The sequence below is a fragment of the Culex quinquefasciatus genome, chromosome 2, assembly GCF_015732765.1.
Source record: "Culex quinquefasciatus strain JHB chromosome 2, VPISU_Cqui_1.0_pri_paternal, whole genome shotgun sequence".
Lineage (NCBI taxonomy): Eukaryota > Metazoa > Arthropoda > Insecta > Diptera > Culicidae > Culex > Culex quinquefasciatus.
Window position 1 is genome coordinate 145928385 of NC_051862.1, and position 71175 is coordinate 145999559.

A 71175-nucleotide genomic window follows, 5' to 3' on the forward strand; every position below is an offset into this window, starting at 1 on the left:
TAGTGATTAAAATCTTATGTTCCGGAACATTAGGGGTTCAAACTAGCATCCGAATTGTTTTCGTTGGGTCATGTGATGATTTTGAGTTTGTTCCCAGCTTTAGGAGGAGACACAGAATATCAAAAGTTTTGGTCACAATCTTGGGCTGGGTTGCTATCTGGCCTCAACAAAATTACCGAGTGACCGTCAATCTGGTCCGTTAGTACCGCCACGAGTTGATCCGGTTGCTGATTTGGTGGGCTCATGAAAATATAAAATTTTGATTGACCTTTTGAAACATTAACGAACGTACTCGCCGTAATCAGCCTTTTTAGGCTGTACTTCATGGAATTATACATCAAATTCACGCCCATAAAGCGATTCCTGGTAGAACTTTTGTTGCGGCGCTAGTCTCTTCGCAACTCCACTTGCGAAATTTCAGTTTGGTGCCGCGGCGAAATTTTGTTTTGGTTTTGAATGTGACATTTGAGATACACTCAGAAAAGAAACAACCCAAAATTGCTTCGCGAGATGAAACACACTCGCGCTGTTATTACGATTTATTTCCGAAATCACAATATTGTGATTCACAATATTTACAGCGTCGCATGTCGCATCCATCAAAATGGTAAAAGTTCAACATGAAAATGACTCGCGTCGAGCTATAAATTTGAATGGAATATCATTTTTTTAAGTCAAAAAGTACTTTTATTTTACATTATTTTCAAAACAAAATGTATATGGCTGGTTTGAGAAGACAACCATTACTGTCCTGACTCGATTATCCGAAGGTTTGTATGGGACTGCGTATAATCGAATCATAAACAAAATTTTATTCGTGTTTTTTGGTTTTCTTATTTTTAAACATGAAATTCCATTTTAGTCCAATTTAAATGGTTGATTGCCTTACAAATTACCAAATGAATATGAATATTCTCAATATTTCATTTGCGCCATTTGTCTGGAATTTATTTCTTTAAAAAACATCTAAGTTAATCCACTTATGTGGTTCAGCTTTATCGACAAGCCCCGCCCTGAAGACGTTTGCACCAATCGGGTTCAAACCTCGATTTACACCCCTTGGGCACTATGCACATTTTGTGATGAAACGGATGAAACATGTAAACAATTTAAAGTTTGACAGAAACCTAGTACAGTCATCCCACATATTCGGAACACCCACAAATTCGGAACACTTTTGTGATAATTTGTCAATAGCATGCCAAATGCATTTTTTCTGTCGCCCCTGCTATTTTTAGGACCTTTATTTGGACATTCTTTTGCTATTTCACTAGTAAAAGTAGTTAATTTTGGACAAAAACTGCATTTCGGGACTATTTTATTCAGAACAGCAAAACACTGCCTCCAAATTGCCCGTTCCTTAATTGTGGGATGTTATTGTGCCTCCCACAATTGTGGAACACCTGGATTATACCTACTGATATTTTCACAAAAAAAGCTATCAGACCATTCATAAAACATCACTAAGCTTGAGTTTCATTGATTTCAGTGAGTGAAGTCATTATTTTGTAAAAAATATGTACTCCAAGAGAGAATCAAAGTTTGTTTACATCCGTAAGAAAAAAGTGTTCCGAATTTGTGGTTTTCATGGGTCAATGTTTTTCTTCAAAAACTTGATAGAAAAGTTAAAATTTGCAATTGTTCGATACAGCTTTCGAAAGATCGCAAGGATAGCTTTCAAATGAAGGTAAAAGCTAATCATTATGTTCAATTATCGATTTGCTATGATTTGTTGAACATTGGCCGATCTGTAAACTGTTCCGAATATGAGGGATGAGTGTACCAAGTTTTGTTCAGAAACTCATGCCGAACTTCGCTGTACAAAGCTCATGAAAAGATGATTTCCATAAAATGTTTTTGAACAAATACTATTGCAAAAATCAAAAAAGGTGCAAAAAAAGTTTGTATACCTTTCGAAAAAATAACATAAATAAAGTTATTTGTTGACAAATCACCATAAATCCAGTCTCCCAACTCCAAATAGGCATCTTTGACGTTTTTAAAAAATATTTTGGATTGAAGATAAAGTTTACTAAATACTTAGTATAAAAGTTTGTATAACTCTGGAAATTCTATATAAAACTTATCTAAACTTAATTTTGCAATCTTTTAATTTAACTAAATGTCAATATATTACCATAAAATTGCTAAATAAACATTCTGGAGTGGGTATAATACCGTTTTGGGGGTCTTTGTATCGATAGAATAGATTTTTCGTTGGAATTTCGTACCAACCCGGAATTACGTCGTCGGAAAATTCGCCGGCATCCGAACCTCTTAAGAATTTAAGAATTTATCTTTTTGCTAAGATCAGTGTATAATAAAATTAGATTTTTTATTTTCATTTTTTATAAGCTTATATAACTACCAAAGGAATCAAATTGATCAGAAAATCCCTTCTTAAGATACAGATTTTCGAATATTCACATACACAATTGTATGGAGGACCTCCGTTGAAGGTCCTATGCGCAGTGAGTTTTCTATGAAGGATTAAGAAATCTTTTACGTTTTTGTCTTTCTTAACATCACTGAAAGGGACATAGGCAGTCCTGAAATGAACTAGTGAATTTTAAAGTACTCTTTGAATATTACAAGAGCTGAAACTAACAATGACACAAATTATGTCTTCAACTAATTCCACCATTTTGTAAACAGCAATAAAACGCTTCTGCGAGGCGCGTTAACTGCCGGAAGGTTTGTATCAATCACCATCATCAGACCCCCACACGGTGGCAATATCGTCTGGAAAGAGTGTTGTGTTGTGGGGACAGTTGTAAAATGGCTCGCTCGTGACGACCCACGATCAGGAAACCGGCTCTCCTAATAGGTTTTTGTGCTGATGAGGCTGCCGCAAAACCGTTGCAACGCGACAAACGCGATACGCATCGATTTCGCGTAAGCCCGCACGCTTGAGCGCAATCTGCCGACCTTAAACTAGACGCTTTATGATTATGTTTTACTTATACTCTAGTAATTTTATTTGCGTATTATTACCTGTACCAGCAGCACTCTTGCACTCCGGATCATACTTAACCCCCTTCTGGTCGGCAGGTTTGTCGTTTCGATCGAGATCTCGCAGTGTAGAAACCGCCAGGACAGACAGCTGATCGTGCATAGCGACGCGGCTGACGACGGGGAAAGTGCATCTCGGATGATGGTGATGTCCCACCTGTCCTGGGCGGTTCGTTCCTACGCAACCGTTCACAACCACGTGATAGTGCATCAGGTTCAAATGAGACCATCACGCAATGTCTAGATAAAAGTTGCAGCCCAAGCAAGCTAATTATTGGTTTTAGCGAAAGGCCTGGTTCTACATTAGTAAAGACTCGCGTCTACTGTAGGTTCAGTTATTTTTGACATTTTTGAAAATTTGTTATGTTTTTAACATTTCGTTTCCTGACACCGAAGCTATTCAACATCTCTGGAGTTTTTTTTTAAAGGTCCAATAAACAAAAAAAAGACGTTTTTTCATAACTTATTTTTATTAGGTCCTTTTAGGTGCTAGGACCAGGTTGGGACCGAGGATCGGTTTAAAATCTAATATATAATAAAAGTCAAATAAAACTCCTTACAATCCATACTTGGAGATCATGTAACTGACAAGGGTTACTTGGTCCAAGCGGGTCTTGCCGGTCTTAAACCTGCCGATTCGGAGAAAATGCCCCACAGCTCAACCGAACTGTAAAGCACCTCCCCGGCTTCTTTCTCCGTGGCTCCACCGTCTCTGGAGCCACCTTGGCTGCTTCCTGCGGGTCGAGGGCGATCCTTCGATTCTCCATCTTGAACTGCGCCCGGCAGCGGAGGGAACTCCGCCGGCGTAAACGCCGGAACTGCTGGACTCTGCTTCTCCGCCTTCTTTGCCGGCGGTTTTGGTTTCGACGCCTGCTTGCGCCTCCGGATGAAGTCCGCACGCTTGGGGCAGCTGCGGTCCATGGCTTCGTGGGCTCCAGAGCAGTTGGCACACCGCTTTGGCTCGGCTTCTTGGACTTTGCCCTCGTCCGTCTTGTGGGGATCCCCACAGTTGTTGCACCTCCCCTTGAGGTGGCAGTTTCTGGTCCCATGGCCCAGCTGCAAGCAGTTCCTGCACTGGGTCACGTTCGGCCGCTTGTTCCGGTAGGCCTCCCACCGGATGGTAGTGCTTGCCACAACTTTCATTGCAGAGAACTTTTTCAGATTGGTGTACCCCTTGGAGAAGACCACAATGTATGGAGTTTCGTCCACGTTGGACTTTTCCTTCCGCTTGATGACATTCACCTCCAGCGCGTCCAGCTTGAGATCCCTCTTCAGCAGGTACTTGACCTCGTCCGGTTTCAGTTTATCAGGTAAACCACGAAGAACTACTCGATGATTTTGTTCGCTCCGCCGTTCATGGGTGTAGAATTCCACTTTCTTCTTCTTGAGGAGCACTTGCAACTTGTCAAAATCTTTGACAGAGAAGCAGGTCACCTTGGTTCCAAATCGGGTTAGTTTGTAAATCGGGTTGAAACCAAATTTACAACTTTCCACTATCGCCACGAGCTTGTAAAAATCCGTGGTGCTCTTCACCACCAAAGGTGGTTGCTTTTGTTTACCTGCCGACTGGCCGGGTGGTGAAACCGCCGGGGAGTCTTCTCCTCCTGCTGGGCTGGCATTGTTGTTGTTTTCGTTTTCCGCTAGCGGGCTGAACTTGTTGTTATTGAGCACATTCTGCTCCACTTTTCCTTCTCCGACGACAGCTCCGGTGATCTCAGGGGTCTTCTTCCGCTTCCGATTTCCGGGGATGAGTTGGAAATCATCCGTCTCGGAGGTCTCTTCCACCTCCATCCGTCAAACAACTCGAGGCATTTTTATTGGGACCATCATTAAACCACGTGGACACATTTTTGGAAATCTCAACCAAAATAAATCTTTTTCAAATCAAATATTGTGCAATGATATTGATATTCTTCTCAAAATCTGGATCTCAGCTTTAAAGCTAGTACGCTGATCGGAAGGAAAGGGGTCAAGAAATGGCTTTACGAACAGCAGAACAAAGGAGAGGGAGTGATTTCTTGGGGCTTTTCTTCACCCTCCCTGGCTTGCTTTAGCTGCCGCTGCTGCCCATTTGATTTTTTTCTTGACCGGTTTCTTCCGAAGTGCGTATACCGCTTTAATAATAAATCTGATGTCCGGATTTAAAATGTGACTCAATGGATAGAGAATGATAAGAAAATCTTAGTAAATTAGACTTTTTGATTTGATAAATTATTTAGCTTATGGTATTTATATACCAAAACAGTGTGAGGAATGCATAACTGAGGGCACATTTTTTATGTATGGATGTTGAAAATCACAGAATCTCTCCACGATGCGGTTCGTAGTACTCACATTACTCATCACTCGGCATATTGCATCTTAAATGAGTCCTAGTTAGAACCCTTGATCGCACACCGTATGTCGCGTGGTAACCAGTGGCCTGTGGACGCAGATTTGTTTTTCTCTGTGCCGAGCCGGCCAGTTCTGGGAGTCGACTGGCTGCGTGCAGATTTTTACGGTCACGCTGTTAGACACACGGGGGAGAAACCGTTACGCTCATACAATTTTTATTGTTTTTTAATTATTTAAGCCTGTGTACATTCACGGCACCCAGAGAGGTAACCACACAGGCCAGGACAGTCGGACGCGGTCCAAAGGTCTACGCGGAGGTTCGGATGGAATGAGGCGCAAATTTTATAGTGCAAAATATTATTAGTTGACTCGATAAAGATAAAATTTTACGTCGGGCAACTCGAGTTGTGGGGCGAGCTGAAAAGACACGGTTTGGTGTGTGCTGAGTAACAGGACTAAAATTTTGTGATGATTTGATTTTTTGATAACAAAACAGGTTGACGGTAGTTTAAAATATTTGATGAAGTGAAGCCAATTCTAGACAATTTCAGATTGGATTAATAGAAGCAGATAGGATAATTAAATTCATAACACATTGCAACACAAGTTTGTGCTTCAAGACGATTCATGTGGATATCATGGAGATTATGGTCCCTTAAATCATCTCTTTTAGATTAAAACTGAACAAGTGGGGAGCAGCATTATATAGAACTTTTGAGGAGAATTAGTTTTGATAAGGCCCTATGCCTGAATAAATCGATTGGAGATCAAGTGGAGGGGACCTCAAATCCCATTTCACGTGACTCGACTTGAAGCACATATCCTTTTCCAATTTTGTTACACGGTGTAAATTGAGCTCAATGCTGTTTGTATTTAATGCATAATAAAGTATTTATAGATTATTCAGCAAAAAACTAGCCTATAAAAATAACCATAAAACTATTCTGGAGACATTTCTTCGCTATAAATACACCGAAAGAGCAAATATTTAAAGATTATTATCAATTCGCGCGACGTGGTTCTATAAACAACTAGGTTGGTTCCATATTAAAAAAAAACTAGTTTTTCACGCGCTTGGAATTAAATTGTTAAAATTCAAAACATTGAAGTCCTGGAAATTTCAGTTTGCTCATTGAATGTGCCATTTTTTCGCCTTTTCTGCACCAGTCAATGGAGCACTTCCATTCGAGCAGTTTTTGCTTTTTTCTACAATATATTTCTTATGGAGCGAACTGTCAAAAACTGCTCGACTGCGAGTGCTCCATTTAGTTTCGTCGATTGATTTATTTAGGGACCATCCATAAACCACGTAGGCACTTTTTTGACATCTCAGACAATTGTGTACAATTGTCCCTAAAAAAACTTTTGTGTAAGAAGCGTGGACAATTGGGTCTTTAAATGAGGCTTAAATTTGTGATATTATTGTTAAAAACGACAAAGCTTATTTTTTTTTGAGTACAATGACCCTTTGTACGACCGCAAAGGATTGAAAATTGATTTTTAAATTTAATTTTCACAACCGCAAAGGATTTCAAACGGAATTTCAAATCAATTTATAAAAAAATCAACCCAGTCCCATCTTCACAGAAAATGTCCTACTTGACAGCTCGTTCTAAGACTATTTGCAACGCGGCTCTACTTTGTTATAGCTGTTTAATTTTTCAAATAGAACTGAAACAGCCGAGTACTATTTTGAAACCGAAATAAAACAGCTCGACGAGTTTGTTTCAAACGTGAGACGATTTGGAACTGGAATAGAACTCAGTTTCAAAAAAAATCAGATATATAGAGATATCCACGTTTTCTTACACACACACTATGATGCTGTGTTGATAATCATACGCACACAATTAAAAGCATTTTTTGAAACAACATTTAGATCATCGTGTTCTAGTTTCATTTCCGCCAGTTCTAAAAATTTGAAACTGCTCGCAATGTGAAACAATGGAACACTTCCATTCGAGCAGTTTTTGCTTTTTTCTACAATGTATTTCTTATGGAGCGAACTGTCAAAAACTGCTCGACTGCGGGTGCTCCATTATAAAACTTCGCGCTGCAGACAGTCTAAGGGGACCTTAGTTGTTCCATCGAAAAAAGGTAACCTTGTCAATGGAGCACTTCCATTCGAACAGTTTTTGCTTTTTTCTACAATGTATTTCTTATAGAGCGAACTGTCAAAAACTGCTCGACTGCGGGTGCTCCACTTTGTTACATTAAAATGAAAAAAAAAGTGATTCAAAATGGTTATTAATTGTGGTTTTTACCGTTATACATATAAATTTACATATGGATTTAGAACCCTATTGACAAACTTCCCCCTGTGTCTACGTGGTTTATGGATAGCCCCTTAGGCGTAAAGCAATTTATTCACAGTAGGAAAACGGTCATTACGTTCATAGCAAAAGGCTCGATATTTGTTTATACAGTCCAGACTCGATTATTCGAAGCCTCGATTATCCGAAGTTTGATTATGCGAAGTTTCGATTACCCGAAGTTCGATTATCCGAAGGTTTGTATGAGACTTTGGATAATCGAATTATGACCAAAACATTTTTTTTTAAATATTTTTTTATTTTCTTACTTTCTTACTTTTAACATCAAATTCGAGCTCTTCGATCTAATAAAGCACTTCCATTCGAGCAGTTTTTGCTTTTTTTCTACAATGTTTTTTTTTTTATGGAGCGAACTGTCAAAAACTGCTCGACTGCGGTTACTCCATTTTGGTCAAATTTGAATGGTTGATTGAATATTATTCAATTCAATTCAATTCGGTTTTATTTGTGAATAATCAAATTACAATTTGTACATATTATGAACCTAACAGAGTTTTTGTGTTCATTTCAGCTGTGTGTTACGTCTTAATTCAGTTTAGAGCAATTATTACTGTTAATTAAATGCACAAACAAGAGTAAGAAAAAGTTTTCAAAACTTACGCAATTGCTAATGATAGGGGATAGGAATAGAAAAAGCTTACAACTAGATCACAGCAAAATTTAATCAATTATAGATGTGTTGATCATCAGCTCCCCAAGGGCCAGGAATTGCTCCGCTTTGTTACGGCAGGTCCGGAACCGCGTCATCATCTCCCCGCGAGCAAAGAACTCCGGCAGGGTAAAGAGATCTTCTCGGTGACTTCTTGCTGGGCCGCATTGCCGCTACCGGCAGCGACCACGCTGGCGAACGATCGACCCCATCCAGGAGGGAACGCTGGGTTGTCCGCTGGAACCGTACGATGACCAGCACCCGGCACGGTTACGCTCGTACTTCGCTGAGGAGGGTGGGACGCTGCTGCTTTCTTTTCCTCTTTTCCTGCTCCTCGAGGTAGGTTTTCCGTGCGCTGCATCCACGGTAGTTGCTGGTATGGTTACCTCCACAGTTGGCGCACTTGATGCGCGCCTTGGTTTGCTCTGCCTTTTCCCCCAGGTCCGCCTTGCACGGCAGTGCACACGCCTCCGAGAGGTGTGTTTCACCGCACTTCACGCAGCGGGGCGGGAGGTTGCAGTTCCGCGAGCCGTGGCCAAATTTCTGGCAACGGTGGCATTGCGCTGCGTCCGTCGGGTTCTTTGAGTAAAACCGCCAATTTACCCAAAAACCGTCCAACGCCTTAGTTTTCCGCAGGTCTTGAATTTTTACGGTGCCGCGGTCGAAGTACAACAGGTACAGTGTATGTGTACCTGTGACCGTTGTCTTCCGCGAGAGGACTTTATGTCACGCGGCGTAATTCCAGCACCGAGAGGTCCTTCTTTAGGTCGGAGATCGGGCGATCTTGGTACCCCTGCAAGACGACCTTCACGGCAGTCTTCTGCACGGTCGAATGTAGAACTTGAAGTTTTATTCTTCAATTTCTCCAAAACCAGGTCGAAGTTCTTGCTGTCAAATGTGTAGACTTGCACTGACGACTTGCCGATTTTCAGACAATATCCGAGGCCTTCCAACTCGTCAATATCGTCCGTCAACGTGTCCAAAACATAGATTGGAGGTGGTCTACGTTCCTTTGGAGAATTGTTCGTTTTTGACGTCGACACTTTCTTCCGTGCACGTCCATCGTATTCGTCGTCGTCGGTAGTGCTGCTACCGTCGGTGTTGTTGTTGTTTTCTTCGTCGTCGCTCAGCATCTGGAACTCGTTCCTGATGGGAATGTTGGCGGATGCTGACGTGTTGGTCGTGGCACCGGAAGTACCGGAACGGGTTCGCACTGGTGATCTCGGAACATATCCGGGATGTAGATACTTTTTGTCGATTCCATCTGCGCTCACGCTCCCCTGCGCGATGGCGGCCGACACGGCGTTTGTTTGTTTACCTTTTTGCACACGGCCGGTAGACGAACTTCGCGGGTTTTTCGAGGCCGCACTCGAACTGCCACGGCCACGGCCGGCCTTTGGCATGCTGCAGGAGCAAACTCGCGGGTAATCACGGTAGACTACGGCAGAAAATTTCGAAAAAACTATAGAGCACTGAGCACTTGACTGCTGCTTGCTCTCGTGCGTACACGGAGGATTGAATATTATGATATGTTACAAAAATGCATTTCTCAATATTTCATCAACGTCATTTCGGCCGCCATCTTGAATTTAAAAATTCAAAATCACTTTAGGGTAGTCATACAATCAATACGATTATCGGAAGTGAAATTTTTCCGAGGCCTTCGGATAATAGAGTCTGGACTGTACTGTTAAAAATAGTGTTAAATTTGTAAAAAAAGACTAGCAGTAGGATTCGTATTCTTATTCCTAGTTCTTCTAGTTTGGTGCATGTTGAGTGATTAACTAAAAAACTGTTGACACACATCTATCAAATATTGGTAAAATAAATTCTAGGTATGTGATCAATAAACCCATTACGGTCTCACATGTCCACATTCATTCTAAATTTAAGCAAATTGACCTGGATACTTTTGCTGACATCCGGAATTGAATAAATAGTGGGAAGCTCAAACGGAACGGACCAGTGGGCAATATGATTTTCATTCAGTCAACAATTCTTGTTAGCCTCTTTGCGCTCTGCTCTGCTCTGAGTATTGATTTTGTGAGAGCTTTTCTGCATTTGAAGCAATCTAAAAATGCTTTATTCTTCTTGTGTACCTTACAAGACGGTACGCATTCAGAGTGACTTGAATATTGCAGTAAATCATAAAATTTACAAGTTTTTTCGACTATTTCCAGTTTCTAATCTGTTCATATCAACTAATGACGATAATATCTCAGCTCGATTCATCAACCTGGCTGGCCTAAATTCAAAAGATCCAACCAGTTTTCTACCCCATAATAGCTACGCAATAACGACGTGCATTTTCGATTACAGTTGCACCAATTCGCTGCAAGTTCTCCAAGCATTTTCCTCCCTTCGATACTTTAACACAACCTATAGCTGGTTGTTTTTGGCCGACAACAACTCCAGAACGGATGTAAACCACATTCTGGGGAAGCTAATGTCGGTTCAAATGAATTCGGACATCACCGTGGCCGAACCCGTTCCCGAATCAAACGGGACAAGTTTTGAGCTGGTGGACATTTACGCCAAGGGTAGACATCTGTGCCGTGACGTTTACCGGACTGTGTACGGAAGATGGAGTTACGAGGGTGGTTTGGAGATGGTTGCCAACTATCGGCGGTATTACGTGCGTGGAAATTTCAATGGGCTGCAAGTACGAGGAACGACAGTGGTATGTATTTTTTTGTTTTAAAGAGTTAAAGAGACTTTTTTTAAACTAGACGAATTCGTTAGATCGACCAGGACAACGTGACTTCGCAGGACGTTGATAGGATTCTGTCGGTGCCCGGAACCGAGCAAGGCATTGTGAGTTTTGTAAAGTATCACTACGCTCTGCTGGTCATGCTAAGAGATTACCATAATTTCGGGTATGTAATATTCATCTTTGGATGATTGTTAGTACTGTTTGATGGATACAAACTGATTGTAGAGTTAAATATCGCGTGACACGAGGCTGGGCTGGTCGTCTCAAGTCCGGATACAGACTGGGTCTGCTTGGAATTCTAGCTCGAAATGAAGCAGACATTGCTGCAACGGCTATATTTCAGCGAATCAACCGACATGCAGAGTTTGACATCATTCATCAGAGTTGGGAATTTTCGTGAGAATATTTGTATTGTTGGATTGTACAGAGATTTATTGGACTCACCTTTCAGAGCCGGATTCATCTACCGCATTACACCACAGCTTAGTGGAGCAACCGGAGGGGGGAATTTCTTCACTCCGTTTGAAGATAGTGTTTGGATTGCCTCGTTGATTACCTTAACTGCAATTCTAGTCATTTTGAAATTTTCCGTATTCATAATCTTCAAATCGACTTCAAACGAGCCAAACACCTCTCTGATATCATACTTGGTGGACATTGTTGGAACGGTTTCCCAGCAGGGAATTGCGGGCCGTGTGTCCGCTAGGATGCCCATCAGAATTATTCTTTTTTCTCTCCTCACTCTGAACTTGGTCCTCTTCAACTACTATACCTCGTCCGTGGTCGGTGGTCTGCTGAGCTCCCCAGGTAAAGGTCCGCAAACAATCCGCGAGATCATAGACAGCCCCCTGAAGTTGGCGTTCCGTGACATCGGTTACCACAAAATACTGTTTCGCGTAAGTTAGAGAACATGATGATGTAAGGCAGGGAACCATAAATCAAATATAAAATTGCGTTTTTTTTTTGCAGGAAACGCAGGTCCCAATAATCCGCGAGCTGTACGAGAAAAAGGTAACACTTTCACTCTTGTTCTGCGCCTATTGCATTATCATGTTTGCACGTCGTCGGGTTTCATTTTGATTCTGATTTATATGCATAAGCATTTTGCTGTGCACTTGCATTAGGGTGACCAAGGAATCAGGAATTTAGATTTTTTTTAAGTGCCAAAGAAGCTACTTTGCATCATTAAATAGTCTTTACTGTTTTTCTTGAATGCTTTTTTTGGTTTTTTGTTTGAGGATTTTTTTTATTAAAGGAGATTTTACATGTTTGAGAAACTGAATCTCCCAAATAATCTCAAGTAACATGGTCCTGGAATGGATAACAACCACATTTTTTTCGATAAATTTATTATTAAGGAGATACACATTTGTTTGGAAATAACATTTGGAAACATTTTAAATCTCTTTTCTGGGCATTAACATGTACACAAAAACTAACAAAAATATGAAAATATTGCATGTTAATACCAGGTGAAGACTGGTCAAGTGTCAATCAGAGTTTTTTAAGCATTGAGTGTCAGAAATCTTTAATTTAGGTGTTAAACTTTTTTCTCAATATTATCAAAAATTTCCTATGTATTTAAACAAATTTTAAATGACCTCAATTATTCATGGCCACTAGGGAGCCCAGAAAAAAGACTCTTTGCTCTGCAAGCGGAAAACTGTTTTTTTTATTTATTTCAAGCAACTGTGCCAATTATGAGCAGAATTGAATAAAATTAATCCATTGATATTAGAACAAAAGTTGATGGAAAAAATGTTTTCCGTACAAAAATGACTTTTTTAAATTGCTAAGGGACCATCCATAAACCACGTGGACACTTTTTAGGGAATCTTAACCCCCCCCCCCTTCGTGGACAATTGTCCATACAAAAAAAAATCTTTTTTGTATGGAGCGTGGACACTGCCATCCCCTAAAGTGTCCACGTGGTTTATGGATGGTCCTTCATAACTTTTTAGGAGTTAGGAGTCAAGTTTTACAGCTCTGGTATGCTCTACAAATATGTAGAACATTAATTTTACAATAACAATCTCACGTTTATCAATATTTGGATGGAATTAACGCACCCTGCAGACAAAACCGTAAGAAAATTGAGATTTTATTATACATTTCTTCACCTCAGAGTATCAATAGATAAAATGTTGACTGGTTTTGATCATATTTGGCCCAGAGTCCTAAAATAGCTCAAAGGATAATATTCAGCTTGCTGAGCGAGATTTTGAAAAAACAGTCCCATATTCTGGAAACCCTAATGGTCACTCTAACCCCGTCCTCCCATCGGAAACTTGTCATCAACATACTATTTTCGCACTGCACTACCGACCGATGTTTTTGAAATGACTATCAACCGCTGGAACCGTGTGGCACAGGTGCAACCGTCGCGTGAGGGCAAACACACCATCCCGGTGTACACGGACGTGATCACGGCCGTCCCATACCTGCAGAGGGGTGGCTACGCGTTCCACTGCGAGATGACCGAAGCGTTCCAGGACATTGCGGATCAGTTTGACGCCAACGAGATCTGCGAGCTGCGGACGGTAATTAGGGCCTGTTCAGCACTTTTTAATAGAGTCTTTTTTCCTCTGTCCTTGCGGTACACAGAACATATTAACCTACTTTTGCAGACAACTGGCCTGTTCAATGACCTTAGACTGATGAGCTTTGTGGTGCCGAAACGGAGCATGTACACGGAAATGTTCAGGATCACGTAAGTAGGATGCTGGTTTGGTTTGTTGAGTTAATACAAGTTGATTGGTTTTTTTTTCAGGATGATGCGACTGCAGGAGATTGGGCTGATTAAACGAACACTGAAAATTCACCGAATCGAGAAGCCAATTTGTCAATCCGGTGGACGGGTTCTTCCGGTGGAGGTATCCGGAGTATCGACGGCATTTGCGGTTTTGGGAGGTTAATTAGTAAAAAGGGTATGCAAAATTCGTAGTATAAACTTTTTTCGTTTTTTTTCAGTTGGAATGTTTCTTTCAACGATGATAATGTTGTTGGAGAAATTGCATTGGAACTATATGATGAAGAGGCAGTATCGAAATTTCTTAAATTAATTTCAAGATATTTCTCAAAGTTTCATTGCCCGGCCGATTAGCATACTCGCTCTTAAGCTGCAAACAAAATGAGGTTAAAATCCCTTTATTCGTATTGATACCTTATATAGCTGACCTAGGTTTATAGACCTGTTAACTCGTAGTTTAAGCTTGTTACCTAGTGACAGTTTATGACATACCATAATCATCTTTCCCATTATCAGCATGTCTAACCATGTCTGCAAAAAATAATAAAACTATTCGTATGCAAACCCCAGACTACACCATCGTATCAACATCACCAGGCCATCACCATTTACTTCAAAAGAGGTTAACTTCAGATTGAGACATCTGCTACTGGTTATTAAAGCAGAGTCTCCCAACTCAACCAACGGCTTTCGGAGTCTTCTCCTATTTGCGGAAGTACATTTATCAATCTCTCGCGCATCATTTGACCGCCCCTCTGGGCATCAACCCAGTGTCTTGTCCCGGACATGCTCTCGGTGTCCACGGCTTTAGCCGTCACTTTACACTAAACTGTAAAACTTTATTACGTCGTCTGACAGGCCGAGATTGTGTGTAGGTTGATATTAGCTATCCACACCTAACATTTAGCAAGACCTCGGCCACAAGACGTGCATGTTAGCGATGCAAATGGTAGCCACCTCAACCGCGCAGTCCGAGGTAAAAGTGGCTGCTCCCTTCTATGAGCAAAAGTGATTAAATAACAATTAGCATTAATTTTCACCGTTTTCCCGGGCAAACAAACTCACTGTCGCGATTCGTCGTCCTAGTTTGCGAAAAAGACCGATGGAAGGGAAAATTCATTAAGACGGCGAGACGACCTGACTCGAGTGATGCGACATGATTTTATAGCGATCTTGTTAAACTGTAATTCTAGGCCACCGCTACATAGGTCATCCTTGTGGCCCTGTTGGTTATCACATAAAATCAATTAAATCAAAATAATCTTGTTGAACTGGCAGTAAACTATGTTTTGCCTGCTGTAAAAAATACATTCTAGAAGTAATATAAAGACTAACATAATCCAAACAGCAACCAAGGAAGTTGTTGTCTTTTTATTACAAAATTGACAAACTTACGGACCCAATTCTACAACAATGTTATTTAAAAATTAATCAAATTTTGTTGTAAAAAAATTTGTGTACAGGAATGAATAAAAAATGATATCGATAGTTCCTGTAGTTCTCAAAATACTAAAATGTGTGTAACAAAAATCTCGGTGCAAAAAGCTCTGGTTGATGTGCACCGTTAAGTGGTCGTAAATTGAGAAAGAGTTTCCAGATATTCGAACAATAAGACGCGTGGATCCGGAAATTGTTTTCATACAGATACACTCAAACCCCGATGGTTTGACACCAACTGTTGTCAAACGAACGGGGTCACTTTTTGGTTTGACACCCCTTTAACACGGAATTCACGAACACTATCAAACGTTTGTTTTGATAGTGTGTGTGAGCGCCTTGTATATAAAGTGACAGTTCGTTACTTTTTAGTTTGACTTTGGCCAACCAACGGGGTACAAACTAAAAAAGTGTCAAACGAAAAAGTGACCAACCACCGGGGGTTGAGTATACAGTCATCCCTCATATTCAGTTTACAGATCTGCCAATGTTCAACAAATCATAGAAAATCGAATATTGAACATAATGATTTGCTTTTTCCTTCTTGTGAAATATTTTCTTGCGATCTTTTGATTGATGTACAGGCCGGCTGTACATTTTTAAGTTTTATATCAAGTTTTTAAAGAAAAACATTGACTCTAGAAATCCACAAATTTGGAACACTTATGTAAATCTTGATGTAAACATTTTTTTTTCTCTCCAGGAGTACATATTTTTTACAAAAAAATGACTTCACACTCTGAAACCAATAAAATTCATGATGTTTAAACATAGTCTGATAACTTTTTTTTTTGTGAAAATATCAATTAAATTCAGATGGTTCACAATTGTGGGAGGCACAATAACATCCCACAATTATGGAATAGGCAATTTGGATGAGAGAAAATAAAGGTCCTTAAAATAGCAGGGACGACAGAAAAGTTGCATTTTGCATCCTATTGACAAATTACCACAATAGTGTCCCGATTTTGTGGGTGTTCCGAATATGTGGGATGACTGTAAGTGAGATCCGAATTCAAAAAAGTGCATGCATATGAATATCACTCTAGTAGTCAGGGTGAGACAGGGTTGCCAGACGTTCATACTTGTTGACCCGTTGGAAAGGCTATTCAATTAACTATCCAACAATGCGTGATATGATAATTAATTTCTTGTCAGAGAACTACTTACGTGTATCTTTCAGTAATACGGAACTAAAATTAAAATTGCCTGTGATTCTGGGACTTTTATTTTCCAGTTTATGCTCCCACATCAATTTGTGAAAATGTGGTGTCAATTGAATTAACTACAGTTTATTTCTAACAGTGCAGTTTATTTAGTTTTTTAATGTTTTGTATGTAATTAATAACATTAATTATTTCATCAATTTGTGAATAAATCTTATCCATTCAGTTTAAAAATACGTTTAAATTTCTTTGTTGATGCCGTTTCCAAGCAATTTTTTCAATTACTAATATGAACGCAGACAGAATCAATGCAGCTGAAATGATAAACATTACAGCTTTGTTTTAGCTTTTTTTTCAATTTTACCTCCCAAAATTTGAAACGCCATCACTTACTTTACTTTTACTGCTCAGACAACCCCCGGGTCATGAGCTGTCTCCAGATGCGCTGCCACTGAACTCGGTCTTGGGCTGCTACTCTCCAATTCCAACTCGGAACTCCCACACTTCGAAGATCTTCCTCCACTTGGTCTAACCACCTTGCACGTTGCGCCCCCCTCCGCCGCGTTCCAGACGGCTCCGAATTGAACACCAACTTCACCGGATTGATAGTCTGGTTCGGTTGGCGAGCAACCAGCGCGTCCGGCATTCTCGCGACGTGTCCGGCCCACCTGATCCGGCCAGCCTTGGCGACTTTCCGAATGTTTGGCTTGCCGTAGAGTTGCGCCAGCTCGTGGTTCATCCTTCTCCTCCATACCGTGTTCTCACGCACGCCGCCAAAGATCGTCCTAAGCACTCGCCGTTCGAAAACTTCAAGTGCTTGCAGGTCCTCCTCGAGCATCGTCCACGTCTCGTGCCCGTAGAGAACGACCGGTCTTATCAGCGTTTCGTACATGGTGCACTTTGTACGCCGGGAAAGATGACCAGACCGTAGGGTCTTGTGGAGTCCATAGTAGGCACGACTACCGGTGATGATGCGCCTCCGAATTTCTCTGCTGCAGTTGTTGTCAGACGTTACCAACGAACCGAGGTACACAAACTCCTCCACGACCTCGAACTCATCGCCGTCGATCGTCACGCTCGGTCCTATGCGAGCCCTAAGGGACTCGGTTCCTCCTGCCAGCAGATACTTCGTCTTCGCAACATTCACCTTCAATCCAACCTTTTCTGCTTCCCGCTTCAATTCGGTGTACCGCCTGGCCACCTCCTCGAACGTCCTGCCGACAATGTCCATGTCGTCGGCATAGCAGATGAATTGGCTGGATCGGTTGATAATCGTGCCCCGCATGTTGAAGCCCGCCCGCCTCATTACACCTTCAAGCCCAATGTTGAAACAGAGGCCGGAGATACCGTCGCCTTGTCGCAGTCCCTTGCGCGATTCGATCGGGTCGGACATCGCCCCCGAAATCTTCACGCTGCACCGTGCCCCGTCCATCGTTGATTTCACCAGTCTGATCAGCTTCCCGGGAAAGCCGTTCTCGTACATGATCTTCCATAGCTCTTCGCGATCGACCGAGTCGTACGCGGCTTTGAAATCGATGAACAGGTGGTGCGTCGGGATCTGGTACTCGCGACATTTTTGGAGGATTTGGCGTAGCAAAAAGATTTGGTCCGTCGTCGATTTCCTCCACAAAACCGGCTTGGTACGGCCCAACGAAATCCTTTGCTCGCTCCGACAGACGACAGAAGATGATCTGAGACAGCACTTTGTAGGCCGCGTTGAGAATAGTGATGGCTCGATAGTTCTCACATTCCAACTTGTCCCCCTTCTTGTAGATCGGGCATATTACTCCCTCTTTCCACTCCTCCGGTAGCTGTTCTGTGTCCCAGACCTTGACAATCAGCCGGTGTAGACAGGCCGCCAGCTTGTCCGGGCCCATCTTGATGAGTTCAGCACCGATACCATCCTTACCCGCTGCTTTGTTGTTCTTCAGCTTCTTGATGGCATCCTTAACCTCCCTCATCGTGGGTGCTGGCTCGTCCTCGCCGTCCACCATACCGCTGACGTCGTTTCCCCCGTCGTCCTCGTACTCCGCCTCTGGGCCGTTCAGGTGCTCGTCGAAGTGCTGCTTCCACCTTTCGATCACCTCACGCTCGTCCGTCAAGATTCCTCCGTCTTTATCCCGGCACATTTCGGCTCGCGGCATGAAGCCAGTCCGGGATTGACTGAGTTTCTTGTAGAACTTACGCGTTTCGTTGGAGCGATACAGCTGCTCCATATCCTGGAACTCCAACTCTTCCAGGCGGCGCTTCTTATCCCGGAAGAGATGGGTTTGCTGTCTTCGCAACTGTTTGTACGACTCCTTGTTTCCACGGGTGTTGTGCAGCAGCCACTTGTCCCGCGCTGCTTTCTTCTCGTCCCAAATCGCCTGACATTCCTCGTCGAACCAGCCGTTTCGTCGAACTCGGTCCACGTACCCGATGGCGCTCGATGCCGCTGCGTTGATGGCTGCTTCCATATGGCTCCAGCAGGCCTCCAGAGGGGCTTCGGCAAGCTCACCCTCGTCAGGCAACGCAGCTTCGAGTTCCCGCGCGTACTGGGTAGCGACCTCATGGTCCTTGAGCCGCTCCAGATTATACCGCTGCGGGCGACGGTACCGGATCTTGTTGACCTCAGACAGGCGTTGGCGCAGCTTAGCCACCACCAGGTAGTGGTCCGAGTCGATGTCCGCGCCACGGTAGGTTCTGACGTCGATTATGTCCGAGAAGTGCCGACCATCGATGAGAACATGGTCGATTTGAGTCTCCGTGTCGTTTGGTGATCTCCAGGTGTACTTGTATAGGGAGGTGTGCTGGAAGAAGGTACTGCGTATGGCCATGTTTCGGGAGGTAGCGAAGTCGATGAGTCGTAGGCCGTTCTCGTTCGTCTGCTGGTGGGCGCTGAACCTCCCAATAACCGGTCTAAACTCCTCCTCCTGGCCAACTTGAGCGTTCAAGTCGCCGATGACAATCTTGACGTCGTGTTTTGGACACTTCCTGTACTCGCGGTCAAGAAGCTCGTAGAAAGCGTCCTTGTCATCGGCGTCGCTTCCATGTGCGGGCTGTGCACGTTGATGATGCTCAGGTTGAAGAATCGGCCCTTGATTCTCAACCGGCACATTCTGTCGTTGACTGGCCACCAACCAATCACGCGCTTCGCCATTTCGCCCAGCACGATAAAAGCTGTCCCCAGCTCGTGTGTATCGCCGCCGCTCCAATACATAGTATACCCACCGAATTCTCGGTGGTCCTTCCCGTCCAGCACACCTCCTGCAGCGCCACGACTTCGAGACCGCGGACCCGCAATTCGTTGTAGAATGCGGTCGCTCCCATCGAAGTTGAGAGACCTGCAGTTCCACGTCCCGAGTTTCCAATCCCTGGATCCCCGAAAATCGGGTCGGCGATTGGATCGGCTCGCATCTGGAGCTCTCTGCACTTGGTTTTACGGCGGGTGCGTGTAGCCATCACCAACCCCTGTCTCGCCGGAGGACCGTCGTACCAGGACTGTTTAGAGTCCCACCCTGGCACTGGGACTTTTAATCAGCCGCCCCTAACCTGGGAACAGACGCTGTTTCGAGCCGCCCTAACCTGGGGAACAGACGCTCGAGGGGGTCAAACTCTATCTGCTGTAAGCCGCCCCTAACATGGAGAACAGACGCTTACCTCGACGATGGAGCAGGACACCAGTTACCTTGAGCCGCCCTAACCTGGGAACAGACCTGCGGGAGGAGGGGGCTTTGTGTGGTGGGGGCAGTAAAACACTTCACTTTGCTAATTAATTTTCTTTAAAATTCTTAAAACTTTTCACTGCTTTTAAAAACTTTTTCCCACCTCCGCTTTCCGTGTCGCAAAGTTGTATTTGCTTCTTCCACACTACACTATCAGCCGCACACAAAAGACAGCGTGGTCGAGGACGACGACGACGACGACTGTTCAAAGGGGCCCGGCTAGGTGTATTGTTTTTCCTGCTGCTGCTGCTTTGACCCGTGGCCGAACGAAATTTCGCGCACTAAATTCACCGAAATTAACGACCGGCGGGTTCGGATTTCACCGGTAGCGGATTCACTGCGCGTTCCTGCGACGAATCCGGTCACTTTACGCCGCGAATCACCACTTTACCGCGAGTTTTGGGCGAATACCGGCGGAACGGTCCGGAGAACGACTTTACTCCCGTATACACGCACACACACGCCATCAATACCCCCGAAATGTTCACCGGATTTACACGCCCGGTAGACTGACATATTGGCTTTTTATGTTGATGAATTTTCAGCGTTCTTTTGATTATGCCGTTTTCTGTAATCCGCATGAAACTAGAAAATGCATTGTTTAGTATGCGTTTAAAAGTTCATACCGAAGCGTTGCGTTACGTGATTTTAAACATCTCCGTGTACATACTCTGCTTCGGGAGCATAAAACTGAGCAGTTTTAGATCATTGAATAAACCATCGACCTGTAAAAAAAAGAAAAGTTCAGCGTTTGGTTAGCTGCGCGAACATTGTCAATTTGAAATCACCGCCCGCAGCTCGCAGATTTCATTTGCATCAAACTGATCGGCAATTTCCTGGAACGCTTCGGTCAACTCACAGTGAAATGCGTAACCACCCTTCTGTAGGAACGGAACGACCGACCGGATGCTAATGAACACCGGGATAGAGTTATTACGGCGGGGAGGTAGTACCTAAAATGTTGACGGGATTGGCGATATAAACTTGTTATTGGAAATCCAGCGCGTACACACCTGAGCAATTCTCTGAGATTTCGGTCATTCGATTTTTTTTGTATTTTTTAATCCGGCTGAAACTTTTTTGGTGCCTTCGGTATGCCCAAAGAAGCCATTTTGCATCATTAGTTTGTCCATATAATTTTCCATACAAATTTGGCAGCTGTCCATACAAAAATGATATGTGAAAATTCAAAAATCTGTATCTTTTGAAGGAATTTTTTGATCGATTTGGTGTCTTCGGCAAAGTTGTAGGTATGAATATGGACTACACTGAAAAAAATTGATACACGATAAAAAAATTTGGTGATTTTTAATTTAACTTTTGTCACTAAAACTTGATTTGCAAAAAACACTATTTTAATTTTTCATTTTTGATATGTTTTAGAGGACATAAAATGCCAACTTTTCAGAAATTTCCAGAATGGGCAAAAAATCTTTGACCGAGTTATGATTTTTTGAATCAATACAGATTTTTTCAAAAAATCGAAATATTGGTCGCAAAAATTTTTCAACTTTATTTTCCGATGTAAAATCGAATTTGCAATCAAAAAGTACTTTAGTGAATTTTTGAAAAAGTGCACCATTTTCAAGTTATAACCTTTTTTAGGTAACTTTTTTGAAAATAGTCGCAGTTTTTCATTTTTTAAAAATAGTGCCCATGTTTGCCCACTATTGAAAAAAATATTTTTGAAAAGCTGAGAAAATTCTCTATATTTTGCTTCTTCGGACTTTGTTGATACGACCCTTAGTTGCTGAGATATTGCCATGCAAGGTTAAAAAACATGAAAATTGATGTTTTCTAAGTCTCACCCAAACAACCCACTATTTTCTAATGTCGATATCTCAGCAACTATAGGTCCGATTCACAATGTTAATATATGAAACATTTGTGAAATTTTCCGATCTTTTCGAAAAAATACTTTCAAAAATTCAAAATCAAGACTAACATTTCAAACAGGCCAAACATTCAATATTACGCCCATTTGAAATGTTAGACTTGATTTAAAATTTTGAAAGTATTTTTCGAAAAGATCGGAAAATTTCACGAATGTTTCATATATTAACATTGAAAATCGGACCTATAGTTGCTGAGATATCGACATTAGAAAATGGTGGGTTGTTTGGGTGAGACAGAAAACAGCAATTTTCCTGTTTTTAACATTTGCATGGCAATATCTCAGCAACTAAGGTCGTATCAACAAAGTCCGAAAAAGCAAAATATAGAGAATTTCTCAACTTTCAAAAATATTTTTCCAAAAGTGGCAAACATGGGCACTATTTAAAAATGAAAAACTGCGACTATTTCAAAAAGTTACTTAAAAATGGCTATAACTTAAAACGGTACACTTTATCAAAATTTCACTAAAGTACTTTTGATTGCAAATCGATTTTACATCGAAAATGAAGTTGAAAAATTTTTGCGACCAATATTTCGATTTTTTTTAAAAATCTGTATTGATTCAAAAAATCATAACTCGGTCAAAGATTTTTTGCCCATTCTGGAAATTTCTGAAAAGTTGGCATTTTATGTCCTCTAAAACATATCAAAAAATGAAAAAAATTAAAATAGTGTTTTTTTGCAAATCAAGTTTTAGTGACAAAAAGTTAAATTAAAAATCACCAAATTTTTTTTTACCGTGTATCAATTTTTTTCAGTGTAGTCCATATCCATACCTACAACTTTGCCGAAGACACCAAATCGATCAAAAAATTCCTTCAAAAGATACAGATTTTTGAATTTTCACATATCATTTTGTATGGACAGCTGCCAAATTTGTATGGAAAATTATATGGACAAACTAATGATGCAAAATGGCTTCTTTGGGCATACCGAAGGCACCAAAAAAGTTTCAGCCGGATTAAAAAATACAAAAATTAAAATTAAAGAAAAAAGACCGATTCCGTAGAGAACTGCTCACCTTTTTCTCGTATAACTCACGGATGAGTGGTGATTTGGATTCCTTGAAGATTAAAATAATGATAGAGTAGGTTTTTAAACAAATGCAGTGGAACTTACTCGAAACAGAACTCGATGATAGCCGATATTAAGAAAGGCCAGCGTTAGTGGACTATCAATCACCTCTCGAATTGTTTGAGGACCTTTTCCAGGCGAACTGAGCAATCCACTGACTACAGTTGATGTGTAGTAATTGTACAGAATTACGCTCATGCTTAGCAGTGAAAATAGTATGATCCGAATGGTCATTCGAGGTGATACAGCCGCTGCGATTCCTTGCTGGGACATCGTACCCATTATGTCGACAAAATAGGATGCAATTGGCACGTTTGGTTCGTTGAACGAATGTTTGCTAATGAAAACTGCTGATACTTTCATAATTACAAGAAAAATCACCAATGTAAACGCTAAGGATATCCAAACAGATGGATCAAACGGAGTAAAAAAATTTCCTTGGTTTGATGCTTCACTAAGAATTGAAGACATTCGGTATATAAAGCCTGCCCTGTAATAAAAGCTAATTACTCTTTGATCATGCAATGAACATTTAAAGTTACGAAAACTCCCAGCTCTGATGAATCATATCGAATTCAGCATGTCGATTCGTTCGCATGAAAATTCCAGTTGTTGCTAAATCAGCTTCGTTCCTGGCAAGAACTCCTATCAAACCAAGGCGATATCCCGACTTGAGACGACCAGCCCAGCCACGGGTTACTCGGAATTTTATCCTGTGAATTTAAAACAATTGTTTCGCAAGTAGTCGTAACTAGCTAAACAAACTTACTTGAAGTTATGGTAGTCTTGTAGGATGACCAGCAAAGCGTAGTGATACTTTATAAAACTAACTACTCCTTGTTCGGCACCAGGCACAGACAATATGCGATCGACATCGTTTGAAGTTACATTATCCTTATCAATCTGCGAATTTTTCTATGTTAACTCAGCATCAGATATAACGTCAGCCAAACTTACCACAGTCACTCCTCGCAGTTGTAGGCCATTAAAATTCCCACGATCGTAGTAAGGTCGATAGTCCGACTCGAACATCATCCCCCTTCCAATGATCCATTTTCCGTAAGATTTTCGAAAAATGTCCTTGCAAAGGTGTCGTCCCGGCGCATACACATCGGCGATTTCAATTGCGGTTCCGTTGAATCCAGCCAAGGGGTCAGCAACGGAGACATCCGAATTCATTTGAATCGATTTGAGCTTCCAAAGAACGTGGTTCGAATCAACCGTCGAATCGTTGCCGGCAAAAAATAACCAGCTGTAGGTTGTGTTGAAGTATCGAAGGGTGGAAATCGCTCGAAGTGTTGGGAGTGAGTTGGTGCAGCTGTAGTCGAAAATGCATGCAGTTTTTGCGTAATTATTACGGGGTAGGACCTGAGTTGGATCCTTGACGTCCTGGTCAGCGAGGTTGACGAGTTGGGTGGATATGGTGAACTCATTGAGAGTGATGAATACATCTCGAGCTATATGTGTTAATTAAAGATGAAAACTTTAGTTGCTAGATTAAGTTAGAATTTATTAGTCAGGTCAACATTCCAACGCCCAAGACTCCAAAAAAGTTGTAACGGTAATTTCAACTCGCTGGTTCTCGGGCATAACTCAACCAATCAAGATAATTCTTTTTTCCAGTGATTTGTTAGAAAGTCTAGATGATCCTAGAACTTTGCATAGTTTAGTTTGATCAAATCTGTAATTTTTGAAAAATGAAATCGATGTTTTCGGTAGCAGAAATCACAGATTTGTTCAAATCAAATTCTGCACCGTTCCAACTTTTTTGGGAGGCATGGGCGTCCGTGTAAGTTGGACATGCGTTGGGCGTTCCAGTGTTAAAAAATGCACAGCATTGTTCGAAAAAGTATTTAAAAAATACCCTCTTGCCAAATTTGATTGTTAATTTGCTGAAAAGGAAACATGTCAATGTGATGTAAAAGTTTTTTTCAGAATCCTCTTTTTTGTACAAAAAAAGGACGTTGGTACTTTTGGTTTTGATGAAGATTTTTTATTGATTGAATTAACAGAGCCCCGATGGCTCAAAAATTATTATTTTTTTTTAATGTTTGCTGAAAACATGGCGTTGGGGGTGAAATGAAAATTAAAATGGTTTATTTTAAAATCTTTCGATGAATGTTGTAAATTTTTAAATCAATATAAATACAATCCCCCCCCCCTTACCACCAGCAGTCATGGGTTGTTACAATCAACGATTATACACTTGACGAATGCCAGCTAGTTGTGGCAATTTGAGAATCAAGACTATTCTCAGCAGTCTTATTTGTTAGGCTAAGACGTCGGATTTTCAACACTAGCACAGAGTCATGAATTTATGAAAAGTTTTTAAATAAAAGCATCGAGCATTTCTTAAAGCTTGATCGCTTTTGTTACTCCTTTCATTTAAAAAATCTGAATCAAAGCTTTACTTTACAATTAAATCTTTTTATGTAATAATATGATGCAGTGATTTTTACTATTTTAAAATTTTTCATGGAAATTACAAACCAGATTTTATGCTCGCAAAAAAAATTAAAGTACTCAGATAAAACAATATTAAATACAAAAAATCAAATCAAATCAAAATAAAAACTTACCTTCACTCAAATCGCACAAGAAGAAATTGACACTTTTTGAACGCTTTAGTTTAACAAAATCTTTTATGAAATCCACATTCAGCGCATGACACGCTAGTAGGAATGAAGCAACAATCGAAAGCCTGGAAGTCATCATGTACTGTTATAGATTTTTGCAAAAAGAAATTCTATTTATACTGAAAACTGCTGAATGGTTGATAACTCCAACGGTTGTAAAATTAATACAATTTTGCAAATTATCGTTGACAGTTAAATCCATCATATTTTTTTTTCAATTCAATTCAATTTCAAATTCATTGTTGCATTTGAGCTTTGCTCTAAAGTGTTATGTCAGGTAGTTATTGCCGCTTTTGTGACATCTCGCCGCATATTTCGTTTAGTGTCAAAAATTCTTAAAATATTTTTATACTGATTTCCGAAGATTCAGGAGTCTTGTTGCAGAATGAAATAGTTTTTACTCACAATTCCATACTTAAATATTTCAAAATTTATCTACAACTTTTGTAGAACATTGTTACACACTAAACAAATATAATCAAGCAAAGTAAGAAAATTATGCTTTTTTTGAATTTAACCTTTTCGTTATTGCAGATTTCAAAAGAACATCAATTTTTTTATTACTCATCTCTCGATTTTTTGTCAGCTAAGTTTGAAAAAATGTTGTTTATTGAATTTTGAGTACGATATAAAATAGGAAAAAAACAATTAAACTAAATTTGATGCGAGCCCACAATATTCCTTTAATTGGTCGCAATGGTCATAAGGCTAAAAAAAATATTGAAGATGTGACAACCTTATCAAAAGTTATAAGCACATAAGTACACTTTTTTGAGGCCGAACTTCAGATTTTTAGCTGAAAACGTTGTTCGTAGCTTTCATGTGAGTATGTGAGCCATCGTTGGATGGGCAATCAAAAACCATTCCGATAAACCTGAGAAATTGAATACCTCCCAAGTAACCGCGGGATTGTATAAGGTAGCTTTAAGTCCCCTCTATATCAACATATAAAGTATTCCAATAGAGTCTCAAAACTTTATATTCACTTTATACGCATAGAGGTAAAATTGAATGGCGACGGGTAGAGTTGATATAAAGTTATACCGTGGTAAAATGTCAAAATACTGCTTTACCGACAGTATTAAAAATAGAAACATTCAAAAAGCTTTGCGCAGCTCTCTCTTTCTGGGGAGAGTGCTTTTCACGCTGAGATTATGTTTTTGAAAGCTTATTTGTGATTTTTTGTTGAGTTCCTCTAGATTGGAGATTTTAAACGACGTGTTTAATTGAATTTTTATGAGATGTTTCTCCTTGATGCGCTGCGCCAACCGTCTCGACCGTTCTGAAATATGTATGAACAGTTGATGTTTTTCAATACAGTCAGTCAGAACAACTTTATTTTACTCAGGGAAAATAAAAACACCTGGCAGGTTAAAAGGGGGAGTATTTATTCTTCACTTAGCTACAAAGGTTAATCACGATATAACGCACTTGTATATTTACTTTTTTCATCCTTTTTTCCTCATTAATTACATTTCCTGAGTTTGTAAAAGGAAACATGCACAGCGCCACAAAAAAGCCACCACAAAAATGTCAGCACTCTCTCTCGCGGCGACTTCCCTTCGGCGAGGCAAATCGGACGGGATCGGCATCACGTCTTCGATGCGGCCAGGGCTCAGAGTGCCGACTAGGCACCCGGTCCTGGGGTCTTGGAGCGGTTTCCGCCGATGGCATGCAGCTTCCGCCGGTGTGCGCGCCGTGGTGATTCTGAGCGACTTTTCAGCGACGCCCTGAGCGGCCAACGAAGTGGCTCGCCCTCGCGGACCTACGGTTCGAGCACACAGCAAAACCTGGACCTCCTCCTTTCCGGATTTTGTTTTTGCCATCGCAGCTAGAAATAAGAATAATATTAAGCAAAACCTAGTTAAATTTAATGTAATAAACTCACCTTTTTCATAGACGCGGATCGATTTTTACAACCATAAACATAAAAATACCATGAAATACTGCCAAACTTTTATTGCCCTCACTAGAGTTGAGTTAGTGTTTTGAAACATTTAAGAAATGTCAAAGGATGAAAATTTTTGGACTCGTTGGAAAAGTTTTCGATTTAAAATGGTATAAAATGGTAAGATTTGTTTTCTGGCTATGCTAACAACCGGATACTTGTGAAAACACATTTTTATGAATATCTTTTGAACTCAGACTGGCAAATAAATATAATTACTTTGATTTTATGACGGTAATTTAGTAATTTATTAATTATTTAGTAATTAACGGTAATTTGAATAATTTTAAGAAGTTAATTGGTAATTTTAGAAATAAATAATAAATTTGATTAAATATTTATATAAAATGCTTTTCGTTGTTTAAGCGAAGTGCGCTGACCAAGGGCACCGACACCGACGTAACACTCAAGTAAAAAAGATGACCCTTCTTTGCATCACCCCTCCGGTAAGTCCGGTGAGCTGTCAAACGGTTTTTCGAAAAATGTATTAGCAAGGCAACACTGATTCTATTTTGTTTGTAAACACAAATCAGCTGATTCATTCATAAACTACGTTTTGTTTGCAAACAATGGGTTGAGCAGTGTTGCGAAATATATTTTTATCGGCAAGGGGTGATTCCAAGGAAGTAATTGGGGTGAGTCGTGCTGGGACACATTTCAGCAGATTTTTTACATGGAGTGTTACGTCGGTGTCGGTGCCAAGGGGACGCGCTGTCTTGTTTTTGCATGCTCATTTTCATTACTTTTGTGTCGCTGTTTGTGTGCTTGGGTGAGTGGTTATTATAATTAAATAATGGCATCATAAGTGCGCTGACCAAGGGGACGCAATGTCTTGTTTTTGCATGCTCATTTTCATTTCTTTTGTGTCGCTGTGATTAGTATGGGGTGAGTGATTGTGGTAATCGAATAATGACATCATTAGTGCGCTGGAAGTGGGGACGCGAAATCGTGATTATGCAGGTTAATTTTTTTGTGTGCTTTTTTTCGCTGTTCGTATGGGGTGAGTGATTGTGGTAATCGAATAATAGCATCATTGGTGCGCTGGAAGTGGGAACGCGAAATCGTGATTATGCAGGTTAATTTTTTTGGTGTGATTTTGTGTCGCTATTCGTATGGAGTGAGTGATTGTGGTAATCGAATAATAGCATGACTTACTGAATTATTTGTGTCTTGAGCGTAATTTTCGTTGAGTAATTGGTGTTTTTTTGTGATTTTTTTTGTGATTTTTTTTGTGATTTTTTTTGAGATCTTAAAAGCCCTTCCTATATCATCGTTGATCGGAAGGCACGGCGTCGGGTAAATTGTGGTAATCAAATAATCGTATCATTGGTGCGCTGGAAGTGGGGACGCGAAATCGTAACTATGCAGGTTATTTTTTTTTGTGTGCTTTTGTGTCGCTGTTCGTTAGGGGTGAGTGATTGTGGTGATCGAATAATAGCATGACTTACTGAATTATTTGTGTCTTGAGCGTAATTTTCGTTGAGTAATTGGTGTTTTTTTGTGATTTTTTTTGAGATCTTAATTAATTGTTTTGTCATTTTCAAAGCCCTTCCTATATCATCGTTGATCGGAAGGCACGGCGTCGGGTAAATTGTGTATAATGTTTTGAATAAGGTTTTATTTTTAATGGTCAAAAAGCCATTTCTATATAATGATCGAAAGACGCACTGACATTTTGGATTAATTAATAGTGGAGTGAAATAATTGTGTGTGAGTGACTTTGAGTGATAACCAAAAAGACCTTCCCATAGCATCGTTGCTCGGAAGGCTCGCCGACGGGTCTGTTATGAAAGTCCTCCCCATAGCATCGTAGCTCGGGAGGCATCGAAAAGCCAATACCTTATCCTACTAACCCAAAAAAATAATCACGTGATGCTTGAAGGAGATGCTGTGGATTCAACGGTCTCAAGCGGTATCAACAAGTATATAGCGAAAAACTGTGTGCTTGATGAGTCTGCAACTTCAACTATCGGACTAACATTCCTCCCTTTCGTTGAACTGCAGGCTTCTTGGGAGGGCGCCGGTATTGACTAATAAAGTAGGGATCTTCAGAGGTTAAACAGTGAACGGATGGTTGGCTCCCACTGATCATTTTTGATTCATTGTTTAACTTCAGCTGATCTGTCAATAACGGAGTAGCAGCTCATTGGCAGTCAACCATGCTCATGCTCATGCTCATGCTCATGAAACATTTAAGAAATGTCAAAGTGTGATGTAACATTAATGGCTTACTTTACAGTGATATATAAAGCTTCCATTCATGCTTCAAAACATTATTGTGCTAAATGCTTTGAAACTTTAATTGGCTGTTCTATATGTCATTATACAGTAGGTAATAATGTTTCAAGCTACAAATGTTTCAAAACATTTGGAAAGTCTATTTAAAGTGTCATAGCATTGAGAATGTTTATTAAGAGTGAATATAGAGTTTTGATTAAATGCTTGTGGTTACTTGGGCTGGCAACCTTATCAAAAGTTATAAGTTGTGAAGTAAATTAGACAGAACATTGAAAGATTTGAGATAAATTTACTATAAATATTAGGGTTGGTACGGATTTTGAAAAGTTCTCAGATCAAATTCTGGTGTGGTTCCCCTTGTAGGGCATACCCATAGGGACTCTCACGCCAAATTTCAGCTCATTTGGTTGAAAACTGGCTTGTCTCAAGCGGGTTCAAGTTTACATGGAAATTCCTATGGGAAATTTTGAATTTTCGTTCATTCGCTCCTACAGGCCTGGGGAAAACAGGTAGAAACTTCTAGGATGGCCAGAAATGAGCGGAATCGTGTGGAGAACAACTTTCCCTAAGGAATTAGGTCGATTCGTTCAACCCCCATCGAGCTCAACGGCAATACATCCGGGGTTTTCGGAACCACCCGTTTTCCCCAGCAGAGCATCAAATTTTCCTTAGCATGCTATGAATGCAGCTACCACGTGATTGTAAAATTTTCACCATAATTTTCCATGTAAACTTGAACCCGCTTGAGACAAGCCAGTTTTCAACCAAATGAGCTGAAATTTGGCGTGAGAGTCCCTATGGGTATGCCCTACTAGGGGAACCACACCAGAACTTGATCTGAGAACTTTTCAAAATCCGTACCCACCCTAATAAATATAGATATGCGGAAGGCGTCAACCACCCAAAGGTGGATTAAGCATTTCTTTTTTTTGTGAGCTTTTTGTAAAATAAATTATCTTATTTTTAAGGCCTCTATTTAATTTTGACTAAAAATGACAATACACCAATGGAACATGACGACGACATTTTTGATTCAGAAAACTTTGCAGCTCAGAAACAAACACTCGTTCACCGCTCACCCAGAAACAACAATTTTCGCATGGTTGTCCTTCGGTTGCGGTTGCCATTCGGTGGAGGGTCACAAAATTGTTATCATGTCACTGGCAATCGCTCATCATCCTGTCAAGCTGGTCGTTGATTTATTCAAATCACCAGGCTCGGGCCTGGGAAGCATCGCCTCGTTATAGGTTCGAGAAGCTTGTGTATTTAATGACCAAACGGGATCTCTAATTTTATGCGTTCTTTACCCTTGTTCCTAATGTGTTGACTGACTTCCAGCTTCTGCCCGATGTTTCCATGCAAAATAGCTTGGCCTCCCCTCCCCCCCCTGCAAAAACAAATCCTGCCATCCCCTGGATGTCTTCCAGATTGACCATCATCATCTAGCTCGGATCCCTCCCGGCACCGACGACGGCCACTCGTTGGGGACATCAATTTTCAAACACCCGGTCGTTTATCTCCGTTCGATGGGTATTCATAATCAATTAATTTGATCTGAGTAACCAGCGCACAGCACAGAGGCTGGGCCGTGACCAAAGTTATTATATTTTATAGTTTAAGTTTCTCCGCGCACCGTGCATAATGATAGAAACCGCACACTTCACCCATGATCTGTTCCATCTTTATTTTAAATACAAGCAGCCACTTTCATTGATCCTAGCGCAGAAAAAGTGGCTGTCGTAAGAGGAGATGTCACGTGGACCGTAAGGCACTGACTTTTGAAAAAGTTATAGATTTGTTAACAGAAGTTTACTGCCCAGGATCGCATAAATGTCCCATATGCATTTATAGCATATAGGATTGTCAGATCTACAATGACGAGTTTTTTTTTGACAAAAAACGCACTTTTAAACATCTTTTGAAATGTAGCCAAGATCGTTTTTTAAGCATAACTTTTGAAGTACTTAACTAAACTTGTTGATTTCAAAAAGAGACTGATGGGACCCCATGAAGGATCGAATGAGATCAAAACGGTCAAACTCCGTAAAGTCAATCTGGAGATAATTGAGTGAGATTTTTTTGTCCACCCACCTACACACATCCACACAGACATGGGTGATGGGTCTAGGTGTTCAAACTAATAAGTTCATTTTTCGAGTGACTTTATAGCTTCTCCTCAAGAAGGTGAGGAAGGCAAAAACAATTTGAATCAGGTAGGATTTAAATTCGTCACATAGAAATCGATGTTCTGGGAAGCTAACCCGTCAGCTACAGAGCTTATTCAGAGGATTCTTCTGGAGCAAGCATGTATGTTTATCAGGACGATAGCGGTGTGCTCTAATGTTCTAACTGAAAATTGGGCCAAAATGAGTTAATGATGCCATCTTTTAGCTAATTAAATTCCCTACAAAACGCTTCTAACAGATCTGAAAAATTCGTTTCCTACGCGGAGATATCGCCTTGCAACCATTTGTACTAACTGACATTTTCGAACGCATCATGGATGTGCTCTCTTATTTTCCATCATGGCTTGACCTTTTGAAAACACGCAAATCCATAAAAATACGATGTGTGTGTGTGTGTGTGTGTGTGTGCAACCAACCAAACGGGACCACGCGGCCGCTTCTTACAAATTGAGTTGTTTCCATGTATTTTTTAGATCTGCATACTATACATGCAAATAACTCGCATAGGCATTTGGATGGTGTTAGCTCTGCCGAGCTTCGGTGACCCATTTCTACGCTGGCTAGCCGAGCGCGAGGTCCCTCAGCTTGAGTCGACAAGCCCCGCCCTGAAGAACGTTTGCATCAATCGGATTCAAACGTTATTTAGAACTTCCGAACCCTTGTCAAATGGACAAGGACCCAGCGCGTATATAGTAACAGTAACAGTATTCTTAATTCCAGTCATAGCCTACCAACCAAGTCGCGATGGCCTAGTGGTTAGCATTTTTGCTTACCAATCCAAAGGACGGGGGATCGAACCCCGACTCGAGCGACTTTGATTTTTCGTTCATGTTCAGAGTTTCAAGATTTATATTTCCTATACTTTCTCGTTGGGAGCAGATGGGAATCGAACCCAGGACCATTCGCTTACAAAGCGAACACCGTAACCAATCAGCCACGGCCGCTCCACGCAAATCCATAAAAATACGATTACACTATAATATTATGGTAAATTGCCAGGTGTCCTTACTAGTTTGAGCAATATTATGGAACACTATTTTGGAAGGCAAATAGCACAAGTGTGCACATTTGGAAGCGAGAAGGAATTATCAGTTAGGTGAAGTGTGTTAAAATGGTTTAGTGGAGTAGTTTTTTTTGTTTGGACGACCCATTGATTAGGATTAGTGTACTTAGCTTCTGTAGGTTAGTTTAAAATGTTGTTACGTAGTTTTCTTTGTATGGACGACCCCTGCATTTGTACTAAGAGTGCACAACGACTTGAAGAATATTTCAAACTGGACTTTTGGGTTGGGCTAAGTGGGCATTGGGTTGGGGAAAATTATTGTTACGTCGTTTTTTTTTTGCATGGACGACCCCTTCAGTTGTGCTAGGACTGCACAACGATTTGAAGAATGTTTCAAATTGTACTTTTGGGTTGGGTTAAGTGAGTAATGGGTTGGGGAAAAATGTTGTTACGTCGTTTTTTTACCTGGACGACCCCTACAGTTGTGCTAAGAGTGCACAACGATTTGAAGAATGTTTCAAATTGGACTTTTGGGTTGGGCTAAGTGAGCAATGGGTTGGGGAAAATTATTGTTACGTCGTTTTTTTTTGCATGGACGACCCCTTCAATTGTGCTAGGAGTGCACAACGACTTGAAGAATATTTCAAACTGGACTTTTGGGTTGGGCTAAGTGGGCATTGGGTTGGGGAAAATTATTGTTACGTCGTTTTTTTTTGCATGGACGACCCCTGCAGTTGTGCTAGGAGTGCACAACGACTTGAAGAATATTTCAAATTGGACTTTTGGGTTGGACTAAGTGAGTAATGGGTTGGGGAAAAATGTTGTTACGTCGTTTTTTTACCTGGACGACCCCTACAGTTGTGCTAAGAGTGCACAACGATTTGAAGAATGTTTCAAATTGGACTTTTGGGTTGGGCTAAGTGAGCAATGGGTTGGGGAAAATTATTGTTACGTCGTTTTTTTTTTTGCATGGACGACCCCTTCAATTGTGCTAGGAGTGCACAACGACTTGAAGAATATTTCAAACTGGACTTTTGGGTTGGGCTAAGTGGGCATTGGGTTGGGGAAAATTATTGTTACGTCGTTTTTTTTTGCATGGACGACCCCTGCAGTTGTGCTAGGAGTGCACAACGACTTGAAGAATATTTCAAATTGGACTTTTGGGTTGGACTAAGTGAGTAATGGGTTGGGGAAAAATGTTGTTACGTCGTTTTTTTGCTTGGACGACCCCTACAGTTGTGCTAAGAGTGCACAACGACTTGAAAAATGTTTTAAACTGGACTTTTAGGTTGGGCTAAGTGAGTAATGGGTTGGGGAAAAATGTTGTTACGTCGTTTTTTTTTCGTGGACGACCCCTTCAGTTGTGCTAGGAGTGCACAACGACTTGAAGAATATTTCAAACTGGACTTTTGGGTTGGGCTAAGTGGGCATTGGGTTGGGGAAAATTATTGTTACGTCGTTTTTTTTTTGCATGGACGACCCCTTCAGTTGTGCTAGGAGTGCACAACGACTTGAAGAATATTTCAAATTGGACATTTGGGTTGGACTAAGTGAGTAATGGGTTGGGGAAAAATGTTGTTATGTCGTTTTTTTGCTTGGACGACCCCTACAGTTGTGCTAAGAGTGCACAACGACTTGAAAAATGTTTTAAACTGGACTTTTAGGTTGGGCTAAGTGAGTAATGGGTTGGGGAAAAATGTTGTTACGTCGTTTTTTTTTCGTGGACGACCCCTTCAGTTGTGCTAAGAGTGCACAATGACTTGAAGAATGTTTCAAACTGGACTTTTGGGTTGGGCTAAGTGGGCAATGGGTTGGGGAAAAATGTTGTTACGTCGTTTTTTTTGCATGGACGACCCCTGTACGTGAGCTAGGAGTGTACAACGACATGAAGAATGTTTCAAATTGGACTTTTGAGTTGGGCTACTATACCATATTATACCATTTTAACAGAATTTAGAGTCATAGAGACGCACCTGAGAAATGGTAAAATCCGTAAAAAAATACTTTGACTCAATTTCACCCCCCAGACCCAGTGTCACCCCCACTAACGGTACGTAGTATTTTTTTTGCATAAACGAACCCTGCAGTTAAGTTGAGAGTGGACAAAGACTTAAAGAATGTTTTCAATTTGGTCTTTTGGGTTGGAACCCACTTGTAAAATGTTGTTACGTAGCTGAAACTTTGCTTACATGTTTCCTGCACAATAAAGCTCATACAAAATCCCATACAAAGTACTTAAATAAAAAGATTAAAAAAAACACACGACCCACTTAGCCCAACCCAAAATCCAATTTAATATTCTTCAAGTCGTTGTGCACTCTTAGCTCAACAGAAGGGGTCGTCCAGGCAAAAAAAAAACACGTAACAACAATTTTCCCCAACTCATTTCCCACTTAGCCCAAAAAAGTCCAGTTTGAAACATTCTTCAAGTCGTTGTGCACTCTTCGCTCAACTACAGGGGTCGTCCAGGCAAAAAAAAACGACGTAACAACATTTTTCCCCAACCTATTACCCACTTAGCCCAACCTAAAAGGCAAATTTAAACATTCTACAAGTCGTTGAGCACTCCTAGCTCAACTGCAGGGGTCGTCCATGCAAGAAAACGACGTAACAACATTTTTCTCCAACCCATACCCACTTAGCCCAACCCTAAAGTCCAATTTAATATTCTTCAAGTCGTTGTGCACTCTTAGCACAACTGTAGGGGTCGTCCAGGCAAAAAATCGACGTAACAACATTTTTCCCCAACCCATTTCCCACTTAGCCTAACCTAAAGGCAAATTTTAACATTCTTCAAGTCGTTGTGCACTCTTAGCTCAACTGCAGGGGTCGTCCATGCAAAAAACTACGTAACAACATCTCCCATAGTTGATGTGCATACTTGGCACAACTGTATGGGTCGTCCATACTTTAAAATATTAAGTTTTTAATTTATTTGGGGCACATTTGCTCTATTCAATACATTCATCGATTCCATTGCATGAGACACACTTGTTCCAACTGCAATTCACCATAAATCTAAATAACGGTTTGTGCCTTGGATACCATTCGTTTTTGAAAGGTCGTATGATATAATTGAAATAAAATAAACTAGCTAAAAGTTTTTACAACATCATTTACTTATGTTTTTAGGAATACATCAACTTAGTATTCGTCATAGTTGATGTATTATGGATGGTTTTACAATTATATTCATAAAAATATTATTTCACTAATTTTTTCATACAAAAATATTGATTTAAATGCTAATTTTTCCAAAAGGTTAATTTTCCTACCAAATTCAAACTAAAATAAGTGTTTGAAAAAAGTTTTGATATAAAATGTTTTTCTTACGCTTAAATTAACCAACTCGTGAAAAAATAACATTGAAACAACTAATTTGAACTATTTTAACAATAAAATTACTTTGCACGCTTTTGTACCAAGCCCTGTGCACGTTTGTGCTAACTCATACAAATTGACTCCCAAAACACACTTGTGCCAATTGCAAGCATGATTTTTTTTTTCGTATTTTCTCTGCCAAAATTTTTCTAGCATTTCAAAAGTTTTTATATTTCACAATGTCTTTAAGTAATGTCAGGTGCATACTTTAAAATTGTTAGAACAATTGTTTGTCGAACAGTTTTCCAGAAACAGTAATTCAAAGTTTAAAAATCGATTTTCTCGCAACTACCAAAATGTCGGTTAGTATAAGAGAGCACACCGCTATCGAGGAGCCATACTATGCCTAATAACCTCGAAAGCTATGTGATCTGCCATTCTGAACATCCAAAACTCGTTCTGCAACGGTAGCCAACCATCCTTGAAGCGTGTAATATTATTATTAGCAGCACACACACAGACACACACACACACTGTCAGATGTGCGATGATGATGGTTGCGCAATTGCGTGAGCCAGGGTAAGCAGCAATGATCGTTCTGCATGTCCGCGATCCAGGAGGCTCCTCCTCAGGATGGCATTATTGAACGGCGGCGGCCACTTTGGGTTCTCATGGGCTCCCATCAATGTCGTATCGATCAGTGCTGGGTGCGCGCGGCTGTCTTTATTATGCGTAAGTGCATATTGGCGAGCAGCTTCCAGGGTTGAACTGGGGTGATGATTTTGGCAAGCAAAATTTAGTTTGAGCTAAATATGACGTTGTTTATGAGTATAACTGTTTTGAAAGAGTTGCATTCTGATTCCAATTTTCTGTCAAATTCTACCCTGTCAAGCCATCATAATCATATTGAAGCGCGATCTTCGAAGTATTCTTGCCTACCTCGGACCATCCAGGCGCCTGTAGAACGATGTTTCTGATGTGCAAGACCAGTTCAGGACTAGAAGAAGTAAAGACCCTTACTCCATTCCCTGCCCTGCTCCAGAAACCCGGGGTAATTCTTCATTTATTGTCACAATTATAATTTATGGTAAAAAATAAGCAACAGCATTTAATATCATGCTCCTGTCTTGTCCCCCGACAGACAACTCGTCCATCAGACTAATAGTTATGTTGCCGTGGCCAATGGCTACCGACTTAAGGTAGCCTAGGAGAACTCGCGACTTCAGCCGCTTCTTCACCCGATTGAGCCAAATCCATGGTCAACATTTGCTTGGACGTGAAATGATAACGTTTAAGGGTTGTTTTTTTCTTGGAGTAAAATGATTGATTACAATGATAAATTGAACATTCATCGTCAAGACGGAGAGTTTAGCGATAGTCTGCGATAGTGAAGCAGATCTTGCACACGTGACAGCAAGCAAATTGCCATGCTGTCGGTAATCGGAGGTTGCCAGACGGATGTTGGATGGACAGTTTTTTTTTATGAATATGGTGGCAAACAGCAGGCTTTAGGCCCATTTTGTGCGCATATTTAAGATTATAATCGACCTGCGTGCGAGGTGGGGAGCGAAGGGGAAGCATATTTTCCAGCATGTTTTATGCAAAGTCTGGTAGTTTAGTTGTACTATTTCTCCCCATAAAGCCCTGTCATTAACCGTCGCCTTGTCTCGACCGCGTCTCGAAGTTTCTAGACGATAAATTTGCATAACTCAAAAAACATGTCGAGTAATTGTTGGAACGCAGGGCTAGCGTTGATGGGAAAATTTATTGCAATTAAATAGTTGACGAGAAACTTATTTGCGGTCTCTTTAGTTTTTATTTATAAAAAATAAAAAAAAACATTTATTTCTTATTTTTCAAAATGTTTAACAAAAAATTGCAGTTAGTGTTCTACACCTGAGGTATCCTGCCCCAAAATTATTTTTTCAAATAAAAAGCTTAAAAATTCAGATTTATGTATACATATCGCCCCAGTAAAGAAATCTGAACAAATTGTCGCTGTCGTGCAAACTTGTCGTACGTGCATTTTGGCCCAAATTAAGTTAAGAACGCCATTTAGTGCAACTCACAATTCCTCACCTATAGACCTTCACAGATCCCCAAAATTTGATTTTAATCTTGAGATATTCAATAAAAACCAAAAAAAAACTCCGTGCTTTTTTCACTTTTCAGAAGTTTCAATCTAGTCGTGCTATCTTGACAATTGACGTAAGCGCGATAATTGGTCAAATGGATTTCAGGTCAGAACGCGTTTGCACAGAAACGAGCTCGACTACCGTAAACATTTTCAGTTATAACTCGGGGCTCCAGCAACCAAATTCAACCTAACTCCAGGACAATGCACATGATACATTCGATTGAGCGCTAGTTTCGCACTGAGTGCCGCACTCAGAGCTGTCAAAGTGTTTTTTTAAAAGAAGCTCACGCTAGTTCCGCACGAGTTTCACCGCCATCTTGGAACTGAAACTCTAGTGGCGCACTCGATATTTTTTCAGTTTCATGCGAGTTCCACAATAGTTTTTGTAAGAGAGCCGTTATGTTATATATTCTTAAAAAGGTATTTGAAAGACCTTTCCAACGAGCCCATAAGATCGAAGATCTGATAACCCTATTAAAAACTATGAGCATTTAATTGACATTTTATTACTTTTCAGATGCCGGATCTTAGGAATTTTGATGAAAACGTTGTCCGGATCTAGCATGCAACCTATCGTTGGATGGGTAATCAAAATACCTATCCAACTATTGAAGATCTGACAACCCTATCAAAAGTTATGAGCACTTCAGTGTTATTTATATACTTTTTGAGGCCGTGTATTCACTATATGAACGTGAGGAAGGCACCGACCTCCTAATGCTGGATTAAGTCATGTTTTCACATAAAAATCTTCAAATTCTTTTAGTTTTTTATATAACCGCTGAAAAGTTCAACTTTTCAGAACCCGTTTCAGTGCTGAAAAGTATAACTATAATTTTCGATTCCAAGCTGAAATCTTTGAGTTTACAAAGGATGCATTCATGTTTTATACTTCCATTCAACAACTTTGTGTACTGTTTCCTCTAAAAATGACTCAATCGTTGTAAAGTCGATCCAGTCGGCTCGAAACAACCTTCCCCCGTCTGGCAGTTTCCTCTACTAAACCATGCAGCAGAGCAATAAAACCCGAAATTACCCTTCTCGCGACTCCTCATGTTAAACTAATCTTTAAATGATCATTCTCGCGGACGTTTATTGCGGTTCATTTGCACTTCCAGCCAGCATCTGCCCGCAGCAGCAGCAGCACAAATATCAGTCGCGCAGCTGCTTGATTGAAGTGGACTTCGGAAGAGACCGTTGGCAGCACTCTCATGGCCTTTATTTTGCGGGGCCTGTTTCGACCCCGTTGCTTGTTCGCGATACCTTTTGGAGCTTTATCTTATCGGAAGTTTCGTCGTAATGACACCTTGCCGAGGACCTGCGCGCAGTCTCGGGGCCGGCCAACCACAAGGTTCCCTCTCATCCGTCAGTCAGTCACTTCTTTGTGCATACACTTGTCACCATCTGCGATATGCAGCCTTGACAACTTTTACTCCTAGAAGGGTCTTCGGAGCGGTGTGCTCTTGCAAATAATCGCCTGCGCCAAAGGGGACCACCACTTCTTCCCAAAACCTGTGTCGGTAGTACCTGGAGGGCAGCAGAGGGAGTGGCGAGAAAAAAGAACCACTAAGTGGCAAACTATCGATGTCAGTTGCGGTCAAAGTAATAAAATTATAATTTTTATTACGCGTCTTTTGTTTTTCCGTTCAGCTTTTCCTTTGTTATTCTTTACAACCTGTTCCCTTGCAGTGGGGTTTCTGTGCCTTTTTCCCTTAATGTGGTTCTGTTCTTTTCGTTCCAGCTTGAGCTGTTGAACTGACCCTGGACTTACGTTAATAGTCGGTCATGAGAATAGTTTTAGCGCAGAACCATGGAGGAAGTGTTGCTGAGATTTGGAAAAATTGTAGTGCTTTGTACTCATTTGATTTTTGAGATATATTTTAAAATTAATAAAATTTCAATTCTGTAAAATGTAATTATTGCACCCCAGCATTTTTTTGTATTTAAGTAAAAAATGAAAGAAATCCCATTTGTTTCCCAAATATAAACATCTTTCAATGCGACTTTATCGTGTTAACTAGATGGCAACACTTACACAAAAAGAGGAATTAACGCGGCATTCTCTTGAGCTTGCACTTCCAGAAGCACTAAAGCGATAAAGTGTGGTTTTCTGCAAATTACGGTGCGAACGAGACCTAGACGCATTTTTAATACGGTTATGGGAGAGTGGCTTTTCCCTCCGGGCCAACAGAAAGAACTTTGCCACCATTCCATTGTGTCTTCTTTCCCCCCCACTTTGCTGACTCGTCACCTCAACCGGTTGTGATGAACAGTACACGTAATTTTCCCACTGATCATCATCAGTGGTGAGCTTTTCACGGAGCGTTAGTCAATGGCTTCTCGCGTGGTGACCGAATTCCACCGGGTTGATTGATTGCGGAATGCGAGTTTTTGTTGTTGGTCATGCGTGCATATCTTCCAGAATGGCACAGAATCCGCTCTAATCGTCGCTCATTACTGGGATAGGTTGCATTTTTGCGACTATTAGACGGCACGCCAAGGATCTGAAATATGTTTATTGCTATTTCTCCCTGGGGTCTGCCAAACGATAATAGCAGATTTCTCATAATTTTCACTCGCGTAGAAGGTTTCATTTTCCGCCCAGATTGTCACGACGGCGATGACTGCACTGCGTAAAACCGAACGCTAGTAGCAGGTTTCAATATGCAAATCCGTGTCTAATTACGCCCCACTTCCGCGCACCCCTTTTCTGGCTGCCCTGACTGAAAAGTCCGTCGGACGTCCGTCGTTTGTCGTCCGTGCAATTGTACGACGTCGCACGACAATGTCGTACGACTTTCGCGCGAATGTCATACGTTTTTGCACCAAAATGTCGTGTGTGTCGTGCGATCGATAATCGAAATTGTTCGACATTGTCGTACGACATTCGACAGACGTCGCACGGTTTTGTTATTTAGGATGTCGTGCCTTTGTCGTGCGCTGTAATTTCGGATTTCTAGGTTATGTTTCAATTAAAATTAGTTGTTTTTGGCATTAATTAATCATTTTAATTTATCTAGATTATTTTACAATGGGTTGGCACTTTTTGAAGAAAATAAATTTACTTTTCTTGCACGCGCGATTTGTCTGACGCTCCCAGTGGAGTTTGGTCGGTGGCCAAGAAGGTGCTGAAGGAGTTGGCCGGCGGATTGAAGAAGGTGTTCCGTCGGTTCAGGCGTTTCTTTGGCCAGGGTCTCCTTGTCCAATTTGTCATAGACGCCGGGAGTGTACAGCGGCCGGCGACGGTTCTTTCGGAACGCTTCCAGTTCTTGGCGTCCAGCACGGTTTCCTTCTACGTATTGTATTTGACCACGTTTGCAGATGTTTTGGGACCGGCAGTGCGCCAAGGCGACGGTCCCATCTTAGTTCGGCGAGTAGATTCGCGTTCTGGCAACTACAGGGGGTTGAGATGTTCGACGCGCGGTTGCATCGTCTTTGAACCTGTTAGAAGAAAAAACACTTTAAAAATAAAATTGATCGAACAGTTGGCTTAAGCCATTCTTACCAGAATTTTCATAGTAAACTCCAGCAGCAGATTCATGCCCTGCTGGGATTGTCTGTTTAACTGCGAACCGAACTTGGCCGCTGATGACCCGCGGGGTGCTCGTTACAGCATGTTTAGTTGTCTCATTTGGCCCATGTTGCCACCACTTTCTCCTCTTCGGCTACCACCTCCCATGCAATTTTTTTATCAACGTCGGCTGCAGCATCTTTTCCAAACTGTTGCGCAGATTCACGGACTTTTTGCGAGCCGGTGCAGCATTCTTGAGCTGATCACGCGAGTACTTTGCTTTCCTCCAGTCCACGTCGGGATCATTGTTACGGTGGAGGCCGTTGCTGGATTGGTGCTTGGTGTTGTCTCGGTTGATGGCGCAGGTAGGTGAGGAGTTCATTTCTTGTTTCAGGCTCAGTAGCGACGGGCGCTTCCTACTTGACGACGAGCGCATATTATTATTAATATTAATTATGTTATTATTTTTTTACTTACTCTTAGTATGTTACACTAAATTAACGACGACGAAAACCCTGCCGAGTGCAATTGTTGAGGGACAACATGTGGGCGGTCCGTTTGTTCTCGTTCACGCTTATTATCTCCACCAGATTCATGCCCTGCTGAGATTGTCTGTTTGGCTGCGATCCGGACGGTAGTTTCGGCATGTGTTGTTGTCTCATTTGGCCCATGTTCACACCACCTCCTTCTCCTACGCCCCCATCTCTCATGCAATCCTTGATGAACGTCGGCAAAAGCATCTCGTAGATGCTAATCCATGCCCATCCCGTTGTCACCTCATCCATGGTTTAGACCAATTACGAAGATCCAGCCGGTTTTTCGTGAGCCGTTGCCGCATTCTTGAACGGTATCAGCTGATCGCGCGAGTACTTTCGCTTGCCGGACGAATTGTTCGGACTCCACTAGTCAGCGCCGTACTCGATGAAGTTGGACTAACACGACTGTTAGGTAGGAATTATCCCAACGGTGGCGGCCGTCGCAGTCTAGGCGTAGGTTCCGTCGCCATCACAACGCCTGTTATCGTCGAACTCGGACTTGGGAACGGGCACGACGGACGGTCCGTGTTGGTGACCGTGTGGCGGCTGATGATTCAGTGGAGGCGGATGGTGGAGATGTGGTGGTGATTTGTAATGCTTCGGTCCCATGCCGGCGGGAGGGCCGCTCAGTTCCGGAGTATCCTGGTGAAGATGATGTGACGAGTAATTACAACAGTCTAGTTCAACGGCATTTAGTGGAACCCCTGTTCCTATGGGAGGCGTTCTCCGGATCCGGGTATAGATGCTGCGAACGTCGTAAAGGAGGTTGAATCGCTGAATCGTTGTAAATCTTGTCCAGTACGTCCTCCTGTGTGCCCTGACACGATCCTCGGCACGATTCGGGGCTACCGCTGAGGCAACGGAACCTACTGCATCTGCGGTATTGAATAAAGTGGATTAGTGGCATCTTTCTTATTAAAAGCGCGACCGGGCGATGAAAGTGGTTAGTGGTATTTACTTTGACGAGACTGCGGTTGTCCCCAGCTGGATTGTGTCGTGCCCGATGGTGTTGGCCAGGATCGGTGCCGACTGTTTGTAGTACTGCGGCGGTTAGGCCGATGCTATTCCCGGCATCGAACTACAGTTCCACGGGTTACCTGGTATCCGGCTGTCCATAAAAAGAACAATTTTAAATACAACGAAACTAACTACTGGTTATAACTTACTTTTTATGCTGCAATTTTGTTTTGCATTTATTCGCATTTTTTAACTACAATCTTGCACTTCTGTTCGTCATAACCTGGGTCATAACATGTTTTTGCTTGATTCAAACTGTCAAAGTATTTTCGTCGACACGGGCGATTCGTCAATCTGTCAAAAAATCGATGCGAAAAAACAATGTCATGCATGTCGAGTGTTTGTCGTTCGTTTGTCGCTCTTTCGACCAATCGATATCGAAACGGTAAAATCAAAACCGTGCGACAACTCGTACGACGTGCGACATTTTTCAAACAGGGTGGGAACGGCCAATGATCGGCACAAAAAAAAAAACGGTGCCCAAGTAATAAGACGGTGGATTTGATGATATCGACATGGATACACTGCTTTTAGTTCAATGTCTTCGTTCAGTGCATTAGCATAATAAAAATATAAAATTATGATGCGCACACGGTATTGTAGGGGGAGGAAGACACACAATTTACATAAATTATCCTTCATTTTCTCCTACTTGGTACTCACAGGTGCTCTGCACAGGGCCAGGAAAACCTCGATCTGACACGCTTGTGACATAGTATAGCCAGTGTTTCGTCTTGTCTTGTCTTGTCGCGGCGACGACGGCAACCGTGGAAAACGGTTGTTTCCATCGTTTCCTCAATTAAAGCATGAGTTGATCCATAATTTAAAGTGCATTTTAAGCGTAGCATTGTTAGTCTCCTTTAATGTAAATATAAAACCTTTTGGGATGAAATAGACATGAAATAAAGCCTACAATTATTTTTCGCTACCGTCTATGTGCTATGAATTATTGTTTGATTAGACTCTTTGAAAAATGTACCTTCTCTAGAAAACTTTTTGCGTTTTTGCTTTGTCGTCACATGCAGATTGTTTACCTAAACATACTGAATTGAACGTGAGCATAATCAAACTCGTTTTGTTGAGATGACCATTAGGGTGGTCCAAATCTGGGCTTCATCGGGGCTACCCACTGAAATAAAAAATTGGCCCATCACTAGGTGTTGGCACCGCGATGAACCATCCTAGCGCAGCACGTGAAACACGACAGGCAAAAGGGAACGCACAATAAGAACTCGGTGGCCGGAAAGGCGGTCCGCAACGAACGGCCGGGTAAACTGAGAAAATAGGACAAAAACATACCATTTCATGTGCAAGTTAGAAGTGTGCTCGGGCGATCTCTAAAATTATTTGATTTCTCCTAATCTGTGCCGGATTCGAATACCAAAAACAGTGTTTTGATCCGGATTAGTAGGTAGAATCGATTTACTCCCAATTAGGGCAGAAACTTACTTATTTGTATTTCTTAATTAGCTTTTAATTATACCCCACGTGGAATATTGGCCGAAGGCAAATTTGTTACCTAATTGAATATCGATCGATCGTAGCCTGTAAGTAAAGTTCATTTGATCTGGAAAACTTTAGATTCTAAAACTAATGCGAAAACTTTAATTATTAGTTAAATACTGTGCCCGCCAGCAACAATAGCACCAACAGAGAGTTGCATCGGTACTTAAGGAAAACTGCTCATGTAAGATAGTTTATTCGCCCAATTTGCCATGATACTAAATAAAATGATTTTTTCTAGTTTTAAGCTGCTAATACAAAAAAGCTGCTTTAAAAACTCAGTTGTTCACAAGTCCGAACAAAACTTAAAAATGAGCAACCTCACTGGCTATTGCTGCGGGATCTGCAAGGCTGCGGTGGAAAAGGACGGTGATCTGCCCTTCTGCGACCACTGCCAGCAATTCTTCCACTACGAGTGCGCGCAGCTCGAGAAGGGCGTCAAGGACGATTCCTGGAGGTGCCCCAACTGCGCGGCCGAAATGGAAGTCACCCAGGTCATCGTGAAGTTTGACGACCTGGAAAAGACCCTGCTGGAGCTGGAAGCTGAAGCGAAGCGCCAGGAGGAGAGAATCGTCGCGGAACAACAGCTGCACAAACGTCGCCTGGAGCTGCAACAGCAAACACAGCAGCACATCCGTGGAACTCTGAACAAATTTCTGCTCAAAAAGTGTGACGAGAAATCAGTTCATTAGTGTTCTACGATACATTTTTCCTGGATGATTTCTCAGCACACTACGATCTCATAAAAGAAAATGTATACCAGTTAGACTGACATTCGTGGCAACGAATCAAAACAAACAAGCTCATCACGATTTGCACCTTTTTATCAACTAAAAATTGAGTGAAAATGTGTTTCCGTTAAACTGGCCATCACACGCAATGTTAAGCGTTTTGCGTCTTCCATAAACAACCAGCTTATCAAGAGTACAGATTGAAAGTTGAAAAAAACTTGGCCTGGTGACATCAACTAAGACAACAGAAGTGATCACTTGAAGGCACATTTAAAATTGGTTCATTGAACCATTTGTTTTCAAATAACTACCGTACCTTTCAAGCGTAATGTCTATTTCAGTTCAACTTATGTCTTCTTTGTACAAGATTCATAAAAATAATGCTCGTAACAAATCCAACTATCCTTAACTACTGGAAAATAATCCATTCAGATGGCACTTCTCTGGTTCTCGATCAAGTGATGTTCACACTAAACATTTTTCATCAGATTTGTTTTATGGAAATCCGTTTCTTTTAGGACGCAATGGAATATGAACGAAAATGGTTCCTGAAGATGGACGGAAACTTGTAAACATTGGAAAATTGTTTTTTTGCATGGCCAGCTACGATGTTGTTTTCTTTTATGTGTATAACAGTTTATGCCAGTTTCTATCAGTCAAGGGGTTCTAAAGTTGTGTTTCGAGTTATTTGCTCAGGCTGGAGAAAAAATCGTGCTGTTGATCAACCCCTCGGTTAAATCTATTATAAAATCTGTTATAAAAGTTGGAGCTCTCCACCGCTAGAGGCAGCACTGTATAAATCCCTCTTTTTGAATCTCAAGTTCTACCGATGTGACAGCAGCGTCAACAAGAGGCCGAAAGGCAGATGCTGGCCCTTGAGCAGCAGCTCATGGAGCAACAACTCGCTGCCGAGAAGCAGTTCCAGGAACAGCAGAAGAAGAATAAGGAAGATTTTGAGGCCAAGATGGCACAACTGAAGGCCGAGGCAAAGAGTCCTAAAACGAAAAGGAAAAGAAAACTAAAACGTCCAAAGGGGACAAAAAGAAGCTCGATGCCTCAGGCACGGCTGGCCCCAGCGGAATCTCAACGCCGCTCCGACATCCGGGAGTTACGATTCCAGAAGTACCAAAACCAAAACCGACTCCGATACCGGCGGACTCAGGTGAAGAGGGTAACGGCAACTAAGGAGACGAGTCCGGCTCGGACACTAGCGGAACGGAGAAGGAATCCAGTTCGTCGGATGATGAGCAGGAAAAAGCGGAAGTAGAACCACCCAAGCAGCTACGGGGGCCAACGAAGGCGCAGCTTACAGCCCGCCAGTTCTTGGCCAGAAAACTGCCCGTATTCACTGGACGCTGCGAGGAGTGGCCAATGTTTATAAGCAGCTACGAGACGTCGAACCTGGCCTGCGGATTTTCGAACGTCGAGAACCTCGCCAGACTGCAAGACAGCATTCGGGAGCCAGCGTTGACCAACGTGCGCAGCCTACTGTTGCTGCCCGAGAAGGTCCCGGCGGCGATCGAAACTCTTCGCATGCTGTACGGCCGGCCCGAACAGCTTCTCAACACGCTGCTGATCAAGGTACGGAAGGCTGACTCTCCCAGGTCGGATCGTCTGGAGTCGTTCATTTACTTCGGCGTCGTGGTCCAGCAGCTCGTAGACCACCTCGAGGCCACCCACATGAACGATCACCTGGTCAACCCACTGTTGATCCGAGAGCTGGTGGAGAAACTACCCGCCGGGTCGAAACTCGAATGGATTCGGTTCAAGAAGCTGAAGAAGCACGTCTCGCTCCGAACTTTCGCTGACTTCCTATCGGACATCGTGACTGACGCTAGCGAGGCCACACTGTTCACCGAACCGCAGCTGCAACATCAGCCGCAGTCTCGCAGAGACGCCAAACCAAAAGCTGGATCCAGAACGCACGAAAGCTACCTTCACACTCACGCTGCTGCGGAGAATAGCGGAGACACAAACCATGCCGGTGTAAACAACAAAAGACCATGCAGGATTTGTGATCGCACCGACCATCGAGTCCGCAACTGTGAGAAGTTCAAGCAGCTGAAATTGGAGGATCGTTTGGACGCAGTCAAGAAGTGGCAACTCTGCAAGCTGTGCCTGAATGAGCACGGGTCTGCCCGCTGCTGGATGAACTTCAGGTGCAACGTGGGAAACTGCAAGGAACGGCACAACGCACTTCTGCACAGCGACGTCCCTGCAACGGTCGTCAACTGCAACGCTCACGATGTGCGGACCAGACAACCGGTGATCTTCAGGATGATTCCGGTCACGCTGTACAACGGCGGCAGATCGGTCAACATTATCGCGTTTCTGGACGAGGGAGCTTCGTACACGTTGGTGGACGAGTCCATCACGAAGTTGCTGAACGTCCGCGGCGCAGTTCAACCGCTGCGCATTATGTGGACCGCTGGAGTTTCAAGGCTGGAGAAACAATCGGAGAACGTCTGCCTGTCGATCTCTGCCAGAGGGTGTCGACTCAGTTCCAGATCAAGAACGCCCACACCGTGAACGAGCTGAAGCTTCCGGAACAAACCGTGTGCTTCGCCGACGTCGTCAAGGAGTACAATCATCTGCACGATCTCCCGGTGGCAGATTACCGCGGCGCGCCGAAGATCTTGATTGGCTTGAAGGATCTGCACCTGTACGCGCCTCTCGAGTCTCGCATCGGCGGCGCTGGAGAACCAATCGCTGTAAAGTCGAAACTTGGATGGACGATCTACGGTCCCCACGAGAACAACGCGCCAGCAGCTGGATTCGTAGGTCATCATGCTTGTCACCAAGTCTCTAACCAAGCCCTGCATGATCTCCTGAAGAACCAGTACCTCCTTGAGGAAACTGACATCTCCATGGCGCTGCTGCCAGAATCGGACGAGGACAAGCGAGCCAGGTCGATTCTGGAGTCAACGACGGTGCGGAACGGAGATCGATACGAAACCGGCCTGTTATGGAAAGCGGACGACACAAGTTTCCCCGACAGCTACGTGATGGCGCTGAAAAGGTTGAAATCCCTGGAAAGAAAGCTGCTGAAGAACGACTCGCTGTACGACAACGTGCGGCGCCAAATCGTCGAGTATCAACAGAAGGGCTACGCGCACAAGGCCTCCCAGCAAGAACTGGCTGCGTGCGATCCGCGAAAGGTGTGGTACTTGCCGCTGAACGTGGTGACGCACCCCAAGAAGCCGGAGAAAGTACGTCTCGTGTGGGACGCGGCCGCTACTGTGGCGGGAGTCTCGCTCAACAGCCAGCTGCTCAAGGGGCCGGACATGCTAACGTCGCTTCCTTCCGTGATCTTTCGATTCCGTGAACGTCCTGTCGGATTCGGTGGTGATATCAGGGAAATGTATCACCAGCTGCGCATACGAAAGGAGGATACAAACGCCCAGAGGTTCCTGTTCCGGAACGACCCAACGGCCGAGCCTGAGGTGTACATCATGGACGTCGCCACCTTCGGGGCAACTTGCTCGCCGTGTGCCGCGCAGTTTGTGAAAAACAAGAACGCGGAGGAGTTCTCGAAGCAGTATCCCGCGGCGGCGAAGGCAATCGTGGAGAACCATTATGTTGACGACTACTACGACAGCGCGTCGACGGTCGACGAAGCGATTCAGCGGGCGAAGGAGGTCAGATTCATCCACTCGAAAGCGGGCTTCGAGATCCGTAATTGGGTGGCCAGTTCAAGTGAGGTTGTCCGCGCGCTGGGCGAGAAGGAAGCCGATCAGAAAGTTCATCTCAGCCAAAACAAGACGACCGGTTACGAACGAGTGCTGGGCATTGTGTGGAACACGAGCACCGACGAGTTCTTGTTCTCGGCCGAGATGAGAGAGGATCTGGAGCGGTACTTGAAAGGAGAGCTGCGGCCCACGAAGCGGGTGGTGTCGAGCTGCGTAATGAGCCTGTTCGACCCTCAAGGTTTTCTGATCTCGTTCACGATCTTCGGGCGGATTTTGATCCAGGACTTGTGGCGGGCTGGCTGTGATTGGGACAAGGCGGTCGACGACGAAGCCTGGGAGAAATGGAAGCGCTGGGTGAGTCGCCTGCAAGAAGTCGAAGGCGTTCGAATCCCGCGGTACTACTTCCAGGGCGCGCACGATCTGAACTACGAGACGTTGGAGCTTCATGTGTTCTGCGACGCGAGTCAGTGCGCTTACGGTGCTGTCGCCTTCTTCTGGATTATGTCGTCGATGGGCCCAATCTGCGCGCTCGTGTCCGGGAAGTCAAAAGTGGCACCGCTGAAGCTGCTCAGCATCCCACGCTTGGAACTGCAGTCAGATGTGGTCGGTTCGAGACTCATGAACTTCGTGCAGGAGAACCACACCCTCAAGATTGCGGAACGGTTCATCTGGTCAGACTCTGAAGTTGCTTTGTCGTGGATCCATTCTGACCAGCGAAAGTATAAGCAATTCGTTGCCTTTCGCGTCGGCGAAATTCTGACACTGACCAAGCAGAGCGAGTGGCGGAAGGTGCCATCAAAGCTGAATCTGGCAGACATGCTCACCAAGTGGGACAAAAAGCACAGTTTCGGGCCGGACGGGCCATGGTCACGAGCGCCGGAATTCATCGAAGAAGCCAAGAGACTGTGGGCCATCTCGAAGCAGCAGGTGCAGCTGAACACGCCCGAGGAGATGCGAGCGAGTGTGCTGTACCACAGCATCATTGTCACCGAGCAAATCATCGATCCTCAAAACTTCTCTCGCTGGACGGTGATGGTAAGATCCGTGGCGTGCCTGGCTCGATTTCGCTCCAATTGTCGCAGAAAAGCAAAGAGTTTGCCGATCGAAGCACTTCCCCTTTCGAAGGCGATGAAGGGGCTCGTGAAAAGGACCGTGCCAGCAGTTCCAGTCCCGCTGAAGAGGGAAGAATACCAGATGGCGGAAACATACTTGTGGAGATGGGCGCAAGCGGACTACTTCCCGGACGAGGTGACAACCCTTCTTAAAAACCTCGAACTCCCCGCGGACAAGAAGCTACCCCTGGAGAAGAGCAGCGTGCTGTACAAGCTGACCCCGTTCCTGGATGAGCAGAAAGTGATGCGAGTTGACGGTCGACTTGAGCGAGCTACCATGATTCCGTTTGAGGTTCGCTTTCCCGTCATCCTGCCCAAAGGTCATCCAGTGACAACGAAGCTGCTGGAGTACTATCACCAGAAGATGGGCCACGCGTACTTCGAGACGGCAATCAACGAGCTTCGGCAGCGTTTCTTTATCCCGAACCTACGAGCCGAGCTGAAGCGGGTGATGACGGCGTGCGTGAAGTGCAAGGTGGAGAAAAGCGTACCGGCGATCCCGAGAATGGCACCACTTCCAGTCCAGCGTGTGACTCCACATCAGCGGGCGTTCAGCTACACCGGGGTCGACTACTTCGGCCCAGTAGCAGTGACGGTCGGGCGGCGTTCCGAAAAGCGTTGGGTCAGCCTCTTCACGTGTTTGACCACGCGTGCCATCCATCTAGAAGTCGTGCATAGCTTGACCACACAGTCGTGCGTCATGGCTATCAGACGATTCGCTTGCCGGAGAGGAATGCCCATCGAGTTCTTTAGCGACAACGGCACGAACTTCCAGGGCGCGAGTAAGGAGATCGTACGCGTGGACGCGGAATGCAGAGAAGAGTTCACCGACGCCAGAACGAGCTGGAACTTCAACCCACCATCAGCGCCGCACATGGGCGGGGCCTGGGAGAGGCTTGTGAGGTCGGTCAAGGAAGCTCTGAAGGCGTTCGACGACGGGAGGAAGCTGACGGACGAGGTGTTGCTGACCAGTTTGGCGGAAGCGGAGGATCTCATCAACACACGTCCGCTGACGTATCTGTCATCCGAAGCAGGATCAACCGAAGCTCTTACGCCCAACCATTTCTTGCGAGGAGTGACGGCCAACGATGGAGCTCAACGCGCCGAACCGACCAGTCCAGCTGAAGCTCTCCGAGACAGCTACAAGCGGTCGCAACTCCTTGCTGACTGTTTTTGGAAACGCTGGATTGCGGAGTACCTTCCGACCCTGAACCAACGGACGAAGTGGCACGCGGAGGCGGAGCCTATCGCATGTGGAGATGTCGTCTACGTCTTGGAAGGCGCTAACCGCGCCAACTGGGTCCGGGGCATCGTGACGGAGGTCTTCAAGGGTGCCGATGGACGCATTCGGCAGGCGATGGTGAGGACAAGCAGAGGAGAGCTGAAGCGGCCGGTTAGCAAACTGGCGGTGCTAGAGATTCAGGAGCGTAAAACTGGTGCGAAGGAGGCTCCTCCCACCAGAGTTACGGGTCGGGGCGATGTTGGCACCGCGATGAACCATCCTAGCGCAGCACGTGAAACACGACAGGCAAAAGGGAACGCACAATAAGAACTCGGTGGCCGGAAAGGCGGTCCGCAACGAACGGCCGGGTAAACTGAGAAAATAGGACAAAAACATACCATTTCATGTGCAAGTTAGAAGTGTGCTCGGGCGATCTCTAAAATTATTTGATTTCTCCCTAATCTGTGCCGGATTCGAATACCAAAAACAGTGTTTTGATCCGGATTAGTAGGTAGAATCGATTTACTCCCCAATTAGGGCAGAAACTTACTTATTTGTATTTCTTAATTAGCTTTTAATTATACCCCACGTGGAATATTGGCCGAAGGCAAATTTGTTACCTAATTGAATATCGATCGATCGTAGCCTGTAAGTAAAGTTCATTTGATCTGGAAAACTTTAGATTCTAAAACTAATGCGAAAACTTTAATTATTAGTTAAATACTGTGCCCGCCAGCAACAATAGCACCAACAGAGAGTTGCATCGGTACTTAAGGAAAACTGCTCATGTAAGATAGTTTATTCGCCCAATTTGCCATGATACTAAATAAAATGATTTTTTCTAGTTTTAAGCTGCTAATACAAAAAAGCTGCTTTAAAAACTCAGTTGTTCACAAGTCCGAACAACTAGGCTAAACTCCACATTTAACCCTCTACAACCTAACCCCGCCTTTAGACGGGCTTCGATCTAAAAAATCGCCAAAAATCAATTTTCCAACCGATTTTTGATCTTTAAAAAGCATTGGAAAGAAGAACTCTTCAAATTTTAGAAAATTTCAGAGTTGGAAGTTAAACTTGTTTTATGTGACTTTGCCAATGTTTTAAAAAATGTCATTTTTTAGGGGTCAACTTTGGCAGAGTTTTTTACTAACATTTCCTATATTTTCAATAAAAAGAAGTATGCAGTAATTTTTGTAGTGTCCCAGACTATGCCTCTACGCATTTTTTTGCAATTTAAATGATGATGGTGCGATTCTATAACAGAAAATGTGAAAAACATGCAAAAAATTGAAAAAGTGACTGTAAAAACATGAAAAAATTAGATAGGCGAAATGTAATAATATTAGGTGGTAGAGTAGGCCAAATACTACCAAATACAAACATAAGATAAATGCAAATTAAAATACTATAAATGAAACAAGAAAAACATAAAACAAGAAAAGTAAAGTTTTTCGTAGAACAAAAGCTGCTCAAAATGACCTCCTGAACACGGGAAAATAAATATTTTCGAAAAAAAAATTTGGGCAGTAGAGGGTTAGCTCATTTTGACCACGAGAACTCCTCCCGAGCAGATGGAAATAACTAGAAATGTTCGAGTTCTATTATTGTCAGGAAGTCAGAATATGTCATTGAAATACCCAGATAAGCTGTTATAATAACGCAAAATAATAACAGAGGTTTGTTCGAGAAATAACTCATTCTGTTATCTGTTATAAATTATTACAAGAAAATTCGATAACAGAGAAAAAAATGTTCCCGATAACTCAATTTGTTTTTTGTGAGATAAGTTTTTTTTGCGTTATACAGAAAAAAATCATGGGAATATTAAATCTGTAAATTCGTAAATTTTTTATGTCAGAAAAATGTGTAATTTTACCTCTGAAAATGTGTATTTTTACCACTTTTCTGGTGTAATGTCACTTTTTCAGTACAAATTGAGGTAAAATTACATAAAAAAGAGGTAATATTCAACCTTCCAAAAATGAAAGCTTCCAAATTTACACAAGTTTTGACTGTGCAGTAAATAACTGATTTTTAAATTGATTTCTTATTATCTTATTATGAAATTTTAATATTTTTGCTGTGTTTTGATTAAACATTACATATTTTCAAATGCTGAATAACATCAGTGGCAAAATATCCAAATATCCAAGTGAGCAAATAACTAAAATGTTTGAATGTTCTAGCAACAACAAAAAAATATTTCGTTATGCACAACATTTTTGTTCCAACTTTTGGATACTTTTCATCAGGGGTGCATGGAGCGCGAACAAGAGCTGAGTCAGCGACAATCATAGGTTGTAACAATCTGCGATCGTAACAGCCTCTGACTGAAAATTTATTTTTTGCAATTCCGTCGTGAAACTACTTACTTTTCCTGTCATTCTTGAACGACGAAATAGCCTACTTTTCTGTACCAAAAATAACAGAATCGAATAGCATCACTTTTCAGAATAAATGCTAAAATTTCTACCTTTCAGCACTCAAATGGGCGCTGAAAAGTTGAACTTTTCAGCACTTGTTTCGAAAAGTAACACTTTTCAACATTTTTTTGATTTAAACGATTTATTGACAAAATACATGAAAATTTGACATAAAATTCCACTCAGTGTGTGTTTTTTTGGAATTGCAAGAAATGTTGTATGGAACTCGTTGCAAAACTTGATTTTTTCAGTACTCTTCGTATTTATCCAACTCGGAGAACCTCGTTGGATAAATGTACGACTCGTGCTGAAAAATTCCTCTTTTTGCAACTTGTTGCATAAACTACTATTTTATCTCGAGAGAGAAAACCCTCATGACTCTCTCGAGTCGTCTCTTGTAACAACCCGCGACTCAACTTTTGCTGTCAAACAGAGAGCGCTGCCGATTGCTTTTCCTGGCAATCACTGAAGTTGGGACCGCCTTGTTGATACTCAGCACCGGGAGCTAGGTAAAGCAGCGAGGCGGACGTGTTGGCGCGAATTTCCTCATTGATTACTGCGATTAGCAGGTCATTTGATGTTGTTTTGATTGCTGACCTTTTTTATGGCTTGAATTAATGTCAACTTTCGCAAAAAACCACATATTTAAAAAAAAAAATCATAACTCCTCGAATTTTCAACCGATTTTATTTGTCTTGAGAACCGAAAGATCCAGCAAATATTATTAAAAGGTCGTATAAATCTTAAAAATGCCGTTTTAACGGTGTCTGCACCACAGGGCGTGTGCCTTTAAAAATATTTTTATCTAATTCCTTGGGAAAGAGAGTTCATTTACAGGGTTTCCGAGATATATATTTTTGAAATTGAAAAGTGGGTTTTTTTCTAGCGCACCCAGAGGTTGGCGCGGTTAGTGACAACCAAGGGCGCCAGCCCTTGGGGAGCGTCGAAATCGATGATTGTACAATATTTTCATGTCAGCTTTAACAATCTCATAAGATATTTGAAACAGAAAGGGCGTCGAATTATAAAATAGAATTACAAATAACTAGATAATGTGGTTTAAAATAAAAAAATGTAAAGGGGCGCCGACATCAATAATATGAATAATTCTACCGAAGTGTTTTTGAAAATTCATACTTGATGCTAAATTTATTTTTTCATCAAAGAAGGGGCGCTCAATTGAGTTATCTAATCCCGCTCTCACGCACACTAGCACGCCATTTTTTTTGCTGGTCGGTACAAAATTTGACCTCAATCTTTTTCGTATACGTACACGCAATACGTGCTCATGTAAATAATTCTATTGGCAGAAAGTTAAAGGAGTTCTAGAAAAGCTTCTCAAAATAAATACACGTTAAAGTTTGCACCGTTTTATTGAAGTTTAAGTCATACCTTCCAGACTAAAAAATGTCCAACTATATGTTATTTTCAAGTTAATTTGGCAGTGAATCACATTCAGCTAAATTGTGAAAAAATATGGGCATATTTTCAGCTTCTTGGAAATAGGAATTATTTTAACTTTAAAACATACCTTTGTTTTGAAATTTCATTGTAGACGCACTTGGCCGGAACAATGAGACAGCTGGGGAACAATGAGACACTCTACGAAAATCAATACTTTTCTAGTAAAACATCATGTTTTTGTATTGTTCCATTACAGGTAACTTGCCTTGAACATTTTAGAGCAATTTTGCCTACATGAAATTTTAATTAACAAAAGTTATACTAAAAAGTATTTAAATTTTGTAAAATCCATATATTTATACCAAATAACTTTGTATGTTTGGTTAAATGAAGTTAAAATCCTATGAATATGCCAAAAATCACTTTCAATTCATGTTTTGAAAGATTTACATGGATTTTGAAATGTTTAATGAAGAAAAATCAAAGTGTCTTATTGTTACCCATGGGCTAAAATGAGTGGGGAACAATAAGACAGCCCTGGATTCTGGGTATATACTAAATTTCGGTCAAACCTAATGAAAGGACATTGTAGCCCAACTCAATTCCTATGGAACGTCGAAAGAAATTTGAAGAAATATTAGTTTTGGTGTAAATGGCAGCCTACGAGCGAAAAAGTTTTTTTTGTCCCTTATTTACTTTTACACCCCAGAATCAAACATTTATGATTTTTCAAGGGAGCGTCCATAACCAAAGCCACTATTATAGCAGACGTGTATCCAGTAGATACACCTGTCCCCCAAATATGAGCCTGATTGGTTAAAACTACGACATGTGAGAACCGTTTTATCATTGTTCCCCGTGTCTCATTGATGACTACTCTACCCTACCACACGTCATTACCTAAAAATATCCATGATAAAATTGGTCAAAACTTTCCTACGCAATATTTTGCAAAATAAAAAATAGTAACAAATTGGGTTGTGGACACTTTTGAACAATTTGTTGTTTTCCGTAGAAGGGAAACTTTAAAATTATTCACTGTTTAAAAAGTTTTGGTATTAAGTTCACATTTCATGGCCAACATAATGTCCTTGACAAAATTGGTCAACATTTTCTCATAGATATAGTAAAATTCAACAATGAAAAAATAAACAACAAATTAGGTTATGACTGATGATTGTTTTTTTTTAAGTTGGAATAACACACGAATAAAGCGATCAATGCACAGTGGTCCAGATCGCAAAATTAAGTGGAAAATGGATTTTCCGAAAAATGGTGACGTTTTGGAGCTTTGGTGTCTTCAGAAGAGTTGTTGCAACTGGAAAGGGGCAACTTTTGGTTTGGTTTAAAATTAGGGTGGTTCACGATTAGGGTGATTTTGAAAATCTAACTTTTCAGGAATATTTTTGGGAATTTTTTTGTCTTCTAGAAAGTTGATAGGCTTGCCAATCCAAGCAACTTTGTCGAAGACACCAAAATTTTATCTCGTAATCTACGCCTTCTATGACCAAATTTATAAAAAGCATCTGAGCAAACCTTCAAAAATCAGTTTTTTGAACGTGGCAATTCAGGGTTAACTTTTAGAGAAAAGTGATATTCGGAGCACTTTTAGAGCTCTACAAAACAAACATTTTCATTTTTTGACATGTCAATTTGGACTTAAGGGTCAAAATTTACAGCCATTTTAAGGTAAAAAAGATGCAAATTTAAAACTTAAATATCTCAAAATGGCGCAAGCCAAATTTTAAGCACTAGGTTGCATTTGAAAGAAGAGATTTAGCACTACAAACGCTGAAAAAATCTCAGGGGTGTTTTTCTTTAAACTTGAGATATCTTCATTTGAAAAAGTCTAATTTTCAAGGGAAAACCATATGGGACCACCCTAACGAAATTCGAAAATTGTCCAAATATATGTTTTTCCATGTAATTTTGCCCGCTGAATCTGAATCTGCCCTCAGAATTGAGCCAAAATGTCAACAAATCGATTTTTGGTCATATTTTTGGTTTAAATGATAATTTTACATGGAAACCCAAAATATGACCAAAAATCGATTTGTTGACATTTTGGCTCAATTCTGAGGGCAGATTCAGATTCAGCGGGCAAAATTACATGGAAAAACATATATTTGGACAATTTTCGAATTTCGTTAGGGTGGTCCCATATGGTTTTCCCTTGAAAATTAGACTTTTTCAAATGAAGATATCTCAAGTTTAAAGAAAAACACCCCTGAGATTTTTTCAGCGTTTGTAGTGCTAGATCTCTTCTTTCAAATGCAACCTAGTGCTTAAAATTTGGCTTGCGCCATTTTGAGATATTTAAGTTTTAAATTTGCATCTTTTTTACCTTAAAATGGCTGTAAATTTTGACCCTTAAGTCCAAATTGACATGTCAAAAAATGAAAATGTTTGTTTTGTAGAGCTCTAAAAGTGCTCCGAATATCACTTTTCTCTAAAAGTTAACCCTGAATTGCCACGTTCAAAAAACTGATTTTTGAAGGTTTGCTCAGATGCTTTTTATAAATTTGGTCATAGAAGGCGTAGATTACGAGATAAAATTTTGGTGTCTTCGACAAAGTTGCTTGGATTGGCAAGCCTATCAACTTTCTAGAAGACAAAAAAATTCCCAAAAATATCCCTGAAAAGTTAGATTTTCAAAATCACCCTAATCGTGAACCACCCTAATTTTGAACCAAACCAAAAGTTGCCCCTTTCCATTTGCAACAACTCTTCTGAAGACACCAAAGCTCCAAAACGTCACCATTTTTCGGAAAATCCATTTTCCACTTAATTTTGCGATCTGGACCACTGTGCAATGATTGAATGCTTTTACACATTCCATCTTTGAGATGTTATTGTCTTACTCTCTCATAAGTTCTGTTTACACTTGGACTTGGGGTTGGTAGAAAAACGGATTTTGGACGAATTTATGTACAATTAAAAGGGCCGAACCACGTACATCCCCACCGTCAGTAGATATTGAAAAATGGACCTTGAATTCGTGATGAGGGACCAAAATTAACCCTTTTAACAAAGTTTTACAGAAATCGAAGGTGGGTAGGGGCAATTGCTGTGTGTTTAAGATGTGCTAGCGATTCATTTATGTGTGAAAAAAATGCATTTCAAATTCCTGTGTAATGTTTTGTTCCCCTCTCAAATCTGATTTGTGGTATTTGCAAGATTAATTTAACTGATGAAGTTTATCGCAAATCCTTCCGATTCAGCTGTGATGATCTCATTCTGCCAAAAGACGCTGCGCTAAAATCACTCAACTTGCCGATCTGCAATTCGTCAGATCAGAATTGCTAACTGCTGAGGCAATGACTTGAACCGGCTTGACGTCGCCTTGTACATCAGTAGCGGCAGCAGCATCATCAGCTTTACAACATCCTTGCGATGGAAGGATGGCATTCGATGCCACAGCGTTTGAACGATTTATATCAATTTATATTTAAATTAAGCAAAACACTGGCCACCGAACCCGGGCCAGCTTGTCACGTCCCCGCGCAGGTCCTCCAGGTGCCACACCTCACCTCCCTCCGGGATGCATGATCGGGAGTGTTCTTCATATTTACAACCGCGGTGGACCAACGCCGGACAGCAAAACCTCCAAAGGAAGTGACATGCTCCGGCGAAAGGAGCAGAGCCGCTCACCGCCGCGCGCGCACGAAAAAAAAAAGTTTATCACTCTCCATCAGGGGCACATAATGATAGCATATTTGAATAAATTAAAGTTCAAGATAATTGACGATATCAGTACCACGGGTGAGACAGCTGTTGAAGGTTTCGATGCTACCGGTTAATACAGGTTGCTTGTGCCTGTTCGCTCGCTGCGTGTAAACCCAGGAAACACCGGGAGTGCGTTGCCGTCGCCTTTTTCATCATCGTTGTCCGGCCGGGCCCAGGAGTCCCGGTTGCAGAGCAGTAACCGCAACAACGCGGTCAGCAAGCCGTACCGTAACGTGGGCTGACTTTCTTACAATTATTTTGTAAGCTCAGGATACAACAAATCCTATGTACAGTAAGCCTAATTTATATTTTGAAATTTATTTAAGAATTAAAGAATCAAAATGTTCTATACAACTTTTCGAGTTCGACAGAGACAGTTAGACTCACATCCAAAGTGTTCAGATTCGAATCTCGGTGTACGCTTAAAGTCCTCTCGCGTGTTCATTCGTTCATTGGAACAGTTCATCCTATTGAGTGGCTTATATGGACAAATGACCGCCACTTAGTCACCAAACCATGGTGGCCCAAACGGCAAAGGCACGGTTCAATATGCCGAAGGTCTTGGGTTCGAGCCTCGGTACCGGTACTTTTTTATAGATGAACATTTTATGTAGATGAACCCATGAGTAAAGTACTCTCGGTGATTTCGGGATTTATCCTCTCAGTCCGCACACAGTGTCATTTTACTACCGAATCGTGCTCTTTATCCTCTCGTATGCCGATGTCCAGTTCTGGGTGTAGACATGTTATCCTACGCTTATGTAAGCCATTTTTGTGTATATGGAGCCAGTTTCACTCGATAATGAGATTTCAGAAGGGCGTAACTGTTTTAAATATTTTTGTAATTCATAATTTAAATATTTCTGTATCACGAAGCCATAGAGTTATTTACGTGCGCATGTATTGCGTGTACGTACACGAAAAAAGTGAGGGTAAATTTTGTCCGGCCAGCAAAATCAAATGGTGCGCTAGTGTGTGTACACGAAACGTCATAAAGCTCTATTGCATCGTATCAAAAAGAGAAAAAAGACAAACTTGTAGGAAATTTGACAAAAAAATACACTGAAAGAAAAAACTACGCCACTTTTATGAGATTTTTTTTTAGGTATAGAAGTCAAATTTAAATGTAAGCCCACGATTTTTTTCGTTCAAAATTTTTATAAAAACTAACTTAATCCACCTATGTGGTTGATGCCTTCCTCACTTTTTACCAACAATGGGTAATATGAGTGGTTTCGACACATATTTCAGCTATTTTTTAAGATCCAGAAAAATAAGTACACAGATATAACTTAAGTGGTCATAACTCGAGACAGGGTTGCCAGATTATCAATATTGTGGACTCGTTGGAAAGGGTTTTCGATTACCTATCCAACGATGGGTCGGATGATGGATCCGGACATTGTTTGCATACATTTAATCGAGATCCGGCTTCAAAAATGTATATAAATATCACTTAAGTGGTCATAACTCGAGACAGGGTTTCCAGATCTTCAATGCTGTGGACTCGTTGGAAAGATCTCTCGATTACCTAACCAACGATGGGTCGGGTGATGGATCCGGACATCGTTTGCATACATTTAATTGAGATCCGGCTTCAAAAAAGTACATAAATATCACTTAAGTGGTCATAACTCGAGACAGGGTTGCCAGATCGTCAATTTTGTAAGCTTGTTGGAAAAGTCTCTCGATTACCTAACCAACGATGGGTCGGATGATGGATCCGGACATCGTTTACATGCATATAAATGAGATCCGGATATATGTGAAAACACATTTTTATACATAACTTTTGAACTAGTTATCGAAACTTCAAACAATTCAATAGCGATGTATGGGACCCTATACCAAGTCGATTGCAACTGGTTTGGTCAAAATCGGTTCAGCCAGTGCTGAGAAAACTCAGTGAGAATTTTGGTCACATACATACATACACACACACATACACACACACACACACACACACACATACACACACACAGACATTTATTCAGTTTTCGATTCTGAGTCGATATGTATACATGAAGGTGGGTCTTCGGGCTTTTGATAAAAAGTTCATTTTTAGAGCAGGATTGTAGCCTTACCTCAGTGAGGAAGGCAAAATGGCCTAAGATGTTACAAAACGACTCACGAAAAATGCAGGATAGAACAACTCACCCAAACAAATACATAACCGAATACGGGAATTGATTCTCCTGACAATTTTATACAAAAGTCTCCATATTGACCACTGTCCTAAGTTCAATCCTTGTGAAATTACAGCGGCTATGAAAATACCAATTTTGGAAAAAATGGTTGTTTGATGGTTTTTGTCAATTTCTATGTGACACACATGATTTTTCAGCTTCGTAAATATTTTCACCGGAAAGCACGTCTGATTTCCCATAAGATTGTCCCTGACCACTTTTCAAAATAACTCGTTTTTTATGATTTTAGCTAACTTACTATCCAAGTTACTACCATCCACTGAACTACACTAAAATAAATATTCTGTTTTCAGTTATGAGTAATGCAATAAGCTTATATCTGTGAGCTCATACTTCCAATTGTGGTCAAAGACAATCTTATGGGAAATTGGACGAGCTTTCTGGTAAAAATATCTACGAGACTGAAAAATGAAGTCTGTCCCATAGAAAATGCCAAAAACCAACATAAAACCATTTTTTTCATCATTTTTATTTTTAAAACTGCTGTAACTTCACAAGGATTAAGACAGTGGTCAATATGGAGACTTTTATGTAAAATTTTCTGGAGAATCGATTTCCGTATTCGGTTTTTAAAAATTTTGACGTTTAGAGCACTTTTCAAAAAACAGTTTCAGTAAATTATTTTTGTATTTTTTTAGGTGAGTTGCTCCATCCTGCATTTTTCGTGAGTCTTTAAGTAACATTTTAGGCTATTTTCACAAAAAAATGGGTGCCTTCCCCACTATCTACTAAAAATGTCTAAGACGATAGATAAGAAAATAATTGACATCTAGCAGCAAACATGGTTTATGGTACGGAACCAACTAAAACCAAAACATTCGGCTTTAACAAAGTTCATGATTATCCCTTAAGTGGTTTAAACTATTGCCAGATTGCCAGATCCTCAAAATTGTTGCTCCTTTAGGATGTCATTTGATAACCTCCGATCATGGCTTTCATATACAGATAAGTGAGATACGGTATCAAAAAGTACATTAATATCACTTAATAAGTGGTCATAACTTGAGTCATGGTTGCCAGATTTTCAATATTTTGGACTAGTTTGAAAGAAATGATCACTAATATTATTCTGCTCTTTTGGTAGCATTTTCTGCCATGCAAATTTGGGTGTAGTTAAAGTTACCTCGTTTCACGGTTATCACAGTCCTCTGCGTTCTTTTGCAGCGACAACGATCACAGATTACAATGTATAAATTTATCAAAAATGTTTCTCACTGCCATCAAAAATCGCTATGTCTGTGTGCGAATCTGTTCATACCACCACCACCACAGTGGCCAAACTTTGGTTGCACAATGCCCACCGCCATCCGGATGTTCTACACATACATGAGTGGACATGTAAAGTTGTTCCCTTGCAACCAAACGAAAGCAAACTGCAATTAGACGTTTATTTGTGTTTACTTTTTCCTCTTTCAAACTTGTCACATTCGTGTATTTTGGTCATAATTAAAATCTTGCGCTGCTGCAGTGATGGAGAAACCCGGGCAGCCAGCTTTTTTTTCTTCCCACTTTTCCCCAACTTTGGTCACCGTCGTCGTCGTCGTCGTCCGTTTTTCATTGCCACCAGTTTTGCCGCAACCTGGGGGCTAATAGGTCGTCGACGGGCTGGTAGGGGAGGCCGGACAGCGATGAGGCAATGTGCTTGCTTTATCATTACGGGCAACATTATTTTATAGCCGCTGAAGAGGGTAATAGCACCGGGGACAAATTAATTCATATGAATTAAACGCAGAGAAAAACATTTCCCCGCGTCCAGCCGACCGGGAACCCGAAAATGATTTTCATTTTATTTTTTAAAATTATACATTGACAAGCAATATTATAATATAAACTGATTTTGTCGTTGACCTCAAAATGATCGTTCCACCTGGCCCTGGGTTAATTGTTACAATGTAAATATACCTTTCAGAGAATATAGTTATTCGCGAAGAACCATAACATATTTTTGCGTATAATTATTCTAATGTTATACTTTTCCAACATAGTTTAAAACAGTATATGTATTATGAAACTAGGTAACTTACTAATAACGTAGGTGCTCATTCATAAACCATCGCGGTTTATGGACGATTCCTGGGTACTGTCGGAGACCGTTTCAAAAAATAGGTACATAGAAAAATCTCGATTTTGTTTTAAACTTTATATTTATTGCTAATGTGAAATATCCAATATATTTGTATTAGAGCTTGTGATAGCCCGAGCAAACGGAAATAACTTGGAAATAACGTTTTTTGATATTTGAAAATACTAGGCCAATAACAGACTAATAAAATTGTGAGTTATTTTTCGAACAAATCTTGTTTTTGTTATTTTAACAACTAATCTGATCATCCAAATAACAGTCGGCGGTATTCTTCCATAACAAAAAATGTTATTCCAAAGTTGTTCTGGCTTTCAATCAATATCAAATTATGTTATGATAAAATAAACTGTTATTAATCTGTTATGCAAAAATGGATTTTTCAAGAAGATTTCATAACGAGTTGGTAGCATTATTCTATCGATTTTGGCACTGAGCTCTCAATAAATGTTGAGGGAACGGTTCTCTTGACTCTGAATTTTGGATGTAGTTATCGAATTATCGACAAACTGAAATCAATGGTTAGATATAGATGAAGCTGACAAAATCTTTAAAAAAAATCTGTCGAACAATGATTAAAGGTGTGTATAAAATTATGGATTTATGGCATGTTTCTGACCATACAATTATTTTACAAATTTTATATAATGCATGTTCGTTAATTATATGGGTAATTCTCTACCAACTCACACGAAATCGGGAAAAGTTGCCCCGACCCCTCTTCGATTTGCGTGAAACTTTGTCCTAAGGGGTAACTTTTGTCCCTGATCACGAATCCGAGGTCCGTTTTTTGATATCTCGTGACGGAGGGCGGTACGACCCCTTCCATTTTGAACATGCGAAAAAAGAGGTGTTTTTCAATAATTTGCAGCCTGAAACGGTGATGAGATAGAAATTTGGTGTCAAAGGGACTTTTATGTAAAATTAGACGCCCAATTTGATGGCGTACTCAGAATTCCGAAAAAACGTATTTTTCATCGAAAAAAACACTAAAAAAATTTTAAAAATTCTCCTATTTTCCGTTACTCGACTGTAAAAAAATTAGGAACATGTCATTTTATGGGAAATTTAATGTACTTTTCGAATCTACATTGACCCAGAAGGGTCATTTTTTCATTTAGAACAAAATTTTTCATTTTAAAATTTCGTGTTTTTTCTAACTTAGCAGGGTTATTTTTTAGAGTGTAACAATGTTCTACAAAATTGTATAGCAGACAATTACAAAAAATTTGATATATAGACATAAGGGGTTTGCTTATAAACATCACGAGTTATCGCGATTTTACGAAAAAAAGTTTTGAAAAAGATACTTTTTGCGTTTTTCTTCGTTTCGTCGTCCGTGTCTGTCGCGGGTGACTATTATCGGCCATGATCGATGACGACCAACTTTTTCAAAACTTTTTTTCGTAAAATCGCGATAACTCGTGATGTTTATAAGCAAACCCCTTATGTCTATATATCACTTTTTTGTAATTATCTGCTCTACAATTTTGTAGAATATTGTCACACTCTAAAAAATAACCCTGCTAAGTTAGAAAAAACACGAAATTTTAAAATGAAAAATTTTGTTCTAAATGAAAAAATAACCCTTCTGGGTCAATGTAGATTCGAAAAGTACATTAAATTTCCCATAAATTAAACATGTTCCAAAAATTTTTACAGTCGAGTAACGGAAAATGGGAGAATTTTTAAAACTTTTTTAGTGTTTTTTTCGATGAAAAATACGTTTTTTCGGAATTCTGAGTACGCCATCAAATCGGGCGTCTAATTTTACATAAAAGTCCCTTTGACACCAAATTTCTATATCATCACCGTTTCAGGCTGCAAATTATTAAAAAACACCTCTTTTTTCGCATGTTCAAAAATGGAAGGGGTCGTACCGCCCCTCCGTCACGAGATATCAAAAAACGAACCTCGGATTCATGATCAGGGACAAAAGTTACCCCATAGGACAAAGTTTCATGCAAATCGAAGAGGGGTCGGGGCAACTGCTGTGTGAGTTGGCGGAGAATTACCCATATTGAATTTATAAGTATTTCTTCCAATATTCCGTCATTTGTTTCTTAGCACCATCGTGGATAAAATATAACGGAGAGTCCAAACGAATCAAGTCCAACGCGCGCCGAGGAGCCTCGATCCAAATAAAACAAAAATAAAATTGCAAACGATCGCGGGCTGGAATGATGAGAGGAGAGTGATCGACGCGTGAGACGATCATGTGCGCTCTCGTCAGTACATAAAACATAACTTTGTGCAGCAGCAACAGTGACGACACGAAGCGATCGGACGATGAGCAGTGTCGACGAGTTTTGCACGACGACGACGATGACAGCAAGGAAAATCCGACGAAGAAAATCCCACGTGAGAGGTCGGCACACCAGATTGTGAGAGTCTGCTGGTGAGTGCCTGAAATGAGTTTTGAGGTTGATTCTCTGGTTTTTGAAAAAAATATTTGTATTTTATTTCAGATTTATTTGAAGTTTTCACAGATTTCGAAATTATTTCAATAAATTAAATATTTTCAGAATATACTTGCAAAATAGCATAACTAAAATAATAAATAATTTAAAATAAACTTTCAACATTCTAGAGAACGCGTCTGGAACGGTGAGAAACGGTGGCTTGAGAAATCATCACTCTTTTTTTTTGCTTTCCTTCGGACGATCGGCGGTTGATCATTCAAAAGAGTAAACCCGAAGAGAGACGAGTTCGCCCCGTTTAGCCTGCGTTGGCCAGCCCTCTCCGGGTAGAGACCCCAGGTGCAACGAGAGCGACTGCGGTGCGGGTAATTAATTGGGTCAGATTCAACTGTGCTGCACTGCATTGTGGGTCTGATTTATTGAGCTTACTAAACTAAGACATTTTCGGTGGGGAGCTTTGAACCTATGGATTTTGAATTGAGAAATGTAAACTGCCAATTTACATCTAAAAAATATTTTTTGGCTTAGGTTCTAGGTTTTATTAACATTCCCTCCAAAAGTTGGAACGGTAATTTCAACTCGTTGGTTCGGGCGTTAGTCAACCAATCGAGACGATTTTTGCCTTCCTCACTTAGGTAAGGCTATAACCCTGCTCTAAAAATGAACTTTTTATGGAGAGCTCAGAGACACACCTTCATGTATACTTATCGACTCAGAATCGAAAACTGAACTGAAATGTCTGTGTGTGTGTATGTGCGTGTGTGTAAGTGTGTTTTCTCAGCACTGGCTGGACCGATTTTGATCAAACCTGTTGCATTTGACTTGGTTTAGGGTCCCATACATCGCTATTGAATTGTTTGAAGTTTCGATAACTAGTTCAAATGTTATGTATAAAAATGTGTTTTCACATATATCCGGATCTAATTTATATGTATGTAAACGATGTCCGATTCCATCATCCGACCCATCGTTGGTTAGGTAATCAAAAGACCTTTCCAACGAGCTCACAACATTAATGATCTGGCAACCCAGTCTCGAGTTATGACCACTTAAGTGATATTTATGTACTTTTTTGAAGCCGGATCTTTATTAAATGTATGCAAACGATGTCCGGATCCATCATCCGACCCATCGTTGGTTATGTAATTGAAATTTTTTTCCAATGAGTCCACAACATTGATGATCTGGCAACCCTGTCTCGAGTTATGACCACTTTACACCCAAAACTGGCAGCGCTAGTCCGAGAGAATGATGGTCTCGAGTCGAGATAATAGTGGTACCATTCACGGACGCAGAGAACACAGCTCGAGATGGGCGATAGAACTATTCTCTCGAGGTTCATTTGCAAAAAAAGTTCATCCGTCAAACAAAAAACCGAAAGTGTCGACAACGGGAATCGAACCAGAGACCTTTGACAAATCAATCCAATGACTTAGCTGCCTCGGCCACCACAGCTTGGTGACCAAGAAGAAGTCAGAAGTCGATGTATGACACTTGTTGGAGATTTATTGATTCAACTAACGAATGAACTCATTTGGTGTGAGTTGGTACCATTATTCTATCGATTTTGGCACTGAGCACAATAAATTTTGAGAGAACGATTATCTCGACTCTGAATTTTGGGTGTAGTTATATTTATGTACTTTTTTAAGGCCGGATCTTACTTAAATATATGTATACCATGTCCGGATCCTTCATCTGACCCATCGTTGGTTAGGTAATCGAGAGACCTTTCCAACGAGTCCACAACATTGAAGATCTGGCAACCCTGTCTCGAGTTATGACCACTTAAGTGATATTTATGGATCGAAAAAAAAAAATATCTGAAATATGTATCCAAACTACTCATATTACCCATAGTTGGTAAAAAGTGAGGAAGGCATCAACCACATAGGTGGATTAAGTAAGTTTTTTTAGTTTTTAGTCTTATTTTATTTAAATTCATTTCAATTGGCATTTTAAATTTAAAACTCCGATGCTTCAAACATATGTTTAAGGCACATTTTGAAATGCTTTAAAAGACCTTTTGAATACTACTAAGAGAATAGGAATTGAATAAGTTTTACAAAAATGCGAGCAATTTTAAGATTTTTCATGATTTTTGGATCTCAAACTTAAGTGCTCGAGCAATTCCAGCCCAAAAAAAGATTTTTTTAGGTACAGTCATCCCACAAATTCGGAACACCCACAAATTCGGAACACTTTTGTGGTAATTTGTCAATAGAATGCAAAATACAACTTTTCTGTCGTCCCTGCTATTTTTAGGACCTTTATTTGGACATTCTCTTGCTATTTCACTAGTAAAAATAGTACTTTTTGAACAAAAAGCTCATTTCAAGACTATTTTATCCAGAGCAGCAAAACACTGCCTCCAAATTGCCTGTTCCATAATTGTGGGATGTTCTTCACAGAAAAAAATCAATTCTCGTAACCGTGAATTAAGTTCACGAATGTGAGAACCACGAAGGAATTTATTCATGAGTATGGTGCATTTGCACTATAAACGTGAATATATTCCTTCGTGGTTCTCACATTCGTGAATTTAATTCACGATTTCGAGAATTGATTTTTTTTTCCGTGTTGTGCCTCCCACAATTGTGGAACACCAGAATTTTATTTATATGTTCACAAAAAAAGTTATCAGACCATGTTTAAAACATCACAGAGCTTGAGTTTTTTTGTTTTCAGAGTGCGAAGTCATTTTTTTTTGTAAAAAATGTGTACTCCTGAAGAAAAAAAAATTGTGGATTTCAAGGGTCAATGTTTTTCTTTTAAAACTTGATATAAAACGTAAAAATGTACAGCAAGTCTATACATCAATCATCGAAAGATCGCAAGAAAAGCTTTCACATGAAGGAAAAAGCAAATCATTATGTTCAATTATCGATTTTCTATGATTTGTTGAACATTGGCAGATCTGTAAACTGTTCCGAATATGAGGGCATTTGAGAAGAGCGGTTGTGTTTTAAATATTTTTGTATTTCGCAATTTAAATATTGCTGTATCTCGAAGCCGTTGCATCGTATCAAAAAGTGGTCAAAGACAAACTTGTATGAAATTTGACGGGCTTTCCGAAAAAAATACACTGAAAGAAAAAAACACTCCACTTTTATGAGATTTTTTGATTTTTAAGTGTAAAAGTCAAATTTGAAGGTGAGCCCACGATTTTTTGAGTCTCGAAAATATTTTTACCGAAAAGCTCGTCAGATTTCCCATAAGTTTGTCTTCGACCACATTTCAATTAGTTGTATGGGCTTACAGATATAAGCTTATAATTATATTGCTCATAACTAAGGCTACCAACTGTACGGATTTTTTCCTTACCGTACGGATTTTCGATCTTCTCCGCGGATTTTTAACAGACCGGAATTTTTGTACGGAATTTTTCGCATAATACGGATTTGTACGGAATTTTAACAACTTTTTAAAAATGTCATTGCTTTTTTGATTGGGCCAAAGCTTTCTCTAATAAGATATTTTTATTTAACTGTCAGTTAGATTTTAAAGGGATACCTTGCATAATTTTCCGGGTTTTCCTCAGTTCAAACTTGATTGTCAATGATTGTTCTTTTCAAAATCCTTACAAAACATATTTATTAAATTAAAGATGAAATTTTGGCTTGTGAAAACCTTGTGTTGTGCTTGTATTTATAGGATCTCTAGAAATGTTTTCGTGAAAACACTAACAGCGTTATTATTCGTAAAAGCAAACTTGACATTTCGTAAACTTTTAAACGTTTAACAAAAATATTTTTAATTCCCAAATTCCAAACATATCTAAATACAATGGACTCTCTGGCTGTCGATCTTCTCGATAACAATATTGCTCCAGCTGTCAATAAAATTTTCAGTCCCTTAAAGAAGATTGCTTGGATTTTCCGTTCTATAATTTGATAACTCCCTCTCTCGACGGTCTCTTGAATATCGACAACGAGAGAGTCCACTGTAATTCCTTGACAGTTTTTGTTATACCATGGTGTCATGTCGGTAAAGTACACTGGTTTTTTTTTCCTTTTTCGTTTGACACTTTTTTAGTTTGTACCCCGTTGGTTGGTCAAAGTCAAACTAAAAAGTGACGAACTGTCACTTTTTACACGGCGCTCACGCACACTATCAAAACAAACGTTTGGTAGTGTGTGTGAACTCCGTCTAAAAGGGGTGTCAAACTAAAAAGTGACCCCGTTCGTTTGACAACAGTTGGTGTCAAACCATCGGGGTTTGAGTGTATACGGATTTTGGCTCAGCAAGAGTTGGTAGCCTTACTCATAACTCAAAACATAATATTTTTTCAGTGTAGTATAGCAACCTAGATAGTAAATGAACCCTTGAGGCTTGAAATATAAAAAATTAAATGTTTGATCTAAAAAGATTTCACACCACTTTTCTTTAAAACTTTACCCTGATTTGCTACGTTACAAAAACTGATTTTGAAGAATCACTCAGATGCTTACACTAAATTTGGTCGTAGGAGGCGTAGATTGCGACAAAAAAAATCCCAAATATATTCCTGAAAATTAGATTTAGAAAATTACCCTTATCGTGAACCACCCTAATTTTTAACCACACCAAAAGTTGCCCCTCTCCATTTGCAAAACTCTTCTAAAGATATCAAAGCTCCAAAACTTCATAATTTTCGGAAAATCCATTTTCCACTTCATTTTGCAATCTGGATCACTGTGCATTGTGAATACCATCCTTTGCAACTTTCGCGTGCGCAAAATACGGAAACCCACGAACCGTCAGAACAACCACCAGGGACTCTGGCAAGAGTTCAAGCGACGAACCTTGCGCTGAGTTCCTCCCCGGCCCGGGCACTCACTCTCTTTTTTTCCGTTCGCTTTGCGCGTTTTGCCGTGGGCTTCTTGCTCATGTGCTGTGCCTCCTCTTTCGTTCGACTCGTCTCGCGTCTCGAAAGATATTTGTGTATAAAATTGCTCCCGGTAACTTAAGTTTAAATCAACTACTTAAGTCAGTCGTACTTAATATTCGAACAGATACGGTCGGTTTTAATGAAAACAAAATATAAATTAGAATTACACGCGCGAGCGAGCGAGCGAC

At 41.1% G+C, this 71175-nt stretch overlaps 4 protein-coding genes and 3 long non-coding RNA genes across 10 annotated transcripts in view; 5 read left to right on the plus strand and 2 right to left on the minus strand.

Moving 5' to 3' along the window:
- The first annotated feature begins 5642 nt into the window (after window positions 1–5642).
- Window positions 5643–14344, plus strand: LOC6052825 (ionotropic receptor 75a). 4 transcript variants are annotated; one of them, XM_038258364.1, is made up of 10 exons: window positions 10278–10438; window positions 10509–11008; window positions 11071–11204; window positions 11267–11437; window positions 11493–11937; window positions 12011–12052; window positions 13414–13581; window positions 13669–13751; window positions 13812–13951; window positions 14012–14344. In XM_038258364.1, the coding sequence occupies exons 1-10, from the start codon at window positions 10303–10305 to the stop codon at window positions 14101–14103; spliced, it is 1911 nt and encodes a 636-aa protein (XP_038114292.1). In that variant the 5' UTR covers window positions 10278–10302; the 3' UTR covers window positions 14104–14344. The 4 variants fall into 4 exon arrangements, with proteins under 4 accessions (XP_038114295.1, XP_038114292.1, XP_038114291.1 ...); XM_038258367.1 differs by lacking the exon at window positions 10278–10438 and adding an exon at window positions 5643–5781 and having other exon boundaries at window positions 10648–11008; window positions 13414–13751; XM_038258363.1 differs by having other exon boundaries at window positions 13414–13751.
- Window positions 14345–20625: 6281 nt separating this feature from the next.
- LOC6043222 (ionotropic receptor 75a) lies at window positions 20626–24331 on the minus strand. The gene is made up of 8 exons (XM_038250134.1): window positions 24025–24331; window positions 23837–23970; window positions 23610–23780; window positions 23113–23557; window positions 23015–23056; window positions 20957–21050; window positions 20740–20822; window positions 20626–20682 (listed from the first exon to the last, which is right to left on the minus strand). Exons 1-7 carry the CDS (start codon window positions 24244–24246, stop codon window positions 20803–20805), a joined length of 1128 nt encoding a protein of 375 aa, XP_038106062.1. The 5' UTR covers window positions 24247–24331; the 3' UTR covers window positions 20626–20682; window positions 20740–20802.
- Window positions 24332–42806: 18475 nt separating this feature from the next.
- On the minus strand, window positions 42807–43804 carry LOC119767690. Its single transcript, XR_005277651.1, has 3 exons — window positions 43750–43804; window positions 43542–43691; window positions 42807–43458 (listed from the first exon to the last, which is right to left on the minus strand). It is a non-coding gene; the product is annotated as an uncharacterized LOC119767690 (long non-coding RNA).
- Window positions 43805–44964: 1160 nt separating this feature from the next.
- On the plus strand, window positions 44965–45267 carry LOC119766797. The gene is made up of 3 exons (XR_005277138.1): window positions 44965–45011; window positions 45071–45147; window positions 45216–45267. It is a non-coding gene; the product is annotated as an uncharacterized LOC119766797 (long non-coding RNA).
- A 1432-nt stretch (window positions 45268–46699) lies between these two features.
- On the plus strand, window positions 46700–52184 carry LOC119766343. The gene is made up of 3 exons (XM_038250833.1): window positions 46700–46826; window positions 47024–48267; window positions 48321–52184. The coding sequence occupies exons 1-3, from the start codon at window positions 46700–46702 to the stop codon at window positions 52182–52184; spliced, it is 5235 nt and encodes a 1744-aa protein (XP_038106761.1).
- Window positions 52185–52255: 71 nt separating this feature from the next.
- On the plus strand, window positions 52256–52625 carry LOC119768101. Its single transcript, XR_005277914.1, has 3 exons — window positions 52256–52368; window positions 52429–52505; window positions 52574–52625. It is a non-coding gene; the product is annotated as an uncharacterized LOC119768101 (long non-coding RNA).
- An 18442-nt stretch (window positions 52626–71067) lies between these two features.
- LOC119767049 overlaps window positions 71068–71175 on the plus strand; it is an 86083-nt gene continuing 85975 nt past the window's right edge. The window contains exon 1 of the mRNA XM_038254352.1: window positions 71068–71175. This exon is cut by the window's right edge and continues 951 nt beyond it. The gene's annotated coding sequence lies outside the window, so the exon portion shown is untranslated.

Coding starts and splice junctions, on each gene's coding strand:
- LOC6052825 (XM_038258363.1), top strand. CDS start 10,303: ATGATTTTCATTCAGTCAACAATTCTTGTTAGCCTCTTTGCGCTCTGC. Junction 10,439..10,508: donor CTTGTGTACCTTACAAGACG/GTACGCATTCAG, acceptor GACTATTTCCAG/TTTCTAATCTGTTCATATCA. Junction 11,009..11,070: donor AAGTACGAGGAACGACAGTG/GTATGTATTTTT, acceptor CGAATTCGTTAG/ATCGACCAGGACAACGTGAC.
- LOC6043222 (XM_038250134.1), bottom strand. CDS start 24,246: ATGAATTCGGATGTCTCCGTTGCTGACCCCTTGGCTGGATTCAACGGA. Junction 23,971..24,024: donor AACTGCGAGGAGTGACTGTG/GTAAGTTTGGCT, acceptor AAAAATTCGCAG/ATTGATAAGGATAATGTAAC. Junction 23,558..23,609: donor CATCAGAGCTGGGAGTTTTC/GTAACTTTAAAT, acceptor CTTTTATTACAG/GGCAGGCTTTATATACCGAA.
- LOC119766343 (XM_038250833.1), top strand. CDS start 46,700: ATGCTGGCCCTTGAGCAGCAGCTCATGGAGCAACAACTCGCTGCCGAG. Junction 46,827..47,023: donor ACTGAAGGCCGAGGCAAAGA/GTCCTAAAACGA, acceptor GCAACTAAGGAG/ACGAGTCCGGCTCGGACACT. Junction 48,268..48,320: donor GCATTATGTGGACCGCTGGA/GTTTCAAGGCTG, acceptor GATCTCTGCCAG/AGGGTGTCGACTCAGTTCCA.